The sequence below is a fragment of the Onthophagus taurus genome, unplaced genomic scaffold (genome assembly GCF_036711975.1).
Source record: "Onthophagus taurus isolate NC unplaced genomic scaffold, IU_Otau_3.0 ScKx7SY_20, whole genome shotgun sequence".
Classification (NCBI taxonomy): Eukaryota; Metazoa; Arthropoda; class Insecta; order Coleoptera; family Scarabaeidae; genus Onthophagus; species Onthophagus taurus.
This window is the reverse complement of record NW_027248945.1, coordinates 1-63,834: the sequence shown is the minus strand read 5'-3', so window position 1 is coordinate 63,834 and position 63,834 is coordinate 1. Positions and strand designations below refer to the sequence as shown.

At 34.8% G+C, this 63,834-nt stretch overlaps 3 protein-coding genes and 4 long non-coding RNA genes across 9 annotated transcripts; 3 read left to right on the top strand and 4 right to left on the bottom strand.

Moving 5' to 3' along the window:
* Positions 1 to 3,919: 3,919 nt before the first annotated feature.
* On the bottom strand, positions 3,920 to 8,766 carry LOC139432509 (uncharacterized). 2 transcript variants are annotated; one of them, XR_011642284.1, is made up of 3 exons: positions 5,245 to 8,612; positions 4,728 to 5,181; positions 3,920 to 4,675 (listed from the first exon to the last, which is right to left on the bottom strand). It is a non-coding gene; the product is annotated as an uncharacterized lncRNA (long non-coding RNA). The 2 variants fall into 2 exon arrangements; XR_011642283.1 differs by having other exon boundaries at positions 4,728 to 8,766.
* Positions 8,767 to 12,481: 3,715 nt separating this feature from the next.
* LOC139432507 (uncharacterized) lies at positions 12,482 to 13,641 on the top strand. 2 transcript variants are annotated; one of them, XR_011642281.1, is made up of 3 exons: positions 12,482 to 12,943; positions 13,001 to 13,189; positions 13,316 to 13,641. It is a non-coding gene; the product is annotated as an uncharacterized lncRNA (long non-coding RNA). The 2 variants fall into 2 exon arrangements; XR_011642280.1 differs by having other exon boundaries at positions 12,487 to 12,882; positions 13,316 to 13,639.
* A 1,180-nt stretch (positions 13,642 to 14,821) lies between these two features.
* LOC139432512 (uncharacterized) lies at positions 14,822 to 17,751 on the top strand. The gene is made up of 3 exons (XM_071201201.1): positions 14,822 to 15,992; positions 16,309 to 17,238; positions 17,306 to 17,751. The coding sequence occupies exons 1-3, from the start codon at positions 14,822 to 14,824 to the stop codon at positions 17,749 to 17,751; spliced, it is 2,547 nt and encodes an 848-aa protein (XP_071057302.1).
* Positions 17,752 to 33,970: 16,219 nt separating this feature from the next.
* On the bottom strand, positions 33,971 to 35,013 carry LOC139432508 (uncharacterized). The gene is made up of 2 exons (XR_011642282.1): positions 34,756 to 35,013; positions 33,971 to 34,550 (listed from the first exon to the last, which is right to left on the bottom strand). It is a non-coding gene; the product is annotated as an uncharacterized lncRNA (long non-coding RNA).
* A 1,848-nt stretch (positions 35,014 to 36,861) lies between these two features.
* LOC139432511 (uncharacterized) lies at positions 36,862 to 38,910 on the bottom strand. The gene has a single exon (XM_071201200.1). It carries the CDS (start codon positions 38,908 to 38,910, stop codon positions 36,862 to 36,864), a length of 2,049 nt encoding a protein of 682 aa, XP_071057301.1.
* Positions 38,911 to 39,033: 123 nt separating this feature from the next.
* LOC111416212 (uncharacterized) lies at positions 39,034 to 42,039 on the bottom strand. Its single transcript, XM_023048178.2, has one exon. It carries the CDS (start codon positions 42,037 to 42,039, stop codon positions 39,034 to 39,036), a length of 3,006 nt encoding a protein of 1,001 aa, XP_022903946.2.
* A 7,665-nt stretch (positions 42,040 to 49,704) lies between these two features.
* LOC139432506 (uncharacterized) lies at positions 49,705 to 51,505 on the top strand. The gene is made up of 3 exons (XR_011642279.1): positions 49,705 to 50,075; positions 50,142 to 50,451; positions 50,758 to 51,505. It is a non-coding gene; the product is annotated as an uncharacterized lncRNA (long non-coding RNA).
* Positions 51,506 to 63,834: the final 12,329 nt, after the last annotated feature.

Sequence of the window (63,834 nt, the reverse complement as noted above, 5' to 3'; positions counted from 1 at the left end):
CCCAAAAATAAAAATTCATAATTGTAAAATCAGAACTGCGTGCTGGCCATCAAATAGGACCATTTCGTTCAATCCATTTTTGACGAAATTGTAAATATAACCATTTGACACAATGCGTGAATGGTAAGCTGGGCAACTGTCTTGCTGAAAATACATTGACCGTATAAAATTTAAGGGTAATTGGATTTACATCGCTCCAATAACAACAATGTTGGGAAGAAACAATATCATTTCTTGAAAAGCTATCTGAAAAGCAGCGTCTTCTTCATTTAGTTTCTTTGTCTGCCTCTTTATGGATAATACAGAACCCGTTTCCAAATTTTTTTTCATCAGTTTGCGAGCCCCGCATGAAATATTCTTGTGTCCGGATATTTTTGCTGGAATTTTTGTATAACTACACGAAAACATGATTCACTAGTACCATATCACAGTACTAAATAAATTCTCTCTTTCACGGTTAACATCGCATGAAAAGACTTAATCTCACCAACATAAGTTGTAAGTTTTATGGTTTCTATCGTTACATATCATAAATTGAACTTCAATTTCAATTTTCAATTTAGAAAAAAGTCCAATTTTTACATAAAAATTGGAATAATTAGTTAGCTTTTATAGTTAGAGTATAAAATTCATGCGATTTAGTAGTTTGAACATATCCGACGCATTATTTATGCTGAGATAAGTTTGAAAAATCAGTAACAAAAATTTTTTTCCTCTTTGTAACTCGATCCGGGGACATACTGTATATTCATATTATTGTATATACAGGGTGTTTCGGTGACTCGGGGAACAAATTTAATTTAGTCACATATACTCGAGTGAAAATGATGACGATTCATGTAAAAAAAAAATAAGTAAGAGTCTTCAAATTTCAAAGATACAGGCCATCAAAGTGAGGAAAGTTTAACACATTTTTCCAAATGTCTTAAACACTATTTACAGTAAAGCGCTGAAATTTGGTACAGTATAAATCAATGTGTTGTAAAATCGTTAGGCAATTTATTAGTTGGTTCGGTCCTCGGGAACAATGCTATACAGGCTGTTCCTAAAGTTTGTTTGCTCAGAACTTTTTTATTCTATCATAACCCTACATTTATTTTTGCAGTTTCTAATAGTAAATTTAGTTTAGAAACTTTTATTACCCTTAGATAATATTGATAAAAATCACCGTTTTCGTGTTAAATGCAAAAATGTTGGGTTCCGATTTCAATAATAGCACTAAAAAAAAGAAATGTAAGTTTTTGAACATTTTCTTTAGAATTTTTTATTACTTGTCTTGTTATTTTATGTATTTTTTTTATTATTCCTGTTTGTGTTGTTGTTTTTTGTTTATTTTTTGTTGATTTTTAATTTATTGTTTTTGGATTCTTTTATTAAACCAACTAAAACAAATTAAAAATGTGATTTAGCTAAATCTACGCTTGGACATGTTGCAAACATAATAGTAATGACAGCTCAGTTCGATTTTCACTTGTCATTGCCAATTCAGATTCTTTATTTATTTTTTTTAGTGTTATTGGATTTGGAGTCTAACATTTTTGCATTTAATACGAAAACGATGGATTTTATCAATATTCTCTAAGAGTGATAAGTTTCTAAACTAAATTTACTATTAGAAATTGCAACTGCGTTACATCTTTTTGTCATATCTGCAAATTCAGATTCTCCACCAGATCTTGTACCAAAATTGTAACTGATGGGTTAACTACGTTCCCACCATGGTCTATTATCGCTTACGGGAGACAACTAAAAAATTAAATAGACAATAAATAACTTTTATTTATTGTACATCGACGTTTCTTTATTTCTACCTGTACACCCCCGGAACCTTTATGTTGCAAAAACCGCTCGTATTCATCTGCAACGTCTAAAAACATCCATTCGCAATCGTATCCCGATTATCCCACCTGTTCGTATTGAATTGGCATTGTGCCAGTGTGGCAAGGGCGAAAATTACAATAAATAAGCGTAACATCACTACATCGATAAGTTTTGATAAAAATGTTTACACTTTTCCTCAACTACTTTCAGTGGTATCAAATAAAATGAAGTTTCAGATAATCACCACTTCAACTTGATAGAAATATGATGAATAACATTTCAATTTCAAGTACTAAACATTTTTTAAAAGTTAATGATGTATTTTAAATAGAATCTCGAACAATAATTTTTTTACAAGGATAGGATTGAGGACTATTGAACCGACAATTATTTTTTCATATGTACATATGTTTCATATTGTATGAAAAAATAATTGTCGTTTCAATAGTCCTTAATCATATCCTGGAAATAAATTTATTGTTCGAGGTGTTAACGGGATTAAAGGAAAACATCTCCTGCTTAAGTTTAAATAGAATGCGAGTAATTATGTTTTTTTTTAATACAATAAAAATTCTTGTGTTATAGTATTCATAAGTATGAGTTAAAATTGATATAATTCATGTTACCAGTGGAGAAATGAATGGTCAAGAGAAAGCAAAAGTTTCAATGTACTTTAACTGGTTGAATAAATTTTATTTATAATTCGTCCGACTAGTTTCGCCTTACAGGCATCTTCAGGGACTCTACAGTGAAAAATATTTGTTTTACAATATTGTATTAATCCAAACTTAAACTATTCAAAAGTTAACAATAATGAATGAATTTTAATATTAATTACTTACACGTTAAAAGTTACATCCAGCTCTTCAAAAAATATTTATAAGATTGACAGATTATGTTGAAAAACATTTTATAATTCTGAAATATATTACAAATATCATTTAATCTTTAATTTATAAAGACGAACACGTTACAAATTAAAAATGGTTGAACTACGTCGTTGTTAAAAATGAAATGAAAACTCAACAAGCAAGTTATGCGAAACAAGAAAAATTCTTGTATCAGCCATAGTAGTATATTGTAGAAAGAGATATGGTTAGGTTTGAAATTTTGAAACTTGCAAGTAGGAAATTGTATTAAAAAATTGAAAAATTAATTATATGAAAAGTGAAATGTGAATTGAATTTTAAGCTTTAAATTTGTATGTTATGAAACATTATAAAAGCATTGTTATCAATGTACTGAGTATTTGTGTGAATTGTCATGAAAAGAAAAAAAATTCATAAGTAGTTTAACTTTGCCTTCTATAAATATACACCTCTATATTATGTATATACATAATGGGCACCAGTATTATAGAATATTGCGGCTCCATTATTTCGATACGGTTTTACCCTGCGTGAGTAAAGTTCTAGAAGGAAATATACCCTTCAATACGCTAAAAGCTTTCTAATGCTGATGTGCCTAGTAAAAGGTAATTTTCCGTCTATAACAAGGTTTAAATTAATACAATTTCGGCACGAGCAACTTGTTCGCTAGGAACTTTTATGAATACCGGTCGCTCCGCAGCACATATCCGCTACGATCTACAAAGCGATGAAAACTAGATAAAATTTTTTTACACTTAACTTATTTTACTGCAATATCTCATTTTATTTTTAACGCATGATTTTTTATTTATTTAATTGTTTTTGTAGCGTACACAGCCTACCTTCATATAGAAATTATAATTTATTATTATTAAAATCTTTGTAAATTCGTTGTAATATTTATTAAAATTACTACAACTCTTTATTGGTGACCCTGAACGAAGTTTTTTGAACCTGCAGCAAAAACCAACCTGAGTCCAACCCTATAACCCGACCGTTAACAACCACATCGCTCCAGACAACAGCATAGCAACAGCCCAGTTGTCCCAGACCCCTCCCAGTTGCCCCAATCAAGTTATCCCAATCCCTTCGCTGCTACTACTGCGTTTGAAAACTGCTTTGCAGCCCCTACTATCGACCCGTTATATTTTTCCTTTGGATTTGTGAAGGACGGTTTGTGTAAGGCTTTAGTTATTCTTTCTTAACTAAGAAAATTTAAACAAAAAAGCAGCGAATTACATTCTATATTCTTTATCAATTGTCATATTTGACATCCAACAGTTTTATTTTCATTATTAATATAATTTTTTACAATGGTGGATGCTACTATCGGCGACAATTTTGAATGAACATTACTACGAAATTTACTTTATCGCCTTTTTGGACTTCAAATCCAGCACTGTGGTTTACGATTATTGAATCACAATTCGTTTTGTCACGGCTGCAAAACGATAAAACAAAATATCATTTAGTTCTAACTCATCTACCAAACGATGTCATCACATTAATTTTAGGCGTTATTCAAAATCCCCCGGTAGATAATTTGTATTTGTCATTCAAAAAAATTTTGATTGACAGACTTTCTTTGAGTGAAGAAAGACGTCTCGATGACTTACTGTCAAATTCTCAAATGGGTGATCAAAAGCTGTCAGAATTTTATAGATCAATGTTGGCTACTGCCGGCGGTTCACAGGTAGTCAGCAGAAAATTGCTATTGAGGCTTTGGCAAAAAAGAATTCCGAAGGTGATATCAGTTGCTTTGTTATCTTCTGGCAAAAATGATGTTGCTGACCTTTTGTCAATTGCGGACAAAATATGGAAAGCTCTGCAACTTTCACCCAATCCAAGTTACATTCCCGAAATTCATAAAATTTCGTCTAATTCCTCTCTCGCGACTCGTTCCCAAGCATCTCTTCCAAGATATAACAGCATCTCTTCAAAACCTTTTAGTCACTATTCAAGCCTTATCCCAACGACTTTCGTCTCTAGAGGATAAAATGTCTTTAGTAAATTTCAAACGTGATGACAATAATATACCCCCCCAATGCTGTCGTAGTTGCCATCACTCCAGAAGTAGATCGCGCTCCTCATCCCAATATTCGTGTGGTAGGTCAAATTCCTCTGCGCCTTCTAATATATGTTGGTATCACCATAAATTCGCTGATAGGGCGGAGAAATGCCAAGGATCTTGGTGTAAATTTTTCACATCGTTCAACAATAAAACAAATAATTTGTCCCACCAAAAAAAACTAATACCCAGTTTCAATAGAAAACCATCTTTTTCCAAATTCAAAATTTCGCCAAAATGGGAATCCCAATTTTCGATCAATCCTACAAGTTCGCGTCTTTTCATTTTCGACAACCAAAATAATCTAAATTTTTTAATTGACACTGGAGCCGATGTTTCTGTATTACCTTTTAAATTTTATTCAAATCGAAAACAAGATACCATCTCTTTGCTTTCCGCTGCCAATGGTACAATAATTAAAACCTACGGCAAAAAACAACTAACAGTTTCATTAAATCTAAGAAGGAATTTTCCTTTCATTTTTACCATCGCCAATGTTAAAAACCCAATCATTGGCGCTGATTTCCTTCATAAATTCAATCTTTTAGTTGATATTGTATTGGTACTGATTATGGAAGAAATATATATATCGATGAATTAAAGTTCTTCTCAGGGTTCAATTGTGGATTCAGTTCAAAAGACCAACTTAATTTAAAAAAAAATAATAACTTAATAAATTGTTTAATTATTAATACGGGCTTAAATTTTATATCATGTGATGTTGTTAACTCGGACTGAATATTCTAAATCAAAATTAGATTCTCAAAAAATTTAATTTGTTAATGAACCAAAAAAAAATGAATTAAAGACTTATCTTAATTAGAATTTGTTTCTCCTTCAAACAATGGTTACTATGGACGCCTTTTATATCTCAACTTAAATCCTTGGTGATTTCACACGTTGGCGCTAGGTGTTCAATTCCAAATCGGTCGTATTAATTTTATTCTTCCTTTTTGTATCCTGATTATTGTCTCAGTTAATGTTTTAAAGGTTCACGAATTTTTAATACACTTGATTAAATTAGTCTTTTTTTTTAAGTTCTAGTTTTTTTTTTATATTTAAACTCACATTAAGATATTTCTTCTTCTCCTTCACTCGGGTTATGTTCTTGTTTTTAGTCTCTTTTCATTGTCGAATGCGTTCACAACAAAACGATGCTTTGTTTTCAACGTTTCAACTCTGATTGTTTGTTATTTTTTTAAGCGTCGGTTCTTCAATTTTTTTATGAAAATGCATAGCGACTAAGTTCTGGCAATCTTAGATTATTCCAAAAATAATTCAAATTTATTTTTACAAGATACGTCAAAAGATAATTTATGTAGAATTTCGGAATGACAAACAATGTCAATCAAAATATTTTAAATATGTTTTCCTTTTTGTTTTTCCAAAAATGATGGTTATCGATGATATTGTATCGATTTGTTGTTTAAATTTCTTCAATTTCAGGAACAATATGGTTTTAAATAAGTCTTTATCATTATCGGTAAATTTTGAAAATAAGATTTTGGAATGGATATGGATATGGATTACTACAATATTAAAAACAAGCGATTAGTTGATTCAACAACAAAATTATTTTCAATCGGTTCTATTGTCAATACTAATACACCAACCCCAAAAAACTTTTCTATTGAAACTGCATATACAAAACTTCTCAACAAATACCCAAACTTGACATCTACACCAGATTTTTCAACACCTGTTCAACACACAACCACTCACAAGATTTTAACAAATTTACACCTTCCTTTTTGTCGTCCCAGGAGATTAGATTCACAAAAATACAATATTGCCAAAAAAGAATTCGAGTACATGGTTTCTATTAGAATTTGCAGGCCCTCTTCTTCCTCTACGGCATCCGCTTTACACATGGTTCCGAAAAAAGACTCTGACGATTGGCGACCATGTGGCGATTACCGACACTTGAATAATGTCACAGTCCCTGACCGGTACCCCTTACCACATATTCAAGATTTTAACCTCCATTTACATGGATGTAAAAATTTTTCAAAAATAGACTTGGTGAGGGCTTATCATCAGATACCTATAGAAGAAGAAGACATCCCCAAAACCGCAATAACAACACCTTTCGGTTTCGATTTATTAACGAAGTGCTTTCTGGGCTGCATTTCCTCTTTGTTTACCTAGACGACATCCTCGTTGCCAGTAAAAGCGAGGAAGAGCGTTACAAACATTTAGAACAATCAACCTTCGAAATGTGTATTTGGTGTAACTTCTCTAAATTTTCTAAGTCATCAAATTTCTGCCGAAGGAATCCGACCTTCTCAGTCCAGGATTACCGCAATTTCGGAATTTCCAACTCCAACAACATTGAAACAATTGCAATGGTTTTTAGGAATGATAAATTTCTATCATAGGTTCATTCCTAACATTTCCAACATTTAGGGTCCTCTATATAATTTATCGAATACCCTATATTCCAAGAAACAGAAATTAATATCAACTTGGTCGACTGAACACGACATTTCTTTTACAACATCTAAAAATGAACTAGCTAAATCTGCCATCCTTGCTCATCCATCACCCCAAGCTATGCTTTCTTTAACAACGGATGCCTCAAATAGTGCCATGGGAGCAGTTCTTGCTCATACTTCAGACAACGAAACACGACCTTTAGCTTTCTTTTCTAAAAAATTAACTCCAAGCCAGATTAATTATTCTACTTTTGACAGACAACTTTTAGCGATTTATTCCGCGATAAATTTCTTTAAACATTTTCTACATGGAAATCAATTCGTTGTTTTCACTGATCACAAACCTTTAATTAATTCAATATTTTCAAAAACCGAAAAAACTCCTCGACAAATTCGTTATCTGAGTTATATCACCCAGTTCACATCTGAACTTAAATATATTAAAGGAGATTCGAATGTTGTGGCAGATACTTTGTCACGCATCAATGTTGAATCCCTTAATTGCGATTATCCAGATTTAAAATCTATTAAAATTGCCCAAGACCAGGATATACAATTAACGCACTTACTCAATAAACAATTTTCCAACAAACATTTACGCAATTTTCATTTATCTCAGCAAAAAAATTGAAGAATCAGATTTTAAACTTTGGTGCGAAATATCTTCACCATTGCCAAAAATTTACGTGCCAGATAAATTTAGAAAAATCATTTACCAGAAATTTCACAATATTTCACATTCCGGAATACGTGCAACTGTTCATAACCTTAAATCCCGTTTCTATTGGCCACATATGTCAAAAGATATTCAGTGGTGGACAAAGACATGTTTACCATGCCAACGAGCCAAAGTGAACAAATATACAAAATCACTTATCCAAAAAATCCCTATACCAAGTGGCAGATTTGATCACGTTTATATCGACTTAGTTGGCCCTCTTACACCTTCTAAAGGCTATACTAAGTACGTATAGCCTTTAGACCTCACTGCAATTGACCGGTTCACTCGAAATATTGCAAATAATAAGTTAGTTACTTTTTGTGTCTGATCGCCGCACCCACTAATCCTACCGTATTGTCAGCAGTTTTTGCGATCAAAAACTCCGCCTAGCGTTTATCAAAATGAAGGCATGCAATCTTCACTTACTCCTCGTTACGAAGGCCCTTTTAAAATTCTTAAAAGGCTACGAACGACATTCTTAATTTCAAAAAATAATAAGGACTTACCTATAAATATAAATCGTTTAAAACCCGCATTTTTACTTAATGACAAGTCAAATAACTGCCATAGTAACGACGCATTGTCTACCAAAACACAATTCAAAGTTCGCTTTAATTTTTCTTGCTAACTTATCTTTTATTTTCGTACTTTTAATATTGCTTTTTACGTTTGGTTTTCTTGTGAAAGGGGGAGTAACTGTAGAGTACAGAGCCTACCTTCACATAGAAATTATAACTTTTATCAAATTACCTTATTATCATAAATTACCTATGTTACCATTTTTGTTGATTTCGATGTAAATATTATTCGATTATAAGCAATCAACCAGACAACACGTCTGTCTTTGTATTTTAATTTTTAAAATAGTTTTAATTATAAAATTACTACAACTCTTTAGTTTTGAATAAACGTTGAAATAAGCAGAGTTGAAATCAAACAAATGCAACAAGGAGATTTATAGAAATTATGAAATAATTTCAGGCACACGAAAACTAGATTAAATTTGCTTTAAAATCCATTTTGTCTCATTGCAATATCTTAATCGGTTCTTAAGATACGATTTTTTAAATTTCTTACTTTGTGAATATAGAAAAATTGTCTTGTATTGGTATTGTAATATAATAAGTACCGCGTGTCCCATCGGTTGTAGTTAAATTCACACCAAAAAATTTGCGATTTATTCATTATTTACGACAAAAATTATGACAAATTAAATGACAGTTAAATTTATGATACCGTGGACCGAGACTACTACCCCTGCCGGTTGGTTAATAAACCGAGCGACCAGCTCACTGGTGTGTACGATTTTTTCTCTTAACCTGGTGAGGCTTAATTTTGAACTTATTTAATAATGAATGTAGCTTCTTTTTAATTTAATATTTTCAAATTGGTGTTATTCAAGAACTTAACTCGAAAAAAAAAACAATAATAGCCGCTTAAAATATTTTAAATTTATTTGAGCAGACTGTAATTTTATTAGCAGCAAAGATAGATTTTTATCCAAAATACATAGGTGAAATAATTTATCTCTAGATTTTTTTTTGATCATTAATTTATCTCAAATTAAAAGAAGTATTTAAATTTTTATTTTAAAATATTGCATTTTCGTTCGTTCTTGAGTATAAGCTGCTAGATATGTTCTTTCCTGTCTATTTCTAGCATATAACATTAGTAGTACTGTCTCGTTCTCCCAATTTTTATGGATTCCACGTGAACGTTTTTTGAAACCTAAATTGTTTTTGGGACAACTAATCCTCAGAATCAAAAATAAATAAAATATGGGGCTAATCAATTTTAATTAAAAATAGAATAAGCCAATAAAAAAATTACTTAACGGCCGTATTGGGCAGTTGTACAACAAAGATTGTGACGTGGCTATTGAGCATCAGAACTCTTTTATTTTTTGTATCGACGGTTATTATTATTTTTTATTGTTGTTAACACAGTATTTTAACTATTAACAAAATAAATCTTTGTTTTATTTCAGAAGATATTATACATTTCTCATATGTATTAATGTCCGTACCAGTAAATGCAACAAGTAATATGTATGTTTTTCGCACTTTTTCTTCCATTGTGGCAATTGTTTTATAACTTTATTTTAGCAAAAGCCAGCATGGCTATTTTAGTTGCCTTTGCTAAAAGAATAGTTGGCTTGTTTAGTGCTACAGGATTTTGAAAATTATAGTTTTTATAAAATATTTAAATAACATTAGGATCACATAGTTCATTTTCACTTATATGTTTATCAACACATTCACCACATTTAAACTGTTTATACATTTTTTGCTTAGGTATCCTGCCATATAGGTTACTTCCAAACTGATACCACCATAAACAGTGTCAGCCTCCTCAGTATCGGTACTGTCTGAAGATGATGTTGCCCTATCAGAACTGTTGTTTTCATTTTCTTCTATTAAAAATTCATTAAAACTAAGCACGTTTTGATCATATGCGCCATCATCTTCACAGTTCGATGTTTTCGGTGGTTTCATTAAATTCATAATGGAATTTGATTTAAAAGCAACTTAAAAAGATCGCACTATTGGATTTTTTCTTGTCTATATATTGAAAATTGGTTTTCTAAGATGTCTTGGTTTAGTCTTGCTGTCAACAGAAAGGGGTAACCTTTTTTACATTATATTTCAAAAATCATTTTTTCGGCATTTATGGTTAAAAGGAAACCATCAAAGCGTGGTGGTCTGGCATGAGAATATCTTCTTTTCACACCAGAGAGCCAAACCGCCTTTCATAGATCCTTGAAAATTTCATATGCTTTTTCTAAGGCTTGGCTATGTAAATTATCTCTAGAAAGAGATCTCCTATATAATGCTTTTCCATATAATTTTCTGCTATTTAATGCATCAAATGAAAATAAATAAATGAAGCAGTGGCTTCGCCTGTGTTTGATTTTAATTGATCCTTTGCCGTCCTTATCGTAGCTGAAACATAGTGGCTGAATAACTGTGCCGCTAACCTTACATTCATCTTTTGAAAGGAATTAGGACAAAGATAAACGCCAGTTTTGCGTGGCAGTGCTTTTCCCGTTAAGCTGCTTTTGTCTAGCCGCCTATAAGTGTGAATAATATCTTTGAAGCATATGCGGTCTTTTTTATAAACAGTCACTATTCATTAAGTTATTTCGAACACTTTTCAATAAATGGGGAAAATCATACAAGGCAATATATTTAGAATCTTCAATTGTAAAGTACGGCTTATTTACAGTGACACCCAAGCTTGTAAATAGTTTTTGGTTGGTCGTGTATTGATCGCACACAATGCCGATAGGTTTTAGACAAAGTATCTTCAACTTCTAAAGAGTGGTTTCTAGTATTAACTGCAGTTGTTCTGCTCGTACACCATTGTGGCTAACAATAAGATAGAAACTTATATGTCTTTTCTAAGAAGACTATAAGTCTTTGACTATGAAAACTAATAGAAAAAATTAATTAATCGGATTTTCGGTCAGCAGAATTAAAAATAAAACAATTTTTTTAAAATAGCTAATATTTCGATTATTGATTACAATCTTCTTCAGAGAATTTTATTACTGTCATTCCGTTGGATTTGGTTGATCATTGTTCATGGGACAAAGACACCTTTTTGCTTGGCTTGAAATTTATCTTTGATATTTCAATTTTCACCTTTGATAATGTAATTTACCATCAAATAGAGAGCACACCTATGGGCTCGAAAATATCGCCGGTTCTGGCTCTGATGGTGACGGATTTCGCGTTGGATGAGATTTTGGTTAATAACAACTCGGATTTTCGCAAATTTTCGGAGTTTTATCAAAAAGTATGTTGATGATTTGATCATTGGAATACATAAAGATGATATAGATTCAACGTAGAATTTGTTTAACAGTTTTCATCCGAGCATTCAGTTCACAATTGAGATCGAAAAAGAAAACTGTATTTCTTTCTTAGACACGAAAATGATAAGAAATGAAAATAACATCATTCAATTTGACTGGTTTGTCAAACCAACGTACTCGGGACGCTACTTGAATTACTTCTCAAAACTAATACCAAATTATTATTTATTGTCTTAAAAGATGGTAATGTACTGTATTATTTTATTATGTTCGATTTAAATTAATTATATAAACCAAATTTTTTACAAATAAATCACACAGAAAACATATAACAATTATTTAATTCATATAAGGAAATTTTCTTCGGTTTTATCACCCAAATTGTAAATGGTAGAAATTAATGAAATCGTACTTTACGGTGATATAAATTTATTCGCTCAACCGGTTTCGATATTTTACAATATCATCATCAGGAGTTCGTCGGGCATGGTGTTTTAAAAACAGATTAAGAATGTTGGTATCATTATAACACCAGCTGTAAACGATCAATTATTCACACAAGTATGTTGTTAAACCAATCAACAAACCAATGAAAAATTGAAAAATGAAAAACAACTTGTGACCGGTAAATTATAAGAGTAAGCATGTTACTCACACATGCTTACTCTCGCTTAATTATTTAATTGGATAACAACGAACATAAATACATTTTTTTTTTAAATTAAAGAACATGAATCTCAGGGACAAAAGAAAAAGAATAAAACGCAAGTTCATGGAGGCATCTATAACTAAATTTTTAAATTTACGAACTAAATATAAAATAGAGCATAAAGAAATCTGTGCAAGAAAGAGGTAACTCCTTTATAAGAGTGTTGAAATTGACAAAGCTTATACGCGTTAATTTATAAGGGTCTTATAAGATTAATTTTTTTTTTATTTTAATCGCGAGGGTTATAAAAATTAAAGAGTTCGATAAAAGGAAATTATGTTCACTTAACTTGTTTCCGGAGGTGTGACATGTCAGTTAAAAATGGTTGGTTGACCTTGGTCTTGCGGGATGGATGTTATTCGGTGTTAGAAGTTTAGGATTCTCGGGAAATTTAGTTCTCGGGTCCTTCGGGAACAGGATGGAACATTGGACTCGATCTCAGGTATGGTTTCGATTTCTTCGAAGATAATTTAGAAACACTTGTTTACTTTTACTAGATAAAAGTAAATTGAGTTGTCAAAAAAAAATTCTAAGTTCAAATTTAGGTTAGAAATTTTTAGGTTAAATTGACGTAGATTCGACAACGCTTCGCTCTAACCAAAATTGAACTATATCTCGGTGTCAAATTTGCGCGGCCTTATATACCCTTTTTGGACAAAGGCTTCTTGGATATCCGAATATGATCGCCTCAGTTTGAATCTGGGCTCTCTGATTGGTTGATAAAATGGCGGGAATTATAAATTACACAGGTTAGCCAAAATGATTGAATTTTTTAAAGAAAATAACTTTCAACTTTGAAAATATTTGAAATTATTAATAAACTTTAAATTTGATTAAGATTTTGTAATTTTGTAGCTAATTTTTCGTTCTTTTAGATAATCGCGCTTTCGGGTGTCAAATTCCTTCGAGAAATTTGTAATTTGATGTTAAAGTTTGGAAAGAAAAAAAAATGGAATTTAATATATAAAATGATTCAGAAATGGATGAAATTGCGGCCTAAGGGCTAAATCGACACGATCTATCGATCTCGCATGGTTTTAGAATCGAAAATCGTCTGAAAAGTTGCCAAAATCAATACCTGTCAAAATGTAAATGTCAAAGTCAAAATTTGAAGGTCATAGACTTCAATGAATTACCTTTTTCTTGCACATCGTCTTAATTTTTCTTAAAACTAAATGAAAATCATAACAAAACTAACTACTTATAGTCTAATCCAATATAGTAAATTTCTTAAATTTAATTAATCTTTTTTCTGTTTCTTCGGAAACAGGGATTTTATTACAGTACCAATTTTCATGGTCATATTGCAAGAGAAAACGAGAGAAAAAAGAGAAAAAAATATTAGAGAAAAGCGAAAATAAAATATTAACTTTAATCATCTGTATTTTCGTTATTATTAACAATTGGACTAACATAAATTGGGTTAAATCGTAATAATTTAATGTAAGGAATTCACTGTTCCTCTGTATCCCATTAGTAACGGACCAGCCGTTGTATATAACAATATAGGTAGATACAATTAAATAAAATCGCAGTATATCATAAAATACTTCATCCTTATTAATAGCGATCGGTATACGAAAAAAAGAGAACTTAATTTTTTTTTTTTTTTTCTTTGCTATATTTCGAAACTAATTGTTTCTTCTACAGGGAAAAAACTGTGAACAAATGTATCAAAATTAACACTCAAACTAGCAATGGCTTACATAAAAAGGAAGAAACGTACAGGTTAGTTGATAAGCGGCACGATTGCGGAACATTTCAACGGTCCACCAAGAAACCGATCGCTACACCCAATAACCTTATCATATTTGTCAATTTTTGCGATCAAAAAAACTCCATCTAACTTATTCCATATTATATGAGTCATATTACTTTAATTGCCAGGCGTTTACTACACACCGTTTGCAATCTTTAGAAGTAGCATTTTTTGGCCATCTATAAACTTATTTCACTAAGGCCCAGGAAACATTTAGTGTTTGATATCTGTTAAAAAAGCAAGTGATCCAATTTAGATAATCAGTTTCTTTATTTGAACCGATGACTAAATTTCTTTAGATTAATTTTTCATTACTTAGTAACTTTCTTTATCAATTACATCATTTTTAATAAAGTGTTTATGTATCTCTATACACATGTGTTAGCGGTTTCGACATCCAGAGCCATCTACATATATTACCCCAATAAGTCGAACCGACCGGGGCAACTTGAGCAGTTGGGTAAGATAGACGTGTTAAGTCGTGCCACACGACGCAACGATGTTTTTACCGTTTTGTAGTTAACAGTATTATTGACAATTGATTAAATGTTTCAAATTAAACGTGAATGACTTTTATATCTTAAAAACCTAACAGTGCAAAAATCGAGAACGTATATGGGAGATGACTGATAAACAAAGTTCGGTAGACGCAACGAAGCAAAACAAAAAAATTAACGACGGTGAAGAATTACCAGGTGCTTCTTCGACACAATTTGAAGTTTTAGACGCAACGGGACCAGATAGAAGCTATTTAGCATGGGAAAGACGACTACTAGAGCAAGAGAGGGAGCTACTTCGTCGCGAAAGAGAACTTTTAGAGAGAGAGCGGTTGAACAGCGGTTTGAATTTGAACAACGCGCAGTGTTACGATGTGTCACAACGTGTTTTGCCAGAGTTTAACCCAGGAAAATCTATAGGATTGACGGCGCCACAATGGATAAAAAAGGTAGAAAATTTAGCTATTTTGTTCAAATGGGATGATCGTACGCTACTTTATAAAGCTATTTCGAAGTTAAATGGGGGTGCTAAACTATGGTTTGACGACATTGAACATGATGTAAAGATCTGGGAAAAATTTAAACGAGAATTATTGAAAGGTTTTCCTATTTTAATCGATGATTCTGATATTCATTTTGAACTCACACGTCGTAAGAAGCGCTCGGACGAAACATACGAGAATTACGTGTACGGCATGAAATCTATTGCTTTAAAGGGTTCGATAAGCGAACAAAGCTTAATTAAGTATATAATAGCCGGTATACAAGATCGCGATTTAGGAAGAATGTTAGCTATAAACGCGATATATGATGTCGATACTGATCTATTAGAGCGAATTAAAAGATATGAGAGCACGACGCGCTATTTATCTAGCAAAACTGTACATCCAGCTACCACGAATATAAGATCTGATCAAACATCCGCGATTCCGAAAGATCGTACGGCCGATAAATGTTACAATTGTCAGGAAACTGGCCATATTTCTAAAAATTGTCCTAAACCACAACGTAGACCAAGATGTTTCACCTGTGTACGTACAGGACATATAGCTAAGAATTGTCCATCGAATAGAACAAAAGGAGATCACGCTATCCCTCAAAATGTAAACAAAATGGGTGTTTTACAGCCACTGAAGGACGAATATCATAAATATGTGAAAATTGATAGCGTGGAGGTCGTAGCTTTTAACGACTTAGGAAGCGATATTGTAACCGTAAGAAAATCATGCTCAGATGAGCTAAAAATTCCGTACATACCCCACAGACTTGGTTTAAAAGGATTTGGAGAAGGGAAATGTTAGACACTAGGCCGTCGAATATCAGTCCTAGAAGTGGATACGCACATTGTATTGAAGTGGAAATCTTTATTGTGCCAGACAAAGCCCAGGAAGACGTGATGATCATTGGAAGAAGTGCACTTGATCAACCCGGAATAAAGGTGACTTAGCGTGCATATAAAACTATGACAACAATTTCGTTGTTTTGGTAGTATTGTCGCTATTATCGCTTATCGCAGCTCCAACGTAAACACACCCTAATGAAGAAAATACCTTAACCATAGAAAGAGTTGCCAGAATTGAACGAAAAAATACTACACCTGATTTACATGAAGATGAAGAACGAGTAGAGATCGAGCAAAAGGAAGAACGAAATGATATGGAAGAGGAGGATGACCAAATCACGGAAACAATATCTGAAGACGAAATGTGCCTTAACGCGAGTCTTAAAAGTGACGAAAAAGCTGAACTGAAAACACTATTGCTTAAAAATAAAAAGAGTTTCGCGAGTAGTTTCGATGAAATTGGACTAACTAACTTAACCGCGATGAACATCAAACTCACAACTAATGAACCAGTGATGTGCCGACCGTATAGACTGCCGTATTCTCAACGTGAGATAGTGAAGAAAACCGTAGATGAATTACTACGCGCGCGAATAGTTCGGGAATCAAATTCTGAATACGCGAGTCCAGTGATTTTAGTGACAGGTGGCGAACGAATGTGCATAGATTACCGCAAGTTAAATTCAGTGACCCAAAAGGAATATACGCCGGTTGCAAGTATTGACGAACAGTTAGACAAATTATCCGGAAATAAGTATTTTACGACATTACACTGTCGATGTGGATATAACCAGGTTCCCATCACCCCAGAGAGCATACGTTACACAGCATTTGTGGCTACCGAAGGACAGTACGAGTTCAAGCGTATGCCATTTGGTCTTGTCAACGCACCTAGTGTATTCACCAGACTTATGGGTATGATGGCTAAAAGAATTGGAACCGACGTGGTCGCCGTGTACATGGATGATATTATGATCCCAAGCAAAACCGTACAAGAAGGATTAAGCAAGCTGAAGAAAGTGTTATGCGTACTGCGAGAAGAAGGTCTAACCCTCAACTTAAGAAAATGCCAGTTTTTAATGGAATCAGTGGAGTACTTAGGATTCGAAATCAACGCAGCTGGAGTAAAACCAGGAAACACGAAAATAGATGCCGTGAAGAATTTCCAACGACCCACATCCGTCGACATCAGTCCGAGAAGTCAGACAGTTTCTGGGATTGGCCGGTTTCTTTCGATGATTCATCCAACATTATTCACTAATCACAGAACCCTTGACCCGATTGACGCAGAAGACAGCAGCATGGGAGTGGTCCGATTCGCAAGATAAAGCCTTCACAGAAATCAAGCTAGAATTGTCGAAACAACCAGTACTTGCCTTATACGACCCGAACGCTGAGCTCGAAGTCCACACGGATGCCTGTAAAATCGGATTGGGAGCAATACTTTTCCAACGCAACAACGCAGAACCATTGACAGTCGTATCGTATTACAGTCGTCGGACCTCTACCGCAGAACAAAATTATCATAGGTATGAGTTAGAAGCTCTAGCGGTGGTTGAAGCCATAGAACGATTCCGCATGTACGTGCTTGGAAGAAGATTTCGAGTGATAACGGATTGTAATTCCCTTAAAACCATAATTAAAAAGAAAGACATAACTCCAAGAATCGGACGCTTAAAAGCTGCCACGACGATATGGGACACTACGGTTTAGAGAAGGTGATGCGTGAGTTAAGATAGCACTACTGGTTCCCGAAGATGACGAAGGTTGTAAAAGGGTACCTGAGCGCGTGTGTGGAATGTGCCTACCACAAATTGAAAGGTGGAAAACAAGAAGCGACACTGCACAACATTGACCGAGAAAACATGCACGTTTTGGTGTATGTAGACAATTTCACAAAGTATATTTACCTAAAGCCTCTAAGAGACACGAAAACAAAGAATGTAATACAAGCGTTAGAAGATATTACCGGTAATTTCTGACCTCCGAAAAGAATTAATCACCGACCGAGGAACGGCATTCACAGCCAAGTGCTTTAAAGAATACTGCGAAGAGAACGACATTACCCATATCAAAAACGCCACAGCAACGCCAAGAGCGAACGGGCAAATAGAGCGTAAAGATTGGGATATTCACCTGCGTAACATTCAATATGCCCTGAACACGATGTTCAACAAAACCACTGGAAAGTCAGCGCACGAACTACTATTCAGTTATCATCCACGAAACGCGTTGCAGAACAAACTACTTCTGGCCCTAGCACCCGAAGACGAAGAGGTTGTTGATATTCAACAGAACCGAATAGACGCCCTCCAGAAGATACAGACAGGTACAGGCCGAACAGAAGAGGTATTTCGACGTTCGTCATCGACCCCCGCGACCATATAACCCTGGAGATTTAGTGCTCGTGAGAAAAGAAACGTCCGCTACAGGAGAACCACGGAAGTTGCTGCAAGCATACAAAGGCCCATACCTAGTGGTCAAGAACCTTGGAAACGATCGTTACCTACTGGGCGATATTCCAGGAGCAGAGCGAACCCAGCGCAGCTTCTCTTCTGTGTTTGCAGCCGATCGCATGAAGCTATGGTGTGTCCCTTTCGACCCACAAGGAATCGCGGACGATTCCGAGGGTAGCGAAGCCGAATGTTAGCGGTTTCGACATCCAGAACCATCTACATATATTACCCCAATAAGTCGAACCGACCGGGGCAACTTGAGCAGTTGGGTTGTAAAGATAGACGTGTTAAGTCGTGCCACGCGACGCAACGATGTTTTTACCGTTTTGTATTTAACAGTATTATTGACAGTTGATTAAATGTTTCAAATTAAACGTGAATGACTTTTATATTTTAAAAACCTAACACTTGTATATCGGAAAATGTCAGAGGTCTTTATTCGGTAACCTTTCCCTAAGAAAGTTATGATACCGTAAACCAGGGGTGAGCAACCTTCTTAATCAACGGGCCAATTTAAATTTTAAAATTTTTTGGCGGGCCGCACATCAAGTAACACTTATTAATAATTTACAAAACTTTATTTATAATAAACATTAGGATAAAAAAATATAGAATTTTAAAAAAAGTAAAGATTTCATATATAAATTTTAATGCAAAATAAAAACGAATAAGAAAAGAACAGAAAAACGAATTTACTTGAAATTTTTAATGAGAAATTTGGTACTGTTTTTTCGATACAAGCTGATCAATATTAGCCGGAATTAATGAGGTAGCTACACGTACGCAGCTTTCTAATCATGCATCACTCATTCTTGATCGATGGTCAGTTTTAATTAATTTCATCGTTGAAAATAATTGTTCGCAAACATACGTACTTCCGAACAGAGACATCATTTGGTTTGCATTTTTCGTCAAAAGCGGCAATTTCTCAGGGCTGACATAAGATTTATAAAAATTTTCGATGTTTACTGACAAAAATACATTTTTTAAATCGGTATTATTCTGCATGTCAACCACTTCCATTCGACAGCCTTCGAGAATTGTATCCACATCGATATTAAATGGCGAGGAAAACATTTTCATGGAAACCGCTGTCTTCTCAGCTTTGAACATTTGGAATCGTAATTGAAATTCGTTGATTAAAATGTTTATATATTGTGCGTATTTTTGAGAAGTAGTAACGTTTTCTTTTTCTAAATGTGGAAAGTGAGACACATTATTCTGCAAAAGATGCTGTTTCCACAATTTAAATTTGCGCTCAAAGCCCTGAATTTTGTCATACAAATTGTGAATAAACTGTCCTTTGCCTTGAAGTTTCACATTAAGATCATTGAGATGCTGAGTCATGTCGATAAGAAACCCAAAATCGCACTGTTCATATCCAAGAACGATTGTATTTCGCTTTTTAAGTTGTTTACTCTTTTTGACATTGCACCTCTACTAAGCCAACGTACTACTTCTATTGATTACTTTCATTATTGGTACTGTGACATTTGGCAAACTCAATCTTTTCGCACATAAAATTTTCTGGTGAATTATACGGTGGTTAACGAATATTTCCCTTGACATTGCTCGTGCTCCATCTGCCGATATACCAATAATCTTTGCTAATAAAATTGAAAAATTTTCCAACACAGACTTTAGTTCATCGTACAGGTCTTGGCCGGTTGTAGTTCCTTTCATTGGAATCAGTGAACACAATTCATCAGTAATATTAAATTTGGTGTCAATACCACGTAAAAATATAGCCAGTTGTGCTGTATTGCCAATATCGCAACTCTCATCAAGTGCCAAAGAACAGTATTCAAATTTTGCAATGCGTTCACGAAGCGTTGTTGCTATGTTCTCGGACACGTCTTCAATTCTCTTTGCAATAGTGAATTTTGATAAACTAATGTTTGAAATAATATTTATTTTGTCAGGAAATGCTATTCAGTCAAACATTCTTTTATCATCTCTCCCTCCGCAAAGGGTTTCATTTTTTTTGCCAGTATTTGACTGACAACAAAACTAACCTTTACTGCCATATTTGATAAAATAGCTTGATTTTAAAAAATAACCTGTTGTTTTACCAAGTTTTTCTCTATTTGATTAAACTTATCCATCCGGAGTTGTCCTGTTAAGTTTTTATATTGTTGTTCATGTTTTGTGTCGTAATGCCTTTTTATGTTATATTCTTTTAATGTCGACACAGTCTCTGAGCATATTAAGCATACAGCCTTACCTTTGACGAAACTGAAAAAATTATCAATTTTCCGCTTTTCTTGAAAATGTCTGTGCTCATCCGCAACCTTCCGTTTTTTTGTTTGTTTTTCCGACATGCTATTATGGATTAAAAATTTGAAAGTAAAAAAACTCTAATATTACCTTTTTGACAATAATATTGCACTCACGTCTTTCAAGAAATACAAGAATTGCTAAAACTGCTAGTTAAAAGCATATCAGTCTGACTGATTGTGTGACAAGTCACAAAAAATTGTTTCGGTTTAGTATGTACTACCATTTTGTTATAATTAATTTTATAACAATATATGATGGGAGAAAGTCGATAAAATAAATTCAATTTTAGAAATGCTTGGCGGGCCGCGTGTACGGTTACGTAGTATTACAAAAAAAATGCTTGTGCAATCAAATGATCGCTTGCAATTAAAATTCTGCATAAAGGGAAAAATTTTCTATCGATTCTATGTGCTGTTAGAGGTCTGTTCGTGTCATATAAAAATGTTATTATCATAAATGTGCCTGCAGAATAAAATGATTTTAAAATCTCGCCATAAATTTTGTTATGTATCGACAGAAAAAGCAGAACATTTCCAATATAATTGATACTCCTTAAAACTATTGAAAAGTGGATGTGATAGTTGATAATTAATTGGTGAAAAGTATATAATAAATTTTCTTATTATGCCCTATATTCTATTATTGTTTTCTATTATTCACAAATTCTTAAATTTAAGTAAGGAAATTACAATAATTACCAGCATTGCGATTGTACTCATAAGTTTATATCTCAAAAGCTAAAAACAATATTTTGAAACGGACTCCTTTATTGAAAAGTACATACTTTAATTGGTACTTGGTGAAAATTGCATTACAATTTTTCATCTATTCTATTATGTACAAATTTTTTAAGTTGAGCTGGGATATTGGGAAATATACGAAAATATCGATTTAATACCCCAAAAATAATAAATACGCCCTTCCACTACTACCTGCTAGGGGTGGTAATCAATATGCTGAAAAATGCATATGACGATTCAATCCACAATTTCAACAGGGTGTTGAAAGTTAAATTCTTATTTCGAAATTTCTTGATAATTTTGAAACTGTTTGTACTATTAACATAAAATTTGGTAGTTTATGTTTTCGAGCATGAGAAATAAGAATTTGAGACTTATTTTGCTATTGCTCGTAGAGGGCGCTAGATACATAGTGCTCGTTCGATAAATCTAGACATGACTATTTTGTCAGTTGAGGTATGGTGAGTTAAAACCACAATCCTGAAAGAGCTTTCAATTCCACACAAAAAAGGTAGTCTTGCTTAAATTGTCTAATAGAAAAAATTAATTAATCGGATCTTCGGTCAGCAGGATTAAAAGTAAAACAACTTTTTTCAAATAGCTAATATTTCAATTGTTCATTACAACATTCTTCAGATATAACTAACTACAACATTACCAACACCTTTCAATTTGTGGATGAATTTAGGGGCTATAGCCTTCCTCGGGATCATATTTTAATATTTTTAGATGTTGTTAGCCTTTTTACTGTCATTCCGTTGGTTTTGCTCGACACAATTGTGGAGGAAAAATGGCATTTAATTGCTAATCATTGTTCATGGGACAAAGACATCTTTTTGCTTGGCTTAAAATTTATCTTTGATACTTCAATTTTCACCTTTGATAATGTAATTTACCATCAAATAGAGGGCACCCCTATGGGCTCTAAAATATCGCCGGTTCTGGCTCTGATGGTGATGGATTTCGCGTTGGATGAGATTTTGGTTAATAACAACTCGGGTTTTCGCACCAGTTTTATCACAAAGTATGTTGATGATTTGATCATTGGAATACATAAAGATGATATAGATTCATGTTGAATTTGTTTAACAGTTTTCATCCGAGCATTCAGTTCACAATTGAGACAACTGTATTTCTTTCCTAGACACGAAAATGATAATAAATGAAAATAATAGCAAATAATAAGCATAGAGTTGCGAATATCTGTGATAATCTGTTTTTAAAATAACATCTCAATTTCCTTAGAACAAATTTTGTCAACAATGGTTATCCTCGTAAATTGGTCAACAAAGTTTTGTTTTCAACGTATTCACACAATAATATCAACCAGATCGGTTTAACTAGTCCTGAATTAATTAATACAGAGCGTTTCACTTATAAAAAGCTTCCATACATAGGAAGGTTAAGTGACCAGTTAAAGAAAACGTTGAAATGTATTGATAACATAAGGATCATTGACTGTTGTGATAACAAATTAGGAAACCATTTTACTAAACTTAAGCATAATACTGATGATAATTTTAGATCCAAATTGATTTATTGTGTTTCATGCAGGGGTTATGATGGAAAGTATGTTGGTCAGACCAGTCAGTGGTTGAAGTGTAGAATCTCAAAACATGCAAGCGACTGCAGACTAAAAAAGTATAGTAATGCTTTATCCCAACACGTTGCCGCACTCCAAAACATGAATTTGATTTTCGGGATGTAAAAATCTTGGATTCAGAAAGTAATTATGATAATAGACTGTTCTTGAAGATGGTACACATCAATTATACACAGAATGCTATAAATTTTAAAACAGTGTTATAAACCGACCAATTTATTTTTTAATTAATTTCATTTCATTTTCTATTTTTTACGCTGACGAGCGGTAATACGATATCGCCTAGTCGTACGTGATTGTCCGCTTGTTTTCAATTTGTAAAACAGAATGTAAGTTGTTCCCAACGGAAAAACATCAAATAAAAGAAGTTCGTCAAGGAAGCTTTTGGTTTAACTTGCAAACCCTCTTCTTCTTCCCAGTAAGAACCCCTTGGTTCGCAACAAATTTTGGTGTCAGGTGTGGGGTTGTGCAATGTTTTGATAAAAAAAAAAATATCGAAGTACAAGCACAACCAGGACTCTTTTGGTGATCATTTTCCGAAATTAGAAGATAATCATTCTGCTCCGGCGTGATCCACTGCCAATTGATTTCCAAGGAAGAATCGAAGATAAGCAAGTAACCATTGCCGCGAGAAAAGACCACGGGACTCGTAAAAACAACCCGGACGACAACGACTCCGACGGAACAACTTCGCAATCAACATCGCCGATCAACGCTGGTTCCGACGAAAGTATAATCTAACACGAAACAACAAGGTGAGTCAATCTTTTCTTTTTTTCATTTCATGAGAGTTATTATAACGTTTGATGAACACGCGTTCGAAAGCTAAAGCCGCGTCGAAACCCTCTTCTAGCGCATTAACAGCTTCAGGTAGTAATCAACCCGCAGACGATCCAAACGATCCAGATTTTCATTCTATAACTCCCTCGAAATCTTCAAATCTTGATCCATTAGATATCATGGCGGTACAAGCTGCAGATTTTGATGGAAATCGCGAAAACCTACATAAATTCATAGCTTGTTGTGAAATTGTAAGCACAACCGCCGTTAACCCAAATTCACAGTTAATGCTAGTAAAAATAATTACGACAAAATTGAATGGATGCTTATAACGTAGTTAAACATAGAACTTTTTTAACCTGGGCGGATCTTAAGAAAGCCCTTCAGGACCAATTTCTAGAAACACGCACTATTGCCCAATTACAGCTAGAATTACTAAGTATCCGACAAAGTAATAATGAAAGTGTACGGGAATTTTCAAATAAAATAGAAAAAATTTTAAATGACTTAGATGATGCTTGCATTGCTAGTCAGGGAGCAGATTCCGCCGAAGTTGTTCATAACCTAAATAAGAAAACTGCATTTCAAGCTTTCACTCAGGGACTAAATTTTAAATATAAAACCCTTATAAAAGCGTCGCGTTTTGAAAACCTAAGTGAAGCAATTGAAGCCGCTGTAGAAGAAGAAAGAATTTCTAATGTAGTAGGTTTTATCGCCCATGATCATAAACAGCCATCAAAGCCTAAATGTAATTATTGCAAGAAAACGGGACATATCGAAAAAAATTGTTTTTCAAAACGTAATACAGCGCCCCATTCAGGCAACAGTGGTATTAATGTTTCTTTCCCATCATTTCCTAAACGAGAGATAAAGACAGAACCGGGCGTTACTGTAATAAATTGCGCATATTGTAAAAATCCTGGACATCATATTCGGGACTGTTTCAAAAAACGACGAGTAGACGAATTCCATAGCAAGCGTCCTCAAATAAATTCATTAGAATCGCAACCTAACGCGGGAAACGCGACAAGCGCGGTCGGTGCCCTGGGCAGCGCCAACCTTGTCAGCGCTTTGCCCCAACAATAGACGTTCCAATTTCTTTAAATCAAGAAAAACATCCTTATGCAGTTAAATCAGCAAATTCTTTCACTTTAAACCTGTGTGAAATAACTTCATTAGATGAAGTCTCTTTAAAGGTTGATATTTGTAATAGTAATCTTCTTAATTTCTTAGTCGATAGCGCAAGTGAGATAACTCTTTTAAAAGAATGTTATGTTAACGGAAACACTATCTGTTATACAGATTTTAAGGCCGAACTAAAAGGAATTGGAAGTACATCCATTCCCTCCTATGGCATTTGTTTCATTCAATTTCAAATAGCCGGTCACTACATCCCCCATAAGGTGCATCTTGTACCTGATTCATTTCCTATTACTAGTGACGGTATCTTGGGAAAAGACTTTCTTTCTAAATATCAAGCAGTTATTGACTACTCAGCAAAACTTTTAAAATTCAATTTTAATAATCATTCGTTTGTACTGAATTTGCATAATTCAAATAAAATCATAATACCTCCTAGAAGCGAGGTCATTACTCGTGTTAAACTAGAGGTTAAACACGACGCTTTATGCTTGGCGCAAGAAATCCAAAGCGGTGTATTTGTAGGGAATTGTTTAATAAAATCCACTGACGGTTTTTCGAATATTCCCCTCTTAAATTCAAACGAAGAAGAAGTAAGGTTAGAAAATTTGAATCTTAAAACCGAGAATCTTTCTGATTATATCATCTTACAATTAAACGAAATCCCCATTAGTTTTGATAGATTTAATCTACTCCAAAATTCCTTAAAACTTGGACATATCGATAAAAATCATGCAAGTAGCATCTTAGAAATTTGTAAGGAATATCAAGACATCTTTTTGCTTGAAGGCGATAAGTTGCCATACACAACTGCCACCATGCACACAATTCCTACTAGTGACAGTGTTCCCATAAACGTAAAACCGTACAGGTTACCATTTCATCAACAAAATGAAATAAAATCCTAAATTAATGCGATGCTAAAAGACGACATCATAACCGAATCTCAATCTCCGTACAACTCACCTCTTCTTGTTGTACCAAAAAAGGTTGATAGCAATGGCATTAAGAGATGACGTGTCGTGGTAGATTTTCGACAACTCAATGACAGAACGATTTCTTCCGTATATCCTCTGCCTAACATTGTCGAAATATTAGATCAACTAGGAAAATCCAAATTTTTTAGTTCCATCGATCTAGCTTCTGGTTACCATCAAGTACTAATGTCACCAGAAGATAAACACAAGACCGCTTTCTCGTCACCACACGGTCATTTTGAATTTGCCCGTATGCCCTTCGGACTGAAAAGAGCACCCGCTACCTTTCAGAAATTAATGAACCAGGTATTAACCGGTTTGCAAGGTACAAAGTGTTTTGTCTATCTCGACGATATTGTCATATATGGAGAAACGTTGGAGGAACACAATTCGAAATTGATTCAAATCTTTGAGCGTCTTAGGAAGCATAACTTAAAATTAAAGCCGGAAAAATGCGAATTTCTACGGCCTGAGTTATTATATTTAGGTCATATAATCACTGAGCATGGCACGTATCCTGATCCACAAAAAATTTCTTGTATTATCAAATGTGCTACACCTAAAAGTGCGAAGGACGTTAAATCCTTCTTAGGACTAGCCGGTTACTATCGCCGTTACATTGAAAACTTCGCAAAAATTGTCCACCCACTTAACGCTTTATTGAAAAAGGACTCAGTATTTAAATGGACTCCTTCTTGTACTGTAGCTTTCGAGGAACTTAAAACTAAACTAACTAGTCCACCTGTTCTTCAATACCCAGATTTCAACCAAAGTTTTATACTTACTACGGACGCAAGTTCTCAAGCTATAGGTGCCGTATTATCACAGGGTGTAATAGGTAAAGATCGTCCTATCGCGTATGCATCCAGAATCCTAAATAAGGCCGAAATGAATTACAGCACAATAGAGCGAGAATTGCTAGCGATTTGCTGGGCAACAAAACATTTTCGAGCGTATCTTATAGGTAAACCCTTTACGATCGTAACTGATCATAAACCACTCCTCTGGTTATTTTCTGTAAAGGATCCTGGAAGCCGGTTGATGAAATTTAGATTAAAGCTGGAAGAGTATGAGTACTCGATAGCGCATAAACCAGGAAGTAGCAATACGAACGCCGATGCTTTAAGTAGATTACCTGTAAATGTAGTAACACGTGCACAAGCGCACAATGACCTTAACTACGAAAATTTTCTGACTGAGTCAACATCTAATTCAATCATAAATGATGACGTCATCGATAGCCATGAAAACTTGGCATCTGCTCCAAAATTGTTTACACGAGTTTACTTTCCAACCAACTGTCTTAAAACCTAAAATTGACGTAATTCGAGCTATGATCAAATTCATCTTTCAAAATTCTCCGATTAAAGTAACAATTTACCATAATCACGTATCCGATGTAAGTTCACCTGAACAGAAAGAAACCATCCTTAAAGAGTATCACACAAATCCTCTCGGAGGACATCAAGGGGTCAATAAAACCTACAAAAGAATTAGAAAATTTTACAAGTGGCCTAACATGCTAAAAGAAATAAAACGTGTCATTAAATCATGCGTAAGATGTAACTCAAATAAATCATTCAGACCAACCAAAATGCCTTTAGAAATTACGAGCACCGCAACTAAACCTTTCGAAAAAGCTTTTCTCGATATTGTTGGACCACTAACTCCTTCTGAAAACGGAAATAAATATATTTTAACCTTTGAAGATGATCTAACTAAATTTGCAGAAGCGATTGCAATTCCCAATCAAGAAAGCCACTCAATTGCTGAGAAGTTCGTTACCAATATCATTTGTAAATTTGGTACTCCTGAGTATCTATTAACCGATCAAGGTTCAAACTTTTTGAGCGCATTATTTAAAGATGTGTGCAAACTGTTACATATCTCAAAAATACAAACAACTGCCTTCCATCCGCAGTCAAATGGTAGTTTAGAAAGATCTCACAGAAATCTGGTGGAATATCTACGGAATTTTGTTAGGAAAGATCAAGCCAATTGGGATTCATGGTTGCCTACGGAGTAACAAGGAGTAACTGGTTTTACTCCTTTCTCTTTACTATTCGGGCGAGAAGCCGAATTACCGACATCCTTATAGCGTCATCCTCAACCCTGTTATAATTATGACTGGTACAGTAATGAACTAAAAGCCAGGTTGCAACATTCCCACGAAATAGCTCGACAAAATTTAATTTCGAATAAAATTCAATCCAAAGTCAGATATGACCGTACAACAAATCCTATAAAATTAAAAGAAGGTGACCAAGTCATGCTTCGGAATGGTACGCGTAGAAACAAACTCGATGAAATTTACAAAGGCCGTAAACAGCACAATACAGATAGGAAGAAAATGTATTAAAGTCCATAACAATAGGTTAAAACTATTCGGTAATGAATAAAACAATTACAACTATTCTTTTTTTCCTTTTTGCAGGATGTCACTAATACCACTCCTGTTCTGCTTTCTACTTGCCAAAAGTGCCGTTTCGGAAGATCCTTATGAAGTAATACCTCTAAATTCATCTAGTGGAATTTATTTCGAAACCCTGAAACCGATTGCCTTGTATAATACAATAAAGATACCAAAAGATAATAACCAAAGATTCTTTCTTAAAATGTTGCATAGCTATGTTTGTTTAAAATTTTTCAAGTTCAATTAGAGAACTATTTTTCGTATTCTCCCGCTTATTTCCTAACGCTCAACTTTTTCCTTAACCTACAACCGTTTTTAACTACGCACCCTCAGTCCGCTCAAAGATGTCGGGAAGTGAGTGTGACTCAAATTAAAGTTTTTGTTTTTTCGTTTCAATGATTTATATTTTATAAAATTAAGTCGATCACTTTCATTTCAATTTTAATCTACGTTGTATCAACTTAATTCCGTTACGGTTTTCATATTTTTATAAATATTTTTTGGCTTAACCTATACATGATATAAATTTGAGGTTATAAAAGGCATGGACATTGCAGAGGTATGCGTAAATAACAATACTTTCAATTGAGATGTTCTATTTTAAGATTTTGCAGTTTAATGTCAACATTTAATAACAATTCTATGTCAAGAAACCTAAATTTGAACATACAAATAATTTCACTTCTACATTCGGAAAGGAATTCTCATGTCGACTCTCTCGTTATATACATCTATTGTCCAATGACGGTAAATATAGAAATTCTTTGTAATCATAAGATTTTTAACTTGATATGTTATGTTAATCTCTCTATTTTTGTTATGTACACTAGTCGTGCCCGTAGATGCCTCAACGGCGAAACACGTGTCGCACCGAATTTATTAAATAAAGTAAATATTCATCGTTCAAGCCAAACATAACCTTTTTATTTCAAATTTGTATAATACAGTCTGGAAACTTCATACTGTTATAGATTTCAAGAATTACGTTAGTTTGTACACTTTAGCTAAGTTTAGTATGGAAAGGTTAAACACCATCTGCTTAAACGACACTTCCCACAAGATTTCGCAATGTGAACATTTCAGAAAATTGGTACATTTTGTAGAGCATTCTATTGAATCTCGTAACACACTATTACATGAATTACTAGGGCTTGAAAAAGGGACACGAACAAAGAGAGGCGCATTCAATTTTGTAGGTAGCGCGACAAAGCTACCCTTTGGAACTCTTGACGCAGAAGACGGCATTTTTCTTAATAACAAAATTCATAAGTTAGAACAAAATCAGAATAATTTAGTCGAATTGGCGCGACAACAAATTTCCACTTTTAATACCGCTATGGATGCATTAAATAATACCATCATTAATAATAATAAAAACTTTGCATCCCTAGGAGTCAAAACTAAACAGCTGTCCGCATACATAACCAACCTTTCACATGTAGTAAACAATGTTTCATCCCATAACCTTTTTGTAGAACAGTTAACTGAAGCCGTAGTATTATTTGAATTACTAACAAACTACTTATATCATTTTCAAGATAATTTTGTGGAAGTACTCGTTGATGCGCACCGATGAGTACTTCATCCATTTTTGCTAAGTCCCACTAAATTAATCGAAGAGTTAAAAAGAATTCAAAATTTAATCCATAGCGATCTAGCTTTTCCGTTCAATATAATGAAACATAACTCTCATGATTTGTACAAAACGTTGAGATTGACTGTTTTCGTGCATGACAATACAGTGCAAATAATTGTGCGAGTGCCGTTAGTAAATCGCGAGATGTTTCAAATAATAAAAGTGACAAGCGTTCCGACTAACGTGAAAGACAATGTTTTCGTTTATATCGCCCCGACGTCAGAATATTTAGTATTAAGTAATAACAAACAATTGTTTTTCGAAGTAGATAGTAGTTATGTTCGTTCTTGTGTAGAATTAAGTCATGATTTAATTTGTAAGCAGCAAACTCCGATCCTTTTTGTTAATACGAATACAAATTGCGCACTTAATATGTTTTTAAATGAAATACTTACTAGTAGTTGCGAGAAGAAATTTATTAAATTAAATAACGCAATATTTGTTAATTTAGAAACTAAAAATTCATGGATGTACGCAACAGCAAATCCGATAACCATACAAATTAAATGCACTCCAAATGATTTTAAACTTACATTATCTCAAACAGGAATTTTAAAAATGAAATCCTTTTGCATAGCATCTACTAGTTCAGTTCTGTTAAATTCTTTCGGCGAAATTGATATCAACTTCTTTAATTTATCTTTTATACCGAAAATAAATTTAAAAAATTTACTTTTCAACGAAACTTTACAGTTTGACAAAATACCAGACCTAAACAATACCTTAGTTACTTATAATTTAGAAAATCTAGACAAGTTTAGTGCTAGTTTACACATTTTACGTAAAACGGAAAAATCCTTGACGAAACACGATATTCATAATTATGCTGTTAATTATACCACAGTGATTTTAATAGTTTTAGCTATCTTTATGTTCATTGGGTATTTGTCTTATTTAAAAAGGAAACGTAACAATATAGATCAAAATAAACAGCCTCACTCTGAAACGATTTACGCTAGTGTAAGTAAAGACATTGGAAATCAGGAACCTGAAATTTGCAGCAATCCCAGCTACAAATTTCTTAAATAGGGGGAAGGTGTTATAAACCGACCAATTTATTTTTTAATTAATTTCATTTCATTTTCTATTTTTTACGCTGACGAGCGGTAATACGATATCGCCTAGTCGTACGTGATTGTCCACTTGTTTTCAAATTGTAAAACAGAATGTAAGTTGTTCCCAACGGAAAAACATGAAATAAAAGAAGTTCGTCAAGGAAGCTTTTGGTTTAACTTGCAAATCCTCTTCTTCTTCCCAGTAAGAACCCCTTGGTTCGCAACAATAGACACATTTTCCTTTACAACAGTTTGAATTTAAAAAAATTTTTAAATGAAAATTTATTTTATAAAATTGTTTTCTGTATAAGAGTAAATTTTTATGTTTAAATTAATATACGTTTATTGTAAACTTTTTTTAATCATTTTCATATATTTTTGTCTTTAAAACAAATTTGAATCTAAAAAATAGTTTGTATGCAACTTTAAAAGCTTGTTAAAATTATTATTTTTATTGAAAATACGTATATTTTTGTTATATTTGCTCTTACTATCAATAAAAAAGCAGTTCACTTTTAAATTTGTGTTTTATTTCTGATTTTTTTAAATAAAAAAAGTAATAATAGAGTTGACCAGTTCAAATTTCGAGCCTAGTTGTGCCATGCAAAAGTGGGGGTAAAATGTGTTGCTCTGATTTTAACATGTAGTTGGTGCTTCTTCTATATGTATATCTGTTCTGTGGCTGGATTGATGCTTTGGGACATTGACCTCGAAGCTGTATGTGATGTATACCCGAAAACTAGTTTTTATCGGACTCCAAGAAATGGCGAGATCACGAAAATAAACTAAAAGTAAAACTTATCACCTCAAGACTTTCGAAATACTGATCGCGAACAAGACGATATTATTCACTTCACGATAAAAGTTTACACAATTTCGGCTAAGTTCACTTGCAGTAACTGTATAAAATAACAGTTTGAATGGGAGCGACGACCAAACACGCTTCGACAGCACGCCATCTTTTTCACGATCCAATAAGAATAAGTTATTATCGTATATATTATCGTATAAGAATCGTTAAAAAATAAAACCATAAATTTGGTCTTTTAAACATTATTGCAAATTATTCGGAAACCGTGTAATAAAAAATTTATTTAACATGATCACCACCTGGCCAAGTACATATCGAATTTGGGGATTCTCTCTTAAAATTTAGGCATCAAAAAAACCAATACCACAACCGATGGGACTTATCCGGTACTTATTATATTACAATACCAATACAAGACAATAGGGCCGTTAAGTATTTTTTTTTATTGGCTCATTCGAAAGTTTTTTAAAATTGATTGACCCCATATTTTTTAATTTTTGATTCTGAGGCTTAGTTTTTCCAAAAAAAAATAATAAAGTTAGAAATTACAGGCCGCGAATTCAGTAGCGCGTCACTCATTGTCAGATTGTACGAGCGTACGATTGGAGCGTATAAAAATCAATAAAATTCCTGGAGAGAGACAATGCTACCAACCTTATGCGCTAGAAGAAAACGGGAGAGAAATCACGTCTGTGAGATATTGCAATGAGACAAAATTGATTTTAAAGCAAATTTAATCTAGTTTTAGTGTGCCTGAAATTATTTCTTAATTTCTATAAATCTCTTTGTTGTGTTGTAATCCACCATTCACTTTTAAATTCCATTTTGTATTGATTTAACGTTTACTTGATTAATAATAAATAATAATTTAAGATGTGAATATTTCCTGTTATTTATATAAACGTTGTTTAATTGCCGAAAGGTAACAACGAAAACCCTCAACAGTTGCATTTTTTTGATTTCAACTCTGCTTATTTGAACGATCATTCAAAACAATGAGAATAAAAAAATCATGTCTTAAAAACAAAATCAGATATTGCAGTAAGATAAGTTAAGTTTAAAAGAAAATGTTATCAGGTTATCTGGTCATCGCTTTGTAAATCGTAGCGTAAATGTGCTACGGAGCGACCAGTATTTATAAATGTTGATAGCCAAAATAAGTTGGTGTTGCAGAAATTATATTAATTTAAATCTTGTTATAGACAGTAAATTATCTTTTACTAGGCACATCATCATTAGAAAGCTTTTAGGGTATTGAAGGGTATATTTCCTTATAGAGCTTTACTCACGCAGAATAAAACCTTATCGAAATAACGGAGCCGCAATCTTCTATAATATGTTTATAGAAGGCAAAGTTAAACTAATTATGAATACTATAACCACAGTATATATATAACAGACAGTCGGTTTAGCGGGAAGACATGCGCAGCCCTCATTACGCTGGTTTAAATCTTGCTAATCGATAGTGTGTCTGTGAGGTTTGTTTTTGTGCAGAGCCGTAACGATAAGTGTAAAGATTAAAATAAAATATCAAACATTATAAATAATGACGTTATTAGTTATATAGTATATAACTCAATAACTAATGTTTTTATCAGTTCAGAAATTTAATTGCGAATAACTTTTTTAATTTAATATTTTCGCCGTTTTAAATGTTTTTAATGCGGACCTGTTGTGTTTTATGCCAGCATAATGGCTTCGAGGTAATTGAAAATCAATTCTCCACATCAAACGTGCCGCCACTGAGTGAGAGTACTGTCTGTTATATATACTGTGCTATAACACAAGAATTTTTATTGTATTAAAAGAAAATACATAGTTAGTCGCATTCTATTTAAAATACACCATTAATTTTTAATAATGTTTAGTACTTGTTTCTGTTAATATCGTCAGAGTTAACGAAATTCGCATTTAATAAAATTTTATTCATCATATTGCTATCAAGTTGAAGTGGTGATTATCCGAAACTTGATTTTATTTGATATCACTAAAAGTAGTTGAGGAAAGGTGTAAACATTATTTTTAACAAAACTTATCGATGTAGTGATGTTACGCTTATTTATTGTAATTTTCGCCCTTGCCACATTGGCACAATGCTAATTCAATACGAACATATAAATGAAAATACTAATAAATGTATTTCTTGAACACATAATTTTGTTTGTTTGTATCCTTACGACGACAGCACTCCACCCTTTTTCCGGGCTCATACATGGCTGAAATTAGCGAATCGCGTATATCAATTTATAGGTATTAAACAGATCTCTTCTTTAATGAGAGCCCTTTATTTAAAGAGTTCTAATCAAATAAAAAGGTCTCATAAAAAACAGTCTATTCACCAGTAACTATGATTGGAGCTCTGTTACTTAATACAAATTACGAATTCAATTTCTTATTTATTAGAAGATATGAATGGACAACCTATTAAAGGAGTTTTCATGAATTTGAAGTTCTTCTTCTTCTCCTGATCCTTATGCCTAATGGCGTCGGATAAATCTTTTTCCTATTCCTCCATCCACCTCTTCCACTCCCTCCGGTTCCTCGCTAATTCTTTTATATCTGCTAGTCTTCCCTCTCTTCTTCCCAACTTCTGTTATTCTTTCCTCCCACCTGATGTATATCTTGTTAAAAAAGTGTGAAAGAGAATAAAGAATAAAGTGGTCGTTAAATGGTTAGGATTCGATTCATCCCTTCGATTCCTTCGATAAAGATAATCGTTTACATTTACATGTTTTTCAAAATATATGTAGATTTAGTTTGTAATTTTTTAAAATAAGTTATGTACTGTGTTTGGTTATGCTGAAGTATTGTATATAAATAACTTACATTGAGGACCTTACTCCTGAGTTAGTCGAGTTAGCCTTGTTTAGGGAATTTCCGCTCTGATTACTTAGCAGTAGCACACCTAAAAATTAATAACTTCTTCTCTAACTTGAAAGACCCAACTTCTACACAGGTCAAGTCTAACGTAGTTTACAACATTGATTGTTCCTCCTGCTGTAATGTAGACGGGGAAGAACACCACCGCCACCAATGTAATGTAGGCGGCGGAAAGGGACCGCCGCCACCAATGTAACGGGTGCTGCCGCCAATGTAACGTGGACGGGGTAAAAGGAACACCGCCACCAACGTTATGCGGACGGAGAATGAAAGAAGTACGGTAGCGTGTACTTACAGAAAGAGAGAAAAAATTATAGAAGATTTTTGAGATGCTGCCACCAGGCAAGTTACGTACTTGGCCGAACGGTTTAAGAAGTTAATGAGTAAAAGGAGGGAGGATCGTAGCCCTTGTGTTGAAATTGAAATAATACGAAACAGGAATTTATATAAAAAATATTAATAATCAAATTAAGAAAAATAAAATATAAAAAAAAAATAGAAAAATAAACTGATCAGGCGTGCTTACGCAAAATTGAAAATGCTGTTTGCTCATAGGCAAGTCTTGAACGCCGATATTAAAAAGAATCTTTGCGAGTCTAATTAATATCGTAATTTTATCCAACTTTATATACTGTGACACAATTTACGGCCACTGCCTGTTGACCGATGATGCGCGACGTATTCAGGTAGTTCACAATTCTTGTATTCGTTTTATATTTGGTATACGCCGACGTCAGAGAGTATCGTATAAGCTGGGGGAGTTGAAGTGGCTGAGTATGTCAAGTCGTCGTCAGTTACATTTTGGTTGTTTTCTTTATAAAGTTGTGTCAAGTAAGCTACCACCTTGTACGGCGTAAGGACCTCATCGATATTCCTCGTCACCGTACCCAATTGTTCAAGAGGTCTTTTAGTTATAACGCGGCATGTATTTTGAATAAGTACAGTCTGCTTTTTGCTCAACCATCGTTTCGCACTTTTAAAGAGTCTCTGCGTCTTAAATTGCTTAATGACTAGCGCGTCGTTCTACCTTCAACTGGAATTAGTGTATATATATATATATATATATTTTCTTTTTAGTTTGTTAGGGACATTTATTAATTTTTATTTGTTTAGGCTCTTCATTTTTTATATTTTTTTCGTTTTTTACTTATCGGCCACGATAATTGTTTCAGGTTGAATTTAATTTTGATTTGTTATTACTTTATTTTGTTTTTTTTATATATTTCTTTTTTTCTGTGTATGGGATTTCCAGGAACACCAGGGTGCCATAATTTGGCTTACTGATGGAAATACCCTTTGGCAAACTCTATATGTTCGAAAACAGTTCAAGAAAATTTGTTTAAAAAAAAAAAATAAAAATAGATTATTTAACGTTAACTCGAAAAAGTTTATAGTGAACGACAGAAAATTAAAGTTTATAATTAAGTCTTACTCTTTTAATCAATGTTTAAATTTACACAAAGAATAACTCGTTTCACAAGGAAGAACAGATACACTTGAAGGCTGGACACAAAAGAGAATTTATTGAAAGACATAACTAGTTACATTACACGTTTTGAAATTTCTGCGCACGCACCACTCGACACTCAAACAAAAATTAAAATAAATAAATGAATAAACGTATTAATTTTGAAGTTATAAATTGAATTTTAAACATTCCGCCCGCCTTGCCGAGCATGTCGGCAATAAAGAAAACGATATGAAAAGCGGTAACGTCAAAACAGATAACTTTGTGAAATGAAAATAAAGAATTCTATATAAGAAATAAATCGCGACCTTTCGTCTAACTGTCCACATGGACTTACAAAATGTGTACAAAAAGGGTTACCGAAATCGAAAGAGTAAACGCAAAGGGACACAATTCATTTGACAGTTAAACAAAGCATTGAATCGAATTTGAACAGAGAGTTAACGAAAATTACGGTATCAAAATAAGAATTGAAAAGTGAAAACATGTACCGTCGACAAAAATGAGAAATAAACAACAAAATTGCAAGTAAGTGAAAATAGATATAAACATATATCTTCGTTGTGGGGAATTAAACAAAATCTTTAACAGGGAAGTACACATAACTTAGCGATAGGACGAATTAGTGTGGTAGTAGGCGTCTTTATTGTGGCAATCCTAACATTGCCATCGGAACCGGAGTGAAGCTGAAGAACTCGTGCCATCAACCAGTTAGCTGGAGGGAGTCGCTCATCCTTGACGAGTACCAGACTTCCAATCTCTGGTAGGTTTCGTTTATCAAACCATTTAGTCGAGTTCTGGATTGATTGAAGGTAGAATCTTTCCCATTTTCTCCAGAAATCCTCTACCATTCGTCGAAGAGCTTGCCAGCGAGAGAGACGAGATACATTTTCGTCTAAGAGGGACGGCTCGGGAACGATATTAAGAGCCGAACCAATCAAGAAATGAGCTGGTGTAAGAACGTCATAATTGCTAGGATCCTCGGAGATTGCACAAAGAGGTCTAGAGTTCAAAACAGCCTCAATTTGAACTAATACAGTGTAGAACTCCTCGTAGGTAAGCAGGGTAGCTCCGACAATTTTTTTAAGGTGTGTTTTGACGGATCGTACTCCAGCCTCCCATTTTCCGCCAAAATGTGGTGCAGCTGGAGGATTAAACCTCCATTGTGTCCCGTCGTCGCTCAAGATTCCAGCAATGTGTTTCCACTCCTTTGAAGCAGCTGAAAACATTGTCCGAAGTTCGCGGTCGGCGCCAACCAGATTCGTTCCGCAGTCACTGTATAAATATTTACAGAGACCTCGACGACCGGAAAATCGTCTATATGCTGCCAGGAAACCCGATGTTGAATAATCGGTCGCTATTTCGAGGTGAATGGCCGATGTTGCTAAACATATAAACAATACTAAGTACCCTTTATAAGTCTTACCGCTTCGCCCTCGGAAGGTTCGAAGCTGAAAAGGTCCAGCGTAGTCGACTCCGGTGTTGGTGAATGGTCTGGATGGTGTGACACGTGAAGGGGGCAACTGTCCCATAAGTTGCTGGCTCGCCTCCGTACGTTGTTTAGCACTGATCATACATTTTTGGATGAAGGATCTGATCGGAACGCGACCACCGACAATCCAAAAACGACGTCGTATTGACGACAAGGTTAGCTGGGTCCCTCCGTGCAATGTGCCCCGATGGTGATTGTCTATTATTAATGTTGTTAATCTGGATTCTTTGGGCAATATAATCGGATGCTTCTCGTCCCAATCCAGAGCAGCAAATCTAAGGCGACCAGTCACTCTAAGAAATCCTTCACCATCAAGGAATGGAGTAAGTCGGTACAACGAACTTGAATTCTTTACCACTCGTCCTTCTTGCAGAGTTCCGACTTCTTCGTCGAAATGAAACTTTTGACATTCTCGTATCCAGAACATAAGAGCATGGTTAATTTCTTTTGGTGAAAGAACTTCTGTAACAGAATCAAATTTTAGTCTGTTGAAAATGCGAAAGCACCAGGCTGTGACGCGAAGAAGCTTATTAAGCGTTGAATATCGATGTTTCAGGTTCCAGCCATACATGACAGATGCTGTATGAATAATTGGATTAGAACGTTGCTCTCGTTTTGCCTCGGATGGTGCTGCTGGTCGACCGGAAGGCCAGTTGGACGAAGGTAGAGACAACCACGAAGGTCCTGACCACCAAAACGAATCATGCTGGAGTCGATGTACGGGAACTCCTCTGGAAGCGAGGTCAGCAGGGTTGTCTTGACTCGTAACATAGGACCACTGAGCTTCGGGTAATTCCTGGATTTCTATTATTCGATTACGGACGAAGTCCTTCCATCTGCTTGGGTGGCTGCATATCCATGAAAGGACCACCGTCGAATCACTCCACAGATGGACGGGAACATCTTGGATGTCTAAAACACTTAGAACGCGTTTCGTCAACCGCACCAGAAGAACAGCCGCGCATAACTCGAGCCGCGGGATAGTAACACTTTTTAAAGGCGCCACTTTTGTTTTAGAACCAATTAACGAAATTACAACTTTACCGGGTTTAGTTACACGAAGGTAAATGACTGCTCCAAACGCGTTATTAGAAGCGTCCGCGAAACCATGCAATTCAATGGAAGTGACGTCGCTGTTCATCCCAAGCCAACGCGGTACGCGAATAGTTGGAATACCGCGAAAATCGTCAAGAAACGACGTCCACTTCGAAACCAAGTCGTTTGGTAAAGATTCATCCCAGTCGAGTTTGCGCGTCCACAATTCTTACATGAAAATCTTCGCTGTGATTATCAACGGAGACAACCACCCGAGAGGGTCGAATAACCGCGCAATAAATGATAATACCGAACGTTTGGTAAGTTTTACAGAATTTTCGCGCGTAAAGTTCAAACTAAATAGAAATTGATCGTCTACTTTATTCCAGAGAAGTCCGAGCTCGCGAGGAGAGTGACCATCATCAATGTCTAGGGTACTCGTTTCTGCGATGAGATCAGAAGACAATAATGTAAGAGCCTCCGAACGGTTCGAATTCCACTTATGCGCGTTAAAACCGCCCGCCGTTAACACTTGGTTTAGTTGGAAGATTACCTCCTGCACCTCATCAATATCATTCCCTCCGGAAAGAATGTCGTCAACATACGTGTCTTTGATAAGTATCACCGCGCCGAGAGGTTGACGAGAATGATGTTCGTTCGCGAGTTGACGAAGGCAACGAATTGCCAAGTAAGGCGCGCATGAAAGACCGTACGTAACCGTGGTGAGTTCGTAGCTCTTAAGCTTTTGCGAAGAGTCTTCCCGCCACACGATCCTCTGGAATGGTAAATCATCCTCATGCACCTTGATCTGGCGGTACATTTTCTCAAGATCGCACGAAAAAGCTACCGCGTGGCGCCTCCACCGCATTAAAACGTCTATTAATTCGTTTTGGAGTTTTGGTCCCGTATGAAGGCAATCGTTTAGTGACACTCCCGTTGACGTTGGTTGGGACCCGTTAAAAACCACCCGCAATCGCGTGGTCGAACTGGTTTCACGAACGACTCCATGGTGAGGTAAATAATAGTTCGGAAAAGTTAATTTCCCAGAAACATGCCGCATATGTCCCAATGAAAGATACTCGCTCATAAATTTACTATATTCGAACTTGAGCTGTTCATTTTTCGCGAACCTTAACTCCATTCGGTTGAAAGAACCCACAGCGACCGAATAAGAAGTTCCGAGCTCATTAGGCGACTTCCGAAAAGGTAACCGTACTAAAAATCGACCGTTCGAATCTCGCGAATGAGTTTGTGTAAAGTGCTCTTCACACTCGCGTTCGTCAGATGAAAGACGCGGAATATTGACGGTATCATCTTCTTGCTTCCAGAAGCGCTGCATCACGTCGAGGAATTCCCGGTCGATGGAACATTGAAAACCATAAAAGCTCGAATGATTAGAAGGTTGTTCAGATAACACGCCGGAAAGAACCCAACCGAGGGCAGTTTGCTGCGCAATTAAAAGACCGTCTTTGCTCTTTAATACACCGTTTTGAATTATTTTTGAATAAAACTGAACTCCCAGTATTAAGTCGATTTTTCTTTCTGAGGTAAACTCTGGATCCGCTAAAGGCAGGTCACTCATTTCAATCGGTAAGTGTTTAAAACGCTTTTGAGGCAAATAAGAGGTTAATTGTGGTAAAATTAAAGTTTCCTCTTCGAAGGAAATGATCGGATTCAGTCGCGAAACCAACCGTACCGATACCACGCCGTTGGTAACGCAGGTACGCTTCGACCCGATCCCGGTTATAGGAACGTTCGCTGAACGCCGTTGAAGATGAAACTGTTGAACTAATGTTTCGCCGACGAAAGACACCTCCGAACCTTGGTCAATCAACGCGCGAACTATTAACGAATCTCCGCGGGGCGAGATGATCCGCACTAAAGCCGTGGCAAGGAGCACCGAAGTTTGAAGGTGATGAGAATGCACGACATGGCTTGATGAAGGAAGTTGTTTCGCTGGAGAGTTCGATTGTGGATTGGTGTTTTTATTATTAAATATACGTGCCTCGGGAGGAGCTTCGTGAAGGGTGGAATGATGGGGCTTGTTACAGAACCGACACCGTTTAGAAACTCGACATTTTTTAAACAAGTGTGGCCCCAAACAATTAAAACAGAGACCCCGTGAGATTATTAAATCTGTTCTTTGAGACGCATTCCGTGTTAAATACTCTGGGCAACTGGCAATGTAATGAGCAGCTCCGCAAGCCGAACATCCCGAAGTTGGAACTGACGCGTTGTGAGATTTGAAATTAAAATTTTTATTAAACGATTGCGTAACTCTTTTATTATTTCCAGGCAGCTTTTCGATCGCTTCAAGGGTGTAGATCCTACGAACAAGAAATTCCTCAAATTCCTCGAATGTTGAAGGGTCACGATAACTGCTAATGGACTTTTCCCAATCTTTAGCCGTTTCTGAATCGAGCTTGCGAACAATCAAATAAACCAAAATATTATCCCAATACTTTATCGGACATCCCAACGACTCCAATGCCCCCAATGCTTCTTTAACTTCCCCGAGAAGTTTCTTCAACTCAGAAGCTGATTCAGTTTTAAGAGAGCGCGCCGACAACAATAGCGTTAATTGTGTGTCTACCATAACGCGACGATTTTCATAACGTTCTATCAATAACGTCCACGCCCGTTGAAAATTGTCGTTGGTAACTAATAAGTTCTTAAGTAATTGCGCGGGTTCATTAATAAGGCACATTTTTAGGTAATGAAATTTCTCAACGTTGGAAATATCATCGTTGGAATGTACCATTGAGAAAAACAAATCACGGAACTGTGGCCAGTTACTGTAACTACCATCGAAAACCGGAAGCTTAATTTGAGGCAGTTGTCTCGAACGCGAATACGAAGGTACAGCTGCTGGTTGAATTGGTTGTGGACTCGAACAGTTCTCAACCGAAGGTGCCACCGATTGCCTGCTTCGAACCGAAGATGCTGCGGAGGATCCCCTTAAGGACCGTAAAGATTCCAGAAGAAAAGTCTTTGCGTCCAAATACGCTTCCTCACAAACCGCGAATTGATCGTCCGAAAAGTATATAGTATCGGCATATTCGACTTTACAAGGGATTAATTTCTTATGAATATTAAAAAATTCATTCCAACTGACTTCTAGTCGATCAAGTCGACTTTTAAGATTGCTGGAGATAACGCGAGAAATTGTACCGAAAAAGTCGTTTTGTTGCTCGAAAAGCGCGTTTATGTCTCTCTTTTTTTCTTCAGTAGACATCTTGAATGCGAAGAAATAAAGTCTCGTTAGAAAATATCCGAACTAGAATAATTAACTCCGTACCGAAAGAAATTAGTTATAAATAATCTATAATATTAATCAGAATCGCCGCTAACTCGAAAAAGATGTCCGCAAGTTAAACCGTACGCACATCCGCGAGTTGATCCGGCTCGAAGGACCAAAAAATGTTCGAAAACAGTTCAAGAAAATTTGTTTAAAAAAAAAAAATAAAAATAGATTATTTAACGTTAACTCGAAAAAGTTTATAGTGAACGACAAAAAATTAAAGTTTATAATTAAGTCTTACTCTTTTAATCAATGTTTAAATTTACACAAAGAATAACTCGTTTCACAAGGAAGAACAGATACACTTGAAGGCTGGACACAAAAGAGAATTTATTGAAAGACATAACTAGTTACATTACACGTTTTGAAATTTCTGCGCACGCACCACTCGACACTCAAACAAAAATTAAAATAAATAAATGAATAAACGTATTAATTTTGAAGTTATAAATTGAATTTTAAACACTATACTTAGTTATTTTAATGTATTACTTATATTGTAGTATTCTTTTATGCCAATAAACTATTATTATTATTAAAACAACCAAAAAAATTAAGTTAAAATATTAAAGAAGAAAAAAAAACTAATTGAACAAATTTTGGATAACGGAACGTTAATTATGGATACAAATACTAGTGATGGTTATGAGTTTCAAGAGAACAATAGTAATTAATTATGCTTACTTATTCTACGCCACGACGACGCTTTTCCACCAGGATTCGGACGCTTCAGGAGGTGGCTTCAAGGCACAATTTCGATAGGAGGATTCGATTTCTTTAGCAAATTACCCACCACAAACCACCAGGCGATAAAGCTGACTTAAGCAAAATAATTATACAAAACGCAATTTAATATACAGGGCGGTTTGTTACATCACCCCCTTCCTCAGAAAAGAATGTGTGCCCTGAGGTGCCATTCCTTTTCGCGTTAATCCTTTACAACGTAGAAGAACGTACAACGCTTAAAATTAACCCTTTTAAAACCTTAAAACTAACACCATTAAATTCTTCAACGACACCCACTTCGAAAGTTCCTAAAGATCACTTTCATACTACAATCCCTTTCACTTGAAAATGGCGGTTTGTTACACTGCCATTTTTCCTACATTGAAATGACTGGTCAGAGAGTCATATCAAGAGTTCAACAACATCAAAGAGACGTAAAAAATAACAGTACTCGTACTGCTTTGTGCTCTCTGAGAATCTCTCTGTAAGAGGCAATTTATAGGTATGTGCTACATAAAAACCACGCCTAACGTTTTGAATTTCGTTATTGACTTGGAGGCTCTTAGTCCTTCTTATGCGGAAATATTACAAATAGCATCTAAAAAATAAGGCTGTTAATTGTAGTTAGGTTTCCGTTAATCATTTAATTTGTATTTTTGCCTATATTTAAGTTCAATGTGAACAGATCCGGACTATGCCTGGTTATCTGTTGTAGGAAGGTGGTGAAATAAAGACGAGTAGATAATTAATTCATACTAAATTTTATTATACAAATTTTTAGTTTATATACAAAACCTTAAAACTACAATGTGCGATTGATTCCAAAACAATCGTGTCTTATTTACAAAAATTAAATTAACAATTATTTTACGTCCTCAATTCTTGTTTGAGCACTGCCGATATCGATCCTTAATCGGCAATTGATCGATGGACCTGCTGAGTTGCAGCACTTCGTCAGGTGTTGTTGCGACCGCTAACTGGGTCGGTTCGAACCTTGCGTTATCACTATTTTAATTTATTTCCTAAGTTGTTTGTAATATTAAAAAAATCTTTTTTGTTTAATTAAGATTAAACACAATGACATAGTAGCCTCATAGTTTCTAATTAATATTTAATCAGTTGCTGTTTGGGTTGCCTATGTGTTCTCTGATTAATCGCGTGGGTGGTTGGCCATTTTCTCTCTCATCTTTTAATGTGTTTTCGTCGGCTGTCTTTTTAGATATTAACTGTTAATTTTTACTGCTTGTACCTTGTTTGCAGTTTTTTTGGGCTTTAGTATGGTGTTGCCCTTAAGTTGTGTTGCCTTTAAGTCAATTGAATTAGTAAAAATTTTGTCAAATTAACTTGATAAGTTTATAGTCCTCGCGCCACACATCATTGCTTTGATTGTTAATTCTCCCTTTTCCGTGTTATTTAGTCTTGATAATGAGCTCATAAAAGCTCGAAAGCTCGACAAATTTTTGAATAAACACATCTTATGAAACTAACGAGAACATAGTTTCCCTACATCATTGGAGTTAACAACCTTTCCCGTTAAGAACTTTAGTGCTTAAATTTTATGTAGTACTTTGTTACTTCTTGTACACTCAAAAACAATCAATTTCTGATACTTCAGGTATGGTTTTGAGGAATTTGATGATACATTGAAAACTGCCACAGATAGATATAGGAATCTTTCTAATTGAGTTGTAGATAATTAAATTAACAACATACGAGTATACTTCACACATTATCCCGATCTGCTACAGATTCCGTCTCCAGATTTATAAAATTCCAAAAATTAATACCTTATGACCGCCCGTTTATGCAACTTTGTTCGCATTTCTCTTAATTTCATTATTTCCTTAATTAAACTTCCAATTTTCATATATTATACAACAAGACGATCGAAAATACTCGATAATACGAGACGTATTGCCTGAAACATCACTCGACCTTCGGTTTTTTAAGGCAATACGTCGAGATTCTAGTATTTTCGATTGTCTTGTTGTACATGGCTAGACTATTTCATGAATAAAAAATATACATATTTTTAGAATTTTAATATTTTTTTAATAAATTACATTAATTGTTATGGAAACATTCATGGATGTATGTTTGGTATTCATGTTGCAAGTTTTAAATTTCAAATTTAAACTATATAAAAAACTTCTTACTTGCTTAATATCAATTTATTCGGAACCGGTTTCGAGCTTAGCCCATCATCAGCCGAATCTACGTAAAAGCAATCACATTATAATCAATTAAATATAATGAAAAACATAATAAAAGTATTACAATCATAAACTTACTGTCAAATAGTTAAAAAGAAACCCACGACGTCATTAAACAAAAATAATGAAAAGAATACAAATTGAAATATATCAATCAATAATGATGTATGTTATTGTGAGCAATTAAAGTTAAAAACACAGTGTATAAATAAAATTGTATAGATAAAATATTTTAAATCACTTTAAAAAGAACGAAACGCACGAAACAAAACTTGACATGAGCACGAGAAAAACGACTATGAAACAGAAAAATAAAACCGTCGTTCTGAAATAATAGGATGCCGACGCAAAAAGCATTTATACCATTTTCTGCCTGGTCGGTTTTTGGTAAATTTATTAGGCCTATTTAATTTTTTTATTAACAATGAACTGAATCCAAAAGTTGGAGTCTAGTTACAGGAAATCCGGCGTCGGCAACTGAACATATCCACTTTACCAAAATTTCCTCTTCGTCCTTTGTAAGTGTTGTTTCGGGGCCCATTCGGCAGTCTAGCTCATACTTTCCTTCTAGTTTGTATTTAATTGTAGTTCGAGGAACGTTAAAGTTTTTACTGGCAGCATTTACTGATGAACCACGCTTTACTGCCGCAATGGCATTTTGTAAATCTTCCAGAGAATATAATTTTTATTTATTTTTAATAATTTATTGCGTCTGATGTTCCTGAAGTTGACATGTCACATGTTCTTATAGTTGGCAGGTATGTCAATTATTGGACCCGTCTCTCCTATATAACTCATTTAAACATATGTTGTCTTATACCATTCACCAACTAATTTTACCTTGAAAATATAAAACGTTCGCGAAAATGGTATTGGTCCTTTAGTTGACACCACTGTCAAGTATAGGAACTTGTCTGGAAGCAACAGTTCTAATAGTTGACAACCCTCCTATTCTAACCTCAAACATGATTTTAGTTTATAATGTTAATAAAAACATGTATGTATATGCCTTATAATTGTTACTATACAGTAGGTAATATAGAAACAAACACAATAACATTGAAATAAATAATTTTTGCGTGTTACTTACCTTAAACAAAACGCTAAATATCAGGAGATGTTCAATGAAGGTACTTACACTCGGAACTAATTTCGCGCCAATAGTTTCTATTGTGACCGATATTGCCAAATTTTTTTTTTGCATGGAAGTACATACTTTAGAGATTAAAATAAGGCCGCATACATCAACCTATCATAAATACCATTCTTAATATCACGTTAACAAAACAAATTGTCAACTATTGGATCCCTGTCAACAATTGGGACACTCACCTTACATATTTTTAAAAATTTAATATTTTTTTAAAAAATCATATTTATTGTTATGGAAACATTCATGGATGTCACGAAATCAATGAAATGTCAAACAAGCGATAATACAAAGGTTCGTATTATCGTTCTCCATGGTTACGGCCAAATAACCGCTGAAATACTCGCAATTGCCGGAAAACCCTGAATTCTTATTGGCTGTTAACGTTATGAATGAAATAGTCATAATCATTCATTTCATTATTGGAGTTTTTCGGATGCAACAATCGTGTTCGGATGCGTCTCGACCGGCGAGACGATAGCAACAAACCGCTCAGCAACAAACTTTTTCCTTTATATTTTTTACCTACTTCTAGGGCCCATATCTTTGTTATCTAGAAAAATAGCGAAAAACTAAGCACACGGTTGGAAAGCTTGGTCGTTTCTCTATCCTAAACCGAGTTTTCGTCCGCCCATATGTCGATAATAAGAGCAAGAAAAAATAAGAAACGTCGCGCTGCATTCAATTTACCTCAGAATTACCAAACTTCACGGCCTTGTGCAGCCGTTACCAGATGGAAATTCAATAAATGGTTTACGTATTCGGAAAGAGCTGACCCTGGACTATCTTATTCCGAGTTTTCGTCCGTCAATATCCGTCGGCGTCTGTAAAAAAAACGCTCCTGAAAAGGAGCCTACAGTTGGCAACCAACTTTACTTTTGTATTTCCATCTATGTACTTTTCGGCCGGATATCTTTGTTATTTATCGCGCTACCGGAAAACTAAGCACACAGTTGGAAAGCTTGGTCGTTTCTCTATCTTAAACCGAGTTTTGGTCCGCCGATATGTTGATAATGAGAGCAAGAAAAAATAAGAAACGTCGCGCTGCCACGAATTTTTGCCGCGGCTAAACCACGCTTGGGTCAATAACTATCTTATATGACGGGGAGAAAACTCTAGAACTATATTCATCTTATGGGAAATTTTCTGCTCTTTTCATCGGTATATAACACATCTCAATCACACGTTTGCATAATCGTTTATCAGCCCAGCAACAAACTTTTGCCTAGTATTTCCGTCTACTTTTCGTCCGCCGATATGTTGATAATAAGAGCAAGAAAAAATAAGAAACGTCGCGCTGCATTCAATTTACCTCAGAATTACCAAACTTCACGGCGTTGTGCAGCCGTTACCAGATGGAAATTCAATAAATGGCTTATATATTCGGAAAGAGCTGACGTTGGACTATCTTATTCCGAGTTTTCGCCCGCCAATATCTATCAGCGTCTGTAAGAAAAACGCAACTGAAAAAGCCCCTACCGATGAAAACACGCACATATTTCTTGCACTAATAACTTTTCTATTTGACAGGGAGAAAACTCTACAACTGCTCTTTCCAACGATGTGTGACACACCGTAATCACACGTTTGCACAATCCTTTTTTCTGACTATGAACTACCTAAACCACGAATTTTTGCCGCAGCTAAACCACGCTTTGGTCAATAACTAACTCTCTTGTATGACGGGGAGAAAACTCTAGAACTATAGTCATCTTATGGGAAATTTTCTGCTCTTTCCAACGGTGTCCGACGCACTTCGCTTACGCGTTTGCATACGCGTTTTTTAAATTGATGAACTGAATTAAAATGCAAAGTTGGTAACGTTACCAGATTCAAAACCATCAAAACACAATTCAACAACTCGAGTCTAAAATCACTCAAATTCTTCCAGATTCTGATAAAATAGGTGTAACATGAAATAATCTTTCCTTTTTGAACAGTTCAACATGTTTCTAAACGTAAAACTAAAACTAGAACTAACACTAGCACTATCACTAGAACTAACACTAGACCTAGAACTAGAAACTTTCGGGTTCGCTTCCAACTGGTTTTCTGAAGAAGATTGCAACATGGCACCCGAAACGTCAAACATTTTTTCAAAAAACCTTTTTTCAACCCGGAAGTTTCTAGTTCTAGGTCTAGTGTTAGTTGTAGTGATAGTGCTAGTGTTAGTTTTAGTTTTATTAACATCGGCCGTGAAAGCCTTCGTACATATATGTTTTTAAACGGTTTTAAATAAATTAAGAGTGAATGAAAAATTATCTGTCAACATGAAATGAAGTTAGGATTCTTTCTCGGGTAAAACTTTGTTCCAATTTTTCCTTCATCAAATAAGAAAGTTAGGGTAAGAAGTGATTGCGTTCTGCTACCTGTAGGTTGTCTTTCAGGTGCGTTTCTTTTACAGACGCCGGCAGATATTGACGGCGTCTGTAAATGAAAACTCGAAATAAGACAGGCCAAGGTTAGCTCTTTTCGAATATGTAAACCATTTGTTCAATTTCCTTCTATTAACGGCTGCAAATTTTTCGCTATTTTTCTAGATAACGAAAATATTGGACCGAAAAGTAGACGGAAATACAAGGGGAAAGTTTGTTGCTGGGCTGAAAAACGATTGTGCAAACGTGTGATTGAGATGTGTTACATACCGTTGAAAAGAGCAGAAAATTTCCCATAAGATGAATATAGTTCTAGAGTTTTCTCCCCGTCATATAAGAGAGTTATTGACCCAAGCGTGGTTTAGCCGCGGCAAAAATTCGTGGCAGCGTGACGTTTCTTATTTTTTCTTGCTCTTATTATCAACATATCGGCGGAGGAAAATAGCGGTTTAAGACAGAGAAACGACCAAGCTTTCCAACCGTGTGCTTAGTTTTTCGCTATCTTTTAAATAACAAAGATATGGGCCCTAGAAGTAGGTGGAAATATAAAGGAAAAAGTTTGTTGCTGGGCGGTTTGTTGCTATCGTCTCGCCGGTTGCGTCTCGTGCAGTTTGTTCTTTATGGTATTTTTTTCGTGGTAAAAAGTTTGCGAAGTGGTGTTTAATTAGTGTTGACACGCTCGTGATAACATTCTTTCGTTTTTTACCGGTTGTATATCTTTCGTTAGTGCATGTATCTCCAATTATTTAATTTTATTGTCGGTATCAATTTGTTCGCATAAAAAACTAGTTTTTCCGATGCCTTCAAAACAGTGCGGGTCTTGCGGACAGCTGGTGGGGAGAAATAAAGCGGGAATTGACTGCGTGTCCTGCGATGTTTGGTTTCACGCACAGAGTATACAGAGGCCGGACTCCGGCTAATAAATTGGTACTCCTATCTATCCTTGTTCAACTAATGAAAACTTCGTATGATACTTTCTCTCTCACATAAACTGAATCGATGTAGATGGCGCAATGGTCGCGTTATCGTAGTATTTAAAGAAACCAATAGATGGCACCATTTATTTCAAAATTTTTAAGTCGTAAACTCATAGAGTTTAAAGAAGGCAATAGATGGCGCCATGTATTTCAAGTCGTAAATATGTAAATCCCAGAGCTACGTCCAGTTGGTCCAGTTCTATCAGAACTTGCGTGACTTGCTTATTCAGCCATTTAAAAATTTGTATCTACTTCATCAATCTTTTATCTGTGTCTTGTTTAATTATTGTGTAGCTTTGCCTATTTATCGTTTGATTATTACATAGATTTGTTTAGTAGTTTATTTGTTTGTATACCTTAGTTTTCATTAGTTTATTACCATAGTTCGTTATCTTAGAATTAGTTAGTTTTTAAGGCCTAGTCGAGTTTTATAGTAGAATTTAGTTGTAATGGATAGGAATTGCTACATTTGAGGACGTTCGGTAGAGGAAGTGGTTAAATTATTTTCTTTTCCATTAAATATCAATAAGTAAATTTATAAATTTAAGTTAGATAGATTTTTTGTACTAAATGAAAATCTACTTTGATATTTTAGACAGCGATCATGGAATGAGTGTCTTGGTGTACCAGCAGAAAACACATATTCTAGACGAATGAGAATTTGCAACAATCATTTTACAATGGAAAGCTTTATGTTGAATAAGACCTTAAAAAGAGATGCAAAGCCTTTAAGAGTGATCTTGAATGTAAATTCTAATTGCTTACTTCTAATTGCTTCCATTTACTTTTAGAATTAAATTTACAGTTCTAATGACATTTTCTTTATTTAGGAAGCACACATTGTAACGAGTGAATCGCTTAGACAGCCTGAACTGGAGCAAGATAATTTAACGGATTCTGTCATAGTAAGTTTTACTATATTGTAATTATGTATATTATGCTGAGAGCTGTCAGAAATAAATATTAATTAATTTCTGTGCTGGTTATTGTTATTTTTTAATACATTATCACTTTTTACTGAAGAAGGTTTTTTTACTTTGTAATGTAGGTGGGCATTTAATAATAATAATAATACATGTTTATTGATGATGCAACAAAAGTGCAACAAACCAACAAAAAATATATTTAAGTAAATAAAATCATGATCACTGTAAAATTATCAACAAAAACGACCGGATTTGTGTATAAAATAACACTTTGTATATTTATAGGAGTTAAATATAACAAAAGACGCTGCCATACCTTCCTCCGCTACAAATGCAACAACAGAGTCAGTATTTAAGAAGAGCCAGTCTAGTGCAACAATCAAAGAAAAATCACTGCGACGAATTTTAAAGAAGAAAGAGAAACAGATCCGGAGACTTAAAAAGAATTATGAAAATAAAACCACATTAGAACCACTGAGAGATATGTTAAGCACACCAGAATGTGTCTGCCTGAAGAAGTATTAACTACAAATGCCATTCAAGACTTAATTTTGTTCCGTTTTGTTTTGTTTTAATTCTTGTCTTGGTCGCTCTGTTACTTTATTCTACTCACTGAAATATTGTTCGTTTTTGCTTTGTTTTAATTCTCGTCTTGGTCGCTATGTTATAATTTATTCTGGTCGCTGAAATATTGTTCTAATTGATACGAACAGAGACAAATAAAAAGAAATATTAAAGTTTATATAAATTCTTAATTTGAAAACAATAATTACTTTATAAGTAAAACAACATTTTATCATTAATTCTGTCTACTGCTCGTTTTCGCTGTAATACTTTTAATTTTAGTCGCTTTGTAGAATTCTTTTATTCTGGCTGTCTTAAATCTGTTGTTTGCAACTGCAATTTGTATTCCTAAATTTGTCTAGAAATTTATTTGACTTATGGTATGTTAGAGTTTTTAATGGGTTTTCCTCTAGCCTTGAAGCAAATGCTTTACCATTGTACAAAAACGTCCCCATGAGCATGAAAATGATTAAATGTAAATATTTGTCTATAAATATACATAGATTTGTTCTTCTGAAGTTTGCATTTTTATTTACTTATATTTTATTAGTTTTTTTAATAACAAGTTCCAAAAATCACTGTTTTCATCTTACAACTTGTTCAAGTTTTGAGATGAAAATTTTTGATATTTTGGAACTTGTTATTAAAAAAAATTTTAAAGAGTAATGAGATTTATATTCAAACGAGCATTCAAATTCCCGCTCGTATTTATCGATCCACTACACTACCGCCATCTACATCGATTCAGTTTATGTGAGAGAGAAAGTACCATACGAAGTTTTCATTAGTTAAACAAGGATAGATAGGAGTGCCACTTTTATTAGCCGGAGTCCGGCCTCTGTATACTCTGTGGTTTCACGCCAAATGCGTGTAGCTCTCCAAAGCTGCGGTCTCGGCGCTCTCCGCCCCAGGTTCGTCATGGCAATGTCCTAGTTGCCGCCCGTCATCTAATCGTAGGAGAACTATGTTGCCGCATGACTTCGATAATCGATGTATGGCCTCCACTCCGACAATCGAGGCTGTCTACGAGATGGTTAGCGAGATACGTTCGGAGGTTAGATCTATGAAAACTAAAAATGATGAGCCAATGACCTCGGTTCAATTCTGCAGCGATCAAATATCTGATTTCGAAAAACTTCTCAAAGAAAAGTGCATGGTTATTGATAGTCTTTCCTCCGATAATGTATAATTGAGGAAACAGGTCGACACCTTGTCGGTTAGAGTTGCGGACTTGGAACACTATTCCAGACGTAACAATCTGGACATACAGGGCGTGCCTGAGGCGGCCAACGAAAACATTATCGATGTTATAAATAAAATTAGCGGCTTTCTCGGGGTTCCGTTAAAATCTGATGGTAATGATGCTATATATCGAGTACCTCACATTGGCGATGTGAGTCGGCCAAAGAACATCGTCGTGAGTTTCTGCAATCGCACCAAACGCGATTCTTTACTCGTCGCTGCCATTGCCAAGAAGCGCTCTCTTCCTAAGGGTTCCCGTCCGGGATTTTTGATTGATGGCCTATACAGGGTGATTCAAAAAACCGCTGACAGACTTCTAGGGCAGGTAGTACACCAAAAATTAACATGAAAAGTTCTAATATACATGGGGTCGCAAATGCCTCCTTAACGAGATATAGGGGGTCAAAGTTTCTTTAAAATTAAACATTATCTACAATAAAAAGCCTTTCTTTAAAAATATTGTCAACGCCATTGCTAATTTTGTCAAACGGGCAGTATTTTCGTGTAAAGTGATCAATTATCTATCGATAGGTCTCTTACAAAACTTCGATCAAAGCAATAGTTTTTAAGAAAAACACGATTGTAGAAAATTTGGAGAGCTCTAAGGAGAGCCAAGCGATCACTCTTAAAATCCCGCACGAACTGTCTATCAATTTTTTGGTCACTTACGCTTCTAAATTTTTTAATAATTTTATTGGTTTATGGTTCCTAAACTTTAACCAATGAAAATTAGCAGCATTTCCGCCTATTAAATCTAGGGTTATTGCTCGCGATAACGACGATGGACGTCGTCGTTATTGCGACATTATCGATTGCTTAACAATCGAACTGTATCATGTTCCGTCTATCCATTTCCTCACATCGAATTTCCTGTCTCAAATTACTCTTAACTTAAATCGAAACTTATAATAATTAATAACCAATTCATTAATAGAATTATTTCTAGATTATTACAACCTTACTGTAGCGAATAAAAAACTGTTCGGCGCCGCTAGGGCCACGGCTAAAGAAAATGGTTATAAATATGTCTGGACGTGCAATTGTAAAATTCTTGTCCGTAAAAACGACAGTAGCCGTGTTATCCAGATTAATTCCGACGGAGACTTGCGCAAACTACAGTAGCTCTCTTCATGTATAAACAATTTAGATATTTTCTAACTCGCAATGGCGTCAACTAAATTTATTTCCCTCTACTATCAAAACATACGCGGCTTACGCAGTAAAGGTACTATTTTCTATACAAACCTACTAAGTGCGGATTTGGATGTTGTCTGTCTCAAGGAGACTTGGCTTTGTCCCGGAATTGAATCTGCAGAGTATTTTCCCGATTCATATGTGACTTACAGACGTGACCGACACATGAATGATGATTCGGGTGCTCGGCGTCGAGGTGGTGTGTTGTTGGCTGTGTCGAAAATGATCTCCAGTGCGGAACGACCGGGTTTGTTCGCGGACGTTGAAGCAGTGTATGTTGCGTTATCTAATGGCTAGGCTGGTTCAGTGCCTAACATATGCTGTGTTTATATTCCGCCGTGTGACAATGTTGCACTCTCGCGATTTTCCCGGTCCTTAGTTGATGTAATTGAGCGACACCGATATCCCGAAAATCAGGTGCTCTTTTGACCCCGTTCGCCGTTACTGTGTCCCGTCCAGGGCAACTTCTGCTAGAGCTACAGAGTTCTTGGACTCCGTCTCCTTGGCTGGTTTATCCCAATTAAATCATCATTGTAATGACTTTGGTAGCATTCTTGATCTTGTTTTTTCCTGTAATATATTTCATTGCGAGGTGGATTTGGGTGATCATGCTTTGGTGTCGAAGGACCGTACTCATACTACGCTAGATATATCATGCAAATTCTTAATTCCTAGAAATTTATCCCACTGTAGTGAACCAATATATAAGTTTAAAAAGGCATTATTTGATCAAATCACTGCCCTGGCGGGATTGTCTGAGCGGTGGAACCGTGGATGAGGCTGTTACTTATTTTCACGAAGTGCTATCTGACGCTTTTAAACTATTCGTACCGCGCAAACGAGTCTTCGGGCTCGGTTTTCCATACTGGATCTCGATAGATACTATAAAAATAATTCGTGAAAAACGTAAGATGCACAAGAAGTGGAAGCGGTATAGAAATCGGTTCGACTATTTAACTTTTTCCCTTTTGAGGGTTCGCTCAAAGTTCCTTGTCGATCGTGATTACCGCAATTTTATTGTCAATGCTGAGAGCAGTATACGGCATGATCCCAAAAGGTTTTGGTCATTTGTTAGAGGTAAGCGCGCGACAAGTGACTTGGCTGTAGAAGTTACGTTTGCCGGTGTCACTGCTACCGATGGTACGCATATCTGCGACCTTTTTTCTCGTTACTTTGGCTCAGTATTTAATGCTTCGCGGGCCTCGAGCAGCAGCAATGGCTCCCGTTGTGGTGGCCCACGTTTTTGCGACCTGCCTCTACAATTTGAGCAGGTTGAGATCTTGAAAGCTCTTAGAGCCGTTAACCCTTCCGGAGGGTCACGTGGTGACCGTATACCTCTTATTATAATAAAAAATTGTTGTGAATCTCTTAGTGAACCGTTATCAATCCTGTTCAATAGATCTCTGAAAGACTGTATCTTCCCGCTAATCTGGAAGCAGGCCTCTGTGGTGCTTATTTTTAAATCTGGCTGTAGAAGCTTGGTCAAAAACCAATTTCTTTGTTACCCATTTTCGGCAAGGTCCTTGAGAGCTTAATTTACAAGCCTATCTTTTACACTATAAAAAATATTTTAGACCCTCGACTACACGGTTTTTTTGCTGGTCGTTCGGTAGAGACCAATCTTCTCGAATATACTAATTACATTTTGCATTCTTTCGATGACAACTGCCAGGTGGACTCTGTATACATTGATTTTAGTAAAGCTTTTGATAAAGTTGATCATCTGCTCTTACTACAAAAAATTGAACATGTTGGTTTACCCTACATCATTCAACAATGGCTTGCTTCTGTGGTGAGGCCGCCTCTGAACGATCTCGACCTTTGGTAATACCGCTGCCACCAGAAACAGTATTTCGCGCTTCCTAACTCTTAGTCTGAAAGACCCCTAATTGATCTCAGCAAATCAATCAAAACTAAATGACAAGCGCGCGGTCACCATTTCAGACCCGTGGGTTCTTGCACTAAGGCTCTGTCAGGAAAAGGGGAAAAGGGAAAATCAAAAGACAAGTGTTCTAACCACACTTAAACTGTATTAACAAAATAACAAGAAATAATTGACAATGAACAAAATGAACCTTAAAATCTACCTACGTTTATTTACGATCCGACTTTACTTAAAAAGAGATATCTCTGAATCTAACCCCGACAGCTAATTCTCGTTGACAGATAGGTGATAACGCAAACTGGCAAAGGTGAAGGTTTCAATACCAAACTTACACCAAATCCCCAATAAAAACACAAATTACCGCCACGACCCGGATGCCCGAAGTGCAAAGAATGTTTACAATTGAAACTAAGTCACAGTTCTCGATATGCGACGAAACTTAGAGTTGGCGTTAAAGCGAATTCTAAGTTGCTATCTAACGGAGCGTTGACGACGTTTCGACTCAAAAATCTCTTAGGTTCGTTGTGATTCTAATTGATTGTGATTGTCCTGAAAAAGGTCTTACAAGCTCTTGAGTAACCTCAGGTGTTGGAGGGGTGCAAAAACCTTCTTGGGGCGTTCCTATCGCTTGGATGTTCCCGATACCTGGGTCAATTCAAAATACGGGGCAGATGTTTTACAATAATTTTCTGAGCCAATGAGGGAATTTGGGGAAGGGAACAATTTTTGACCGCGGGGTCAGAAGATAACATCCGTCACTATCTAATCCCAAAAGTCATCACATAAATCCCAAACCATGGGTTCCATCAACTTTACGTATTTCTAACGTCTATATTTATTATTATTTTTATTTCCTCGTATATACGAACTATATGAAGACAAACTATTGTAATCACGAAAAATCCGCTTCGAGGTTTTGATAAATCTTTACATTTGATGGTCCTAGAATCTATGTTGACCATTTTAGCATTACATCTGTATGTATGTGTTAGTATACAGTATGTACTATATACGTGCGTTTGTAAACACGATAACTCAAAGACCCAATCATCTACTTCGATGAAATTTGGAATACGGCTATTAAATTAAGACAGTTGATCTCTACCAACTTTTGCGACAAATCTGTCGACCGGAAGTAGCAGTTTACTTTAACAGATTTAGAAACTGTTTCATATAAATTTTCATATAACTTGCACTTTAAATAAAGATTATCAGATAAAATATTGTAGAAATATGAATAAGAATGAGTAACTTTCAGATACAAAATTCCTACCACCTCACATAACCGGAAGTAGTACTTTACCTGAACCTGTACCCATTTGTTTCATATAAACTGGTACTAAGTAAAAAAAAAATTAAAATTTTGTATTAGCCTTTATATGAAAAATGTATAGATAAAAAATTACATTGAAATCATGAAACCGGAAGTAGTATTTTACTTAACAAATCACCTTCACATGCAATTTTACATATAGGAGTTAAAATAAAGAAAATTCTACAATTATTTTGAATTTAGTGCCTTTTTTAAAAGTATTTTTCCAAACATTTATTTTTCAATCGTATAAAAACGCGAGAAAGTCGAATGTAGAGCATTGTAGTTTTGTTATTATTATGCAATTTAAGAAAAAAATATACAAAAACTGCATTATTGGTTGATAGAATGTATCTTTTATATTTTTCATTTAATGTCACCTCTTAAAAACAGGATTAAAATATGTTAAAACAATTTTATATGTACATAATTATAGGTAAATACCGATGGACTCAAACTATCAATTTGACTTTGTATACCATCCACAGCGGATTTCGTTTTCTCGGGAGTCCCTATAGAAAACTCAATTGAAATTGGTCAACAGAACCGCACAGAAGAGGGAACAGGATTTTGCCACACTACCTTACCACTTTCTTCGTCAATTAATCTAATAGGTACAAATGAAGCTATGAACAAATTAGCATCACATACCACATTAGACTCTTCAGGTAGTACTTGCTTGTATTCGCTTTGTCCAGATGAGCCATCACACCCCCACTTACTGTATAAAACTAACTTTTGTAATCCAGACTTATATACTGACTCAATTAATAAAATTCTATTAATCGTGTGATTTAATAAATCTTGTAAAGATGTTACCTTTGCATATGTATTGCTGATTTCTATGCTAGAAACAGGTGGATAACAGCTTTTTTTACTTTCCTGGATGTTGTGATAAGGTGGCAATAAAAAGCAGCTTTTCTCATTGGTTAGATTTCTAAGGTATAAATATTGTGCTTTAGTCAAATCTAAATCAATGTAAACGCTTAATGCTTCATCTGCAGTCAATGGTTGTGATTTATTATGGTGGATCTGTTTTAAAATTGCTTTCTTTTTATCACTGCAAATCTCTTATAGTCTCCACTAAATTTGCTTCATCACTTTCTCCCATTGACGTAATCCCTGAATATACGCACTGTATATGCGATCAAATCCATATTCATTTTGCAATGTTACAGAATCTTCATAAGGTAGATGATATGGAACCAACAGATTTGTCGCATTCTTCATTTAGAACAGATAAAGATACAGATTTACTCCTGGTTTAACCAATCATGGTTTTTCGCAAAAAAAATCTTCTTTGTACGTGATGCTTCTGTCCAACGCGAATTTATCGCAGTATTCAGATTTCTTTTGACGTGATTAATTATTAACTGTATGTTATTGTCTGAAAGGAGATACTGTTCACGTAAAAATTTAATTAAGCCCGAAAGATTTTTTCGATCCGCAATGTAAGCGAGAGCTACTTCACGTTTTAAGCATCTTAATATAACCATTTTCTATAATAGTTTCTTCGCATATATTGTATTGAAAAAAACTAATTTTTGCCCATAGAAAACATAAAAAGTACTATATTACTATAAATAGAAATATTTACGGATATTAGAGCACTTACCTTATGAATTAATAATTTTAAATAATGTTCTGAAAAGAACAGTACTTAACAATGACAAACGATAAGGCGGAAGAAAACTTAAGACAAAAATCGGACGTTACTTTAGGATATATTATGACAATTTAAGCTACTTAACCTAAGAAAAGCCATATTGCATTTAAGCTATGTACGTCGTCAGTAAACAAAAATAACACTTCCGTGCGTGACGTGGACCTTAGTATTCTGGTCATAACTTCTAAATAGGCAAATGTTGGCAGCTAATTTTTTTATGTGTTTTAAAGAAAAAGTGTCTTTAAAATTATATATATTTTAGACCATCGCTAACTGCTAAAACTCTAGCTAAAGAAATCTCGAAATTGATGGCATCGGATAATCCCGCGTTTATTGTTAAAATACAACGATGAAATTATTTATTGGTACCTGAATTAGGTTCTCCATTGAACAACCTTTTCGGGAAGATATGACGTTATATATGTTTCACACTAAAACTTTATATTAGCAGTCGTTAAAAATCACTACAAAAGTAATCGAAATACGTGTGAAATCAGAGATATATAAACTTTGATAATTTTTTTTTTACTTAAATACGTCATATAAAAATAAAACTTATGTTAATTAATAAAATCTGACATTTCTACTATAGGATTCAATTGAAAAAAGAAATAAATTTCGACTTTCGAAAAACCCATTTATGATCAGCAAACGATTCAAATTGCCCATAGTGCGTCGGTCCTAAACGCGAGACATGACCTTTGGAATCTTAAAAGAAAAAGGTTGCACGCTAGGAATATATAATTCGTATGGTATATTCCCAAAACCATTAAATAATTCCCGAATTATTACACTTCCTACGTGGCTAATAGAACGCAGTCGGTCAGAGTTAGAGGTTTTTCCTCGCAGACGTTGTCAGTCCCATCCGGGGTCCCTCAGGGAAGCGTTCTTGGACCTTTGCTTTTTAATATTTATATTAATGACATATTTAAGTGTTTTAAACACGCTAACTGTTTAATGTATGCAGATGATCTAAAGATCTTCTGCCGCGTGTCTAATCCAAGAGATCGTTCTGCTCTTCAGCGAGATCTATATGAACTTGCTCAATATTGTTGTACAAACTTCATCACCATAAATTATAGTAAATACTTTACAATTACTTTTACAAAAAAGCCTGGTCCTATACGCTTTGACTACATCGTTGGAGGGAAGTTGTTGAACAGGGTTACTTCTATAAGAGATTTGGGCGTGACACTTGATAGCAAGCTATTATTCAGTGAGCATGTCGATTACCGAATCGACATTGGCAAGGCTTTTCGTATGCTTGGTTTCGTCATGAGATCGGCTGCTGATTTTACCGACACTAGTTCATTAATGACTCTCTATTATACGTACGTATTTAACATTTTGAATTATTGCACTGTTGTATGGAATCCTCAATGTGATTTATTCGTGGAATATTATGCTAGAAATTTCATACTACCTATGTTGACTCAATCTTTCCACTTGATACGACTCGGCCAACGGCGACTTGCTAATGATTAGAGCTCGGATTTTTATGCAGTCAAATTATAGGAAATATGCGCATAAATATGCAAGCTTTTTATTCAAAATATGCAAAAATATGTGGAAATATGCAAACATATACCTTTCTTATAGTTGTTATCAATCTATTTCTGTCACATTTTTGTATATGTTTTGCACTTTTCACATGTTCTATTTGGGACTTCCTCTCACACGTTATCTTAAAAAAGAATAATTAGAAAAGTTAGCCATAGATACTCTAACAGATTAAAAATTTAATTCTGAGACTATAAAACTGATTCGTATTTTTCATTGTCGGTTGTCTAGAAACATATGTAAAAACATATTTCAAGAAGATGGGACATCAAATTTAATATAGTTTTATTTAGTTTTAATTTAACAGTTTTCCATTTTTTTAACTCCTAGTGTAAAAGTCTATGAGAAATACAATTTCGGAACAAACCATTGGCGACTTCTCTGAAAACTCTAATTTTTAACTTAAATCTTTGGCTAAAAGGATACAGATATTATCTTCTTCAGCTGCTATGACCATTACAGGTCATACAAACGTCTGGTATCGAAGATCAGTATATTAAACTATATATACGTATATTAAATTCATATATTAAACTCTATATACAAAAACTCAAAACTAAACATCGAAATGAACAATAATAAAAGGACGATAACTCTAGGAAATGGACTGAAGCAAGGTGATGTGACTTCTGCAAAACTATTCAATGCAGTATTGGAAACAATGTTCGTAGAAGAAGAATGGAAAGACCTGGGAATAAGAATAAATGGGCAATGGTTGAACAGGCTAAAGTTTGCAGATGACATATTACTTATAGGAAAAAACGAAACAGAAGTAAGGAAAATGCTGGAAACAATATCGAGAAGAGGGAAGCAAACTGGTCTGGAGATAAATATGAGCAAGACAAAAGCAATGTACGTAAATTGTGAACAAAAAAATAAAATAATTGTTAATGGAAAGGAAATCGACAAAGTAGAGCATTTCGTATATCTAGGACAAAAGATTACAACTAAAAACACAGGAGAAGAAATAACACGGAGAATGGAAACGGGATGGCAAATGTTTAACAAATACAAAAATATATGGAAATCAAACATAGAAATAGAGAAAAAGAAAAGATTGTGGGAAATGTCTGTCCTCCCTGTCATGATTTATGGATGCGAGACGTGGATATTAACAAACAAAATAATTAAAAAGATTAGGATAACAGCAAGGGCAATGCATAGAAGGATGATTGGCATTACGAAGAAAGATAAAAAAATCAAAAGAATGGATAAGGGAAAAGTCAAACATCGAGGATATTGGAAGAATAGTATTGGATCGAAAGTGGAATTGGGCGGGTCATATTATCAGAGTACAAGATGAGAGATGGACCAATAAAATCTTAGAATGGTACCCAATATACAAAAAGAGAAGAAAAGGAAGACCAACTGCCAGCTGAGAAGATGAGTTTAAGAGGAGTTGTGGAGGAGTAACATGGCACAGGGTAGCTTGGGACCGACAAGAATGGAAGAGAATGAGGGAGACTAATATCAAGAGCATACGAACTCAGTCCCATTATGGAAATGCCAAGGTTAACACCGAAAAAGTCACCAAAACAAAAAAAGAGCGAAGATGAAATTTTAATTTGTTAAATTTTTGATTTTTGATATTAATTTGCTAAAGTATGATTTTGATTTCTTAAATTTTGATTTTGTTCTGGTAAGTTTCGATTTTGTTCTCTTAAATTTTGATTTTGATTTGTTAAATTGTAAAAAGTTTATAAGAGTTGTTTCTTTTGTTGGTGACAATAAATGGCTATCTATCTATCTTTGGCTAAAACGCTAAGACATAATCTAAAAAAAAATACTTACAACTTTGGCATAAGTTTTACAAAATTATTCCCCATTATTTAAATTTAGTTCGGGATGCAGCCTGAATAGCATCTAATTTATCTTAGTGTGTGGTTTTCATTTACTGTCTTGTTAATTACTGAGGTGCTTAATTGGTTTTGAGTGATGCTGCATCTGCGGTTTGATGAAAAATCAAATAGAATTACAAGAAATTTGCGTATTTAACAGTCGATGAAGTTTTACAAGCGTAGTGCATAAGGTTGAGTTTGCCTTATCTCCCTGCGGACGCCTCGAGTGTCGTCACAACTTGCCATACCTGTTGTGGTTCTTTATTTACATCTGAAAACTGACAATTTAAAAATATAAAGATGCAGTGTCTAAAATGTAAAGACGATATTTATGATGCGGATTGCGCGAAATGCTGTAAATGTGGTTCAGGTTTCCACTTCTCCTGCTTAATTAATGAAAATTCTTTCCGTAAGTTGAAAGTTGCTTGGAAGAGCTACTTATGCCTGGGAACACGTTCAAAACAAAATAATACACCTACGAACTCCCTCACTTCCGATACCGCTTTGCCTGCAACAATAGCAGATGTAAACGAAGTGAAGAACTTCATTTGCAATTTATCTACGCGTTTCAACAAAATAGAAAACCTCGATCATCTACTTAGCGATTTCCATACGCGTTTTGAAGAAATCAATAAACAGTACAACAATATACTAAATCAAATTATTGCAACAAATGAGGACAACAATAACTTAAAAGAGAAGCTTTCTGAAATTACAAATGATAACATAAAGAAAAATGAACAAATATCTCGCCTACAGGATAAAATAAATCTACAGGATCAATACAGCAGAAATAGGAATATTGAACTTCATGGTGTCACTCATGTTCGCGATGAAGATTGTCATGGGATAGTGATGAAAATTGCGGAAGAGTTAAAAGTAAGCTTATCCCCGGTCGATGTTGACATTACCCACCGTTTGTCTAGAAAAGGATTGAAATCGGCTCCTATCATTGTCCAGTTTACAACTAGAAAAATGAGAGATTTATTTTTATCAAAAAAGAGATTGTAACTCAGGCCAATTCTACTAAATTTGCTAAGCAAAGGATTGGAGACGTTGTATACATAGATGAGAATTTAAATCGTGAAATAAAGGATTTATTTTGGAAAACAAGTTTGTATGGTTTCGTAACTCCAAAATTAATGTGAGGAAAAACGAAGACTCCCCCGTTATAAGAATTTTCAACAGAGAAGATTTAGATAGGAAATTGTTTTCTCCTGGCTATGATGATCACGTGGACGGAGGATATGAAGAACCGACTCGATAGGCTATGCTGGGAGTGTGGTAAAAGCTTAACAATGAATAAAATATTTTCGTTTGTTTTTTATTAACTTTTAAAATATTTTGCTTACGCTTAGAATTGAATTGATTTTTTTTTGTTTAATTATTGATATTTTGTTTTTTTTTCTTTTTATCATATGGCTCAAAATTATCTATTTAATTTAGATAGCTTAAATGAGCAGACACTAATAGCCAATGATTTACATGATCTGAATTTATTGTATTTCCAATACGGGTAGGGAATTTAATGTAATTCATACTAACATTCGTAGTTTGGAAAAAAATATTGATGAGCTCTTAGTACTGATGTCCGCGGCAAAACACAAATTTCATGTAGTGATATGTTCCGAAACCTGGCAGATTGATTGTCCGGAGCTGTTGGGCGTCAATGGATACACCACTCATTACAACGGCTCACATTATAATCAAAATGACGGAGTTGTTATGCTGGTATCTGACGATCTTCCACATAATGTATCGATACATAGATATAATAATTTTTGCTTTATTAGAGTTGTGGTAGTTTTTAACTCTGTTGGAATAGGTTTAACGGGCGTCTATAGATCCCCTAATTTTCCTAATGAACAATTTGTTTCTGCTCTGGACCTTTATATTGATGAGATCTGTAACGCAAAAGTTGAGATGGTAGTTGGGGACATGAATATTGATGTCCTTAAGTGTAGTAGAGATTCGTGCGACTATCTTAACACTTTTCATTCTAAAGGGTTTAACTCATTTATAAATCTTCCCACGAGGGTTTTTAACGGCTCCTCCAGTTGTTTGGAACATATTTTGGTGAGAACCCGCACTAGCGTCGATC

Bases quoted from the DNA above. Each gene is read 5' to 3' on its own strand.
- LOC139432511 (XM_071201200.1), bottom strand. From the start codon at position 38,910: ATGAACAGCGACGTCACTTCCATTGAATTGCATGGTTTCGCGGACGCT.
- LOC139432512 (XM_071201201.1), top strand. From the start codon at position 14,822: ATGACTGATAAACAAAGTTCGGTAGACGCAACGAAGCAAAACAAAAAA. The intron at 15,993-16,308 runs GTTAGACACTAG...ATTTACATGAAG, and splicing joins AGGATTTGGAGAAGGGAAAT to ATGAAGAACGAGTAGAGATC. The intron at 17,239-17,305 runs GTCAGACAGTTT...CACTAATCACAG, and splicing joins CGTCGACATCAGTCCGAGAA to AACCCTTGACCCGATTGACG.
- LOC111416212 (XM_023048178.2), bottom strand. From the start codon at position 42,039: ATGTCTACTGAAGAAAAAAAGAGAGACATAAACGCGCTTTTCGAGCAA.